Below are 72,089 nucleotides of genomic sequence, written 5' to 3'. Positions count from 1 at the left end.
TTCGGTTTTCAGCTAGCGGCGAGGAGACGCCCACAGGTCTGACTGCAAATATAACGTTCTATTGTTTAATGTCCTTGGGACAGGGGCCATGGCGAGAATGCAATGATTGATATGAATAGTATGGGATGCGCAATAGCGTAGTGGACGATAAGGCAGGACGTTCCCAAATACATGTTACTTCAAAACACTGGAATTCCGGCCTGGAGCACAGTGGATTTTGCAGACTGCATTACGCACAGACTCAATGGAAATTTCACATGTTATGTGAGTAAATAATCAGGCGTTTTCATTCCGGGATGAGGGAATGATGTATGGATGCATGGACAGATGATTTAATGGAGAGTTTGCCATGTACAGGGCTTTTTGGAATCTATCCACCTCCCCTGCGCTATGTGATGAAGAGCTGCCATAGTGGGACCATCGTCTATCTGCCCTTGTTGAACCCTCCCTGTCTCGACGCGCCTTCAAACACTTGTGTCTATGCACGTTACTAATCCCATCTAATGGATTCTGTTTTGACAGACGCATGCACACAAACACTCGTTTGTAATAGTGTTTTCACCTCGATTTTTATAGTTATGATTCGCAAGTGATTTTTGGGTGGGAATAATCCTTTTGAGTGGGCTAGCATGCATATGGCTGTGGATTTAGTGTGATCATTGAAGTGAGTAATTCAAATGAAGTTCTGATGCCCATACTATTCTTTTTCATTTCATTTGGGTGACAGGTATCTCCTCCCCTTTTGCCGCTGCCATCTGTATGCCACTCCTGCAGATGGCTTTTACTCCCGACACCTGCTGCTTCGTGTTAATCAGTGGAGCACCATTACGATCTTATGGGACGATCGCCAATGGGCCACATGCCCTTACGCAGTACTAGTGGCTAGGAGCAACATATCGACCTTTCAGCTGGACTAGTGCCTACCTAATGGGACGGCCCTGCGGTTCTAGGCGCTTCCATGTTGCCTTTTTGAACGTGAATGTAGCCCCTGTGTACCATGAAGGAACAGGGCGTCACACAAGAAGAAGCTGGTCATTTATTGCGGATGCAGCCCACAATAATGAAATATATTTTGGAGTTCATGACCTAATAGCTGTATGGGCTTGGTGATTTTGTTGTGCATTAAATTTTGATTCTGATATTGACCGTGTAGCGTTCTTCTTTGCAAGTAATGTAGCATATTCCTATTTGTGGAGCGATGTATTGTGAGAAGATCTGCATTGGGTTCCGGCTTCTGAGTATAGTTGCGTGGTACTGTACTGGGCGCGTTTGCCTACGAAGCCCAGTGTGGTCAGGGATAGGGGCTACCATTATGACTGTTTTAATGATGTCATGCTCAGGGGCGGGGGATTAGCTTTTGTGTAACAGATGCCGGTCAGCCAGGTGGATTGGTGGAATGATGTGATTATCAGAATATGGCTGGTCACAGGTGCCTGTGTTTGCGTGCGTTTCTTGGAGGGAGACTGAGGTCATGTCCATTGGAATAGCTTCTGTATTCGTGCCATCTGTGCCCTGCAGCTCCCATTGGCCCCTCTTGAGATGAGCCTGGCTGCTCAGTCACTCTGCCAACTTGTGTGGTACATGCTTATGCTGATGGTTGGTTTGTTTACTGGCAGGAGTACAGGGCTGGTGCAGTCTCACTCAGGATACTGCTTTGAATGTTGCCTTACACTGGTGTCAGTCGATGGGGGGCCTGTTTTTGTTTGTCTCATATTTCAGTTCATGTTGCTGGACTTGAACCTTCACATGCCTGTGCTGCATCAGTACGGCAATGGTGCCATGGCAAATATGGATGGCCACTCACAAGGCACTTGGACCCCCTAGATTCATTTGTTCGTTGGCATGCATGGGTGACTTGTACATTTCACTGGTTGCATTGTGACTTCATTGCACCTACGAGGAGTTGTGCAATGTGGCCAGCGAGTGGTGTACAGGCACTCAGTAGGGCCTTTTACGGTTGGTTCGCGATGCCGTACTTCTCACCATGGCGGAATGGTACTTTCCGCCATGCTTGATGGCGTTAGGTATATGTCCGCTAGGGTCAGAATTCGCGTACCGTTGCGCCATGGTGGTAATTACGGTTTGGCATGGCGCGCGTGCGCGTACTTGGTGCAGTTAGCGTTGGCGTTCACTACGGTGTCGCTAATGGCATCGTACTTTACGGTGACGGGTCATAATCGCACCGAGCGCTATTCGATGGCGGTATTGCATTTCCGCCATCGTTTTTCGATTTCCGCCAGGGTCGTAATGAGGGCCCATATCTAATACGAAATCTATTCACTTTACCTAAGTCTGATTACTCCTTTTAAGTCAGTGTTTTTACAATGTATGTACATTAAATAGAACATGTTCTGTACATTGTTGAACACTTATCCTATTGCCGTATAATGTATTCCTAGTAGTGTATCATGGCCCCTATCATCTGTTGCAGTGTATATATTTGAAAATGTAAGTTACAATGAGTACTAAATACATACATATATACATATATAAAACTATATATATTTTTAAAAACATTATTCGATACCCGCCATTACGAAACCAGCAAATCATATGGCAGAGTTTGAGGCATGGCTAATCACAGCGACGACTAGAGGTCATATCCGCGGCTGCATGTTGACCACTCACAGCATGGTACACCTATCTGCGGCTATGACCGCACATATTTCAATACTCATGGCTATGCACAGGCCATTGGGACGTTGTGTATATTGTCAGGCTAATGTAGCCACAGCTATCAACAGGCCATGTGCGGCCGCGGCTATGGAGTCACCCTTCTATGCGCGATGCACAAACCCTCGGCTATACAGGTGACCTTTTTGTTACCATGGCTAAATATGCACAAATGGCATGTCATATTCATTGACTGCTGCTAAACAGGTGGCTACAGATGTAGCCACATGTATCGAACCATACGTTCTCTGTGCAATAATAATATGGTTATGTGGATGTTAGAGCACATAATTTCAATTGTGTTTTTTTAATTTTATGTGCTTACGTGTACCCTTGTCCAAAATGAACTTTTAAAGCTTAGCAAGGTTTGTGTTTGAGTTAGTAAAAAATGTATGTATAGCTGCGGCTACAAGGTGAGGATTGCAGACGTGTCAAATCGCTGCGGCTATCATAGTTTCTAGGAAAAAAATTAAAAATAAATTCTGTGTGTTTCATTGTTTGTTATTGGTTGTTGTTACTGTTGTACTTGTGTCATTGTTTGTTATATGTTGCAGGGGAAATGTGTCTGGTATTCTAGTAGTTTGTTTACTATATAGTCCTCTTTTTGTTGTATTAATTTTGGAAAGTATAAAGGCCACCATGTTGTGCAGTGTAATCCTTTCGATTTCAGAACTCATATTGTACACATGTTGAGAGTGTGGCTGATGTGAAAGTGTTAGTAAATTTTATATATTTAAAGGTTTATTTGCAGTCTTGTGTGTGTTATTTATATTAACCACTTTTTCCATCTACTTTGTGGTGTATTTTTTAACTTTCGCTAACATGCAGCTAAAAAATTGGATATTTCAATGAATGGCATTGATAAACAGCTATTTCATTTTTTTATGAACGTTAGTGAGGGTAAAGGTTTATTTGGTTTTATTTAATGTAAACTTTAATGCACTTTCAATATGAAATTCCTTCAGCTATCTCCAGTTTTCAAGTGGTACACTTGATGGTGACTTGCAAGTTCATCCTAGTCACTTTTTTAGTTTTGTACTTTCTTGTGTCTGCTTTCTTTTAGTATCTATTGAAAGAAGGTTGGATTCTTTGAAAATATTTTCTGATTGGATCTTTATTGTTTCTATGGTGGGCAGTTGCCGATAGGATGTGAAGTATCTGAGGTGCTCTTTGGCTATTGAAGAAGTCATTGACACTGGATATGAAGAACTGCTTTCCATGGAAAACATCTGATTATCTTTGTAGATGTTGTGCTGTCAAGTCCTGTGAAAGGCCAACCCATATTCAAAACTTAAGAGTGGATGGAGGAGGTCCTGTTTTTTGGTGAAGTAATGAATGAAGTCCATGCAATTTGATTTTGTGGTGCTGATGTGCTTTTCTACATTCATCGTCCTAGTGCACCCATAACATATTGTTGACCACTACCGAAGTTCCTAAGCTTTGGGATGGAACATTGTTTACTATCAAGGACTGATTGCAGTGATCAATGTAAAGTTATTTCCTTTGGGTGTGGTGGATGTTCTCGTCTACAGAATCTCGCATGTCCTGACTGGTCATGGGTAGTGTTTCTACCCGTGTGACTGTTTTGTCTCCCAAGATCTCCAAGTTATTTAACAATCGCTGGTCCCCTTCAGAGCTGTGCATACAAGGGCCTGCTCCCTTTGGGAGAGTATCTTTGCTTTCATTTCTTGAGCCTGCCTTTATCTGCATTCTGCACCAGGCTGTGCATCTATAAAATTGGCGCTGTCGATGGACCTTTTCCAACATGGCCACCCCACGCAACATCCTAAACAGCAACAGCTGATCTGTTTGGCCAAGGCTCCTGGAGGAGGCCTGCCATGATTGGGTGTCTGCTGCAATTTCCTCTGGCCGGGAACAGAGCTGGCAGGTGATGGCCGGCCCCCTCAATGGGCCCCCTCAAAGGGTCTCACCCTCCCGTGTCTGCCAGGGCTGGTAGGGCCCCCCATAATCACGACAGTGCACCAAAGTCTTCGTGTGCAGATCAATTTGCCTGGTAAGGCCCTCACGCTTTTGCCATCAAAAGCATCCCTGGTCACGCTTAAGGCGCTTCCTGTACTGCTTCAAAACACTCTTGATGGGGTCTCTCTCCTGGCACTGCTTAGGCGACTCCCCATTCATCACTGGCCACTTCTACCTTTAACTTTGTCCCTGAATCTATGGCCAATCCTTCTTAGACTCTGTCTGCACATGGAGCTATTGTGTCCTGAACTAAAACACCTTGTACGCCCCTATGAATACCAATCTTTTGGTCTCCTTAACTAATTGCATTCCTGATGTTTTCAGTTTGCCACATGTCTCTGCTTCATTTTGCATACTCCTGCTGCAGCTGTTCCTAAACATGCACCACCAGAGCTACCTAGTGGTAAATCTAGCTGCAGTCAAATCTGCTTCTGGCCTCATCTTAACTGCTGCCTCTGTATGACTGCCATACAATATATCTACTGTCTCTGATCTCTGCTTACCGCACCACTTTCGAATTTAGGACTGCCTTACACCTGTGCACCCTCCATTTTGCGTTGCATTTATGTGCTTTATGGCAATTTTGATTTTAGGTGTGCCTTACACAGGTGCACCCTCCATTCTGTATGGCATATGTGTACTTTCTGGCAATTTCAATTTGTGGTGTGCCTTACAACTGTGCACTCTACATTCTGTACTGCATTTGTGCGCTTTCTGGCAATTTCGATTTTAGGTGTGCCTAACATCTGTGCACCCTATATTTTGTATTGCATTTGTGTGCTTTCAAGAAATTTCAATTTTAGGTGTGCCTTACATCTGTGCACCCTTCTTGCCTCCCTCGGATGCTAAACTGTCTGGTGAGGTTGCCCGTGCATAGTGGAGCTTCTCAATCTGTCCCTCTTTTCCTCCACCTCCATGACAATCTCCATCTCTCCCATCTACTCTAAAGGTTACCCTTTCACCTATCCCCTCCTCCCTCACAAAGTCATCAACTACCTACCTTCTCCTGCTACTCCTCCTTCCTCTCTCTCTCTCTCCGCCTCCCTCACCACCTCTGTCTGGTGTACCACCTCCATGAACCCCTTCTTGGAAATCCTTCAAAGGTGGTGACCAGCTTCACTTAGCCACTCTGAATGCTCATTTTGCTGTCAAACATTCTTCTGACATCTGTCTCCTTCTTTAAGACTTTCATCTCAACTTCCTTGCTCTTACCGAAGTGTGGTTCAATGCCAGCTCAGTCACTGCTTTTGACTCCCTTCTCCCTGATGGCTACAAGATCCTTTCCAAACCTGGGTCCAACCGACCTAGTGGTGGAGTAGCTCTGATCTTCCCTTAGTGGGTCCCAACCTCTCTTATATCCATCCTGCCCTACTTCTCCTTTGAAAGTCTTGTCTGAAAGCTCAGTGTCTGTTTGACTTGCTCCCTTTCATCCTTGCCACTATCTACATGCCCCCTGCACTTGTTTCTGTTTTTCTTTCAGAATGGGTTAACTTTACTTCCTCTCTTCTGACCTCTAACTTTAAACTCCTCCTCCTTGGGGACTTCAACATACACCTTGACTCCACTGTTTCTGCCTCTTCTCTCTTCTGTGATCTCTGTATCTCTCTCTCTCTCTCTCTCTCTCTATTCTCCCCTCCAGATCCAACCATTCTCTCCTCTCCTCTCATCTGGGACCTCTCAGCCCTCTGACCAAGGCTCCACCAGCATGCCAGCCTCCTTCATGGTCATCCATCTGATGAAATGAGTGTCAGATGCTGCGTTTGCCTCCACCTTCAACCCTCCTCCTTCCCCTCCTCTTGACTCTCCCACCGACTCTGTCCTTGCCAACCTTCATCTTGCTATCACCAAAACTGTCAACTTTCTTGTCCCTGTCATGAGGATCTGCCTGAAACCTAGCTCCAAGTGTAACAGCTGGTACGACCCTGATCTAGCTGCTCTGAATCATACGTGCAGAGTTGCAGAACAGAAGTGGCAAACCTCAGGCTCAACCTCTGACAAACTGGCCTGACACCTACTCCAAAGGCAATAGTGTCTCGCTATCCACTCCAAGTAGAGGGCTCACATCCAGGCTCATATCTCTGGAGCATCAAACAACACGGCTGAACTGCAAGGAACTAGCCAATCCATCTGCTGTCTCTACCTCACCTCTTCCTTCTCAGGCCCTCTGTACTGCACTAGCCACCCATTTCACCTCAAAAACACAGGACATTCCGACCTCTCTCTCTTCCCCCTTCCTGCATTCCTCCCCTGGCCTCCTTGCCTCCCTTGGCCATTTTTCCATCCCCACACACTCTCTCCTCCTTCTCGCCTATAACAACAGATGCGATCTCTAGCGTAGTTGGCTCTATGAAGGTCTCATCCAAACAGGTTTCTCTTTGCTCTTTGTTCTTCCAAAACTATCAAGGACAGCATCTCTTCCCTTGCTCCGGCTCTTGCTGACTTCTGCTACCACTATTTAGCATCTGGCTCCTTCCCTTCTCCTCTCAAGCACTCCCTTGTACACCCACTCATAATAAATCCTGCAGCCGACCCCTCCTGTCCAGCCACCTACCACCCTATCTCTACTACACACTTCCTTGGGAAGCTCCTGGAGAAGTTGGTCTTTTCCCAACTGACCCAACACCCTGAATTTGTTGGTTGTTTACATGACCATCAATCTGGATTCCGAGCATCCAGAGGCATGAAAACTGCTCTCCTGAACACCCGTAAAGAACTGCTTGCAAATCATGACTCTAACTCTCATGCTGTTCTCATTCTCCTTGACCTCTCTTCCGCTTTTCACATGGTCAAACATTATATCCTCATAAAGCGGCTCCAAGATACTCTTGGTATCTCAGACTGTGCACAGGACTGGCTGACCCCCTTCCTCTCTGATCACCCTTCCCAGATCCTCTTAGACCCCTTCTCCTCCTCCACCACTCTCGCTTTACATTGTTTCCCAGGGCTCTATCCTCTCCCCTTGACTTTTCAACATCTACCTTGCACCTCTTGCTCACTTGATATCTGCCTTCTTTCCTCATTTCCATTGTTATGCAGACGACAGACAACTCTTCTTTAAGCTCCCCTCTTCCTCCTCTACTTCCTACTCACTCTATCAGACCTGAATGCCTGTCTGCTAATCATTCCTGAAGTTCATCCAATGATCTCTGTCTTAATGTTAGTAGATAGAGTTCCCCGTTTCCCCCCTGCACTTTGGCCATCCTCTACTCATTCTCATTCCACTGAAGCTAGAATCGTTGTTGTCATCTTCGACCGCTCTCTCTCCTTCACTCCTCACATCCTGGACCTTGTCAAGAAGGCCCATTTTCAACTTCACCGCCTTAGAGGCATTCTACCTTTCCTCACCTTCCCCAGATTCACAATGCCTCGAGAGCTCTGGTCCTCTCCAGGCTGGACTACTGCAACAGCCTATTTCTCAAACTGCCTCATTCCTCCCTCTGCCCTCTTCAACTAATCCAGAATAGGGCTGCAAAACTTATCCTTGGCCTCAAACCCAAGGACCATATCGCTTCAGCCCAAAAATCTATCCACTGGCTCCCAGTTTCTGCAAGCATCAAATTCAAGACCCTTTGCATCATCCATAAGGCTGTCTGGGTCCTGGGACAATGTTACCTGCAACTCTCTCTCACTAAATACTCTCCCTCCAGATCCCTTTGATCTTTCGGCTTCAACTCTCTGCTGGTCAGGGGCTTCTCCAAGTAGAGAGCTAGAGGCAGATCTTTCTTCTCGGCTGGCTCCCTTCTCTGGAGCAGTCTCCCTCTCTCTCTCTGTCTTGAATCAGATCACCTCAAGTTCCGTAAATGACTCAAGATCTTTCTCTTCTCCTTCTTCCATCTATTCATCCTGTGCTAACCAGCCCCTCAATTGCTGAGTTTGATGACCCGGTTCCTCAAGAGTCCAATAGGGTCTCGACCATCAGCCCAATCGCCACAAGCTTCTACCTTCCCTTCATTGCCCTCTGGGCCCACACCTCGCGGCTGTGTGGTATATCTCAGCCCTGCACTTACCTGTGGGCGCAGACCTCCCGCATTGGCTCGGGGGTCTCCGCCCATGCACTTTGCTGTTGTATTCCCCCAACTGTCACCTCTGGCACTCTGGGGGTCCATTTAGCCCTTACACTCCCGCCTCCTCAACCGCCCTCTTTCTTGTCTGCACTTGCACGTTCCGAATGTCACAGGGCCTAGTAGGACCGCTGTTTGTTTGCTTTCTTATTTATTAATTGTCCCTTCCATTGTTTATTTTTTCCCCTGCTCCCTTCCACTTTGCCTTGTGGTGCTTTGAAACACTTTATTGTTGTATAAGTGCCTTTTAAATAACAAATAAATAAATAAATGCATAAATAAATACCCTATCCTCTGTTCTTCGCCATGTTTGTTTAACAAATGGCCTTCAGGGGCGTTTCTGTAACCACATGTATATGGTGCACATGAATAGCTGCATCAACGTCTTTCATTATTTTATTGGTTGTTCATATACACGCAGCTATAGTTATAGCCACATTTATTGGACCATACAGGTTTTATGTAATAATCATATTGTAATGTGGATGTTACAGCACACAATTTCATTTGTGTTTGTTATTTTATGTGCTTAGAGGTTCCATTGTCTTATTTGAACTTTTGAAGGTTGGCACAGTTTGATCTTGAGTTTGCAAAAGATGTACATGCAACAGCGGCTACAAGGCGAGCCTTGTAGCCACGTTGAATGGCTGCAGCTATAATAGATGCTGGGTAAAACAATTATAGGTTGCAGTAAAAATGGGTCAGCCATTTTAATAGTTTGCTGACTATGTAGTCCTCCTTTGTGGTATTGATTTGGAAACTATAAAAGCCACCATTTTGTACAGTTGTATCCTTCTGATTACAGAATTCACACCTTACACATGCTGAGAGTGTGGCTGATGTGAAAGTGTCAGTAACTATTTACATATTCAAAGTTTTTTTTTGCATTCTTGTGTGTGTTATCAGATGGTATTTATTGCCACTTCTTTCCATCTACTCAAATGCAGTGGCAGTTCATTCTTTATGTATTTTTTTTATCTTTCACTAATATGTAGCTACAAAATTTGATTTTTCAATCAATGGCATTTGTAGGCAGGTATTTTGTTTTTTGTATGCATGTTAGTGAGTGTGAAGGTTTATTTGATTTTATTGTTTGTAAACTTTAATGCACTTTCACTATGAAGTACCTCCAGCTGTGTCAATTTGTCTGTGAGGCAGTACAATTGAGGGTGTCTTGAAAGTTCATCTTAGTCACTTTTTGTACTTTCTTGTGTGTGCTTTTTTTTAGTATCCGTTGAAAGAAGGTTGGAATCTTTACATATTTTCTGATTGGGTCTTTATTGTTTCAATGGTGGGCAGGTGCTGATAGGATGTCAAGCACCTCAGGTGCTCTTTGCCTACTGAAGAAGTGGTTCAGTTAACTGCAATGAAAGGCCAAACCATATTCAAAAGATTGTAGTGGATAGAGTTGCTGGTGTAAAAGGTGTTGTTTGTTGACGATGTAATGTATGAGGTCCATGCATTTTGATTTTGTGTTGCACATGAGCTTTTCTATATTTATCGATATTTATCATCCACATTGTCGTAGTGCACCCATACCAAATCATTCATTAGCACCGTTGTTCGTCACTGCAAATATGTTTTCCAAACTTGTTCCCCACCACGCTATCCGCAGACATTGGCGGCTGCTCGTAGATCCAACATGGCGACTGTTGCAAAAAATATGAAGCACCTCACACTTTTGAGCATCAAATCAGCGGGTGCATATCATGCCACCTCCTCATTGGTCCAGACGTTTCTAAGGACCCCAAATAGGGAAGTGAGTTCCTGGACCAAGACATCACTAATTTTGTTTACCTACTTTTTGGCTGTTTTAAACAAAAAACGACTTTACGGATTTACACCAAATTTACAAAAGCAAGCTTTTGGGACCAAGCGCTGTTCCTATTGTACATTTGATGAAAATCTGTGCAGCGGTTTGGGCTGTAGGCACAAGCAACATTTCTTTTCCATTGTGTCTATGAGGATTCCCACACATTTTGGGACCCCCCTAAAACTTTGCCCCCCCCTGACGAAACTGCAACACACTTTGTAGAAACATTCTGAGGGGACCATATACTTTTTTGCAAAGTTTGGTGAAGATTCGTCTAGGGTGGGCGAAGTTATGAGCTGCCCAAATAGTGCTCTTTCTATAAATTGAGCAATTTAGCCATAACTACAGGGCCACTATGGCAGGCCCTGTAAAATATGTATATATATATATATATATATATATATATATATATATATATATATATATATATATATATATATATATATATTCAGTGAAAAAACTTTGTTAAAGGGACATTATGGTTATTACAAGTAAAACTGAAAAAGCCCTGAAATTCACCAGTAATGGTAAGCTAAGCAAGCATAACTCGTGCCACCACCATGCACTGCTAAGAATAACACCCATGACATCAAAGATGACATCATAAATATGATTGGTGACATCACTGATGACATCACATGTACATTTAATTTTCATAGAAAGTCCCTACAAGGGGTTGTGAATGTAATGTTGGCAAACAAGTGTCAGGGGTCATCTGGAGATGTGTGATGAACTACATACTTGATTATGCAATGTATTGCTCCAAAGAATATTCCATTGCAGTGTTGTTTCTAGAGCAGGAACCTACTCACACAGAAACATGGGCATTGGCTGCAGCATACACCATAGAGATGTAATATTTCTAATTTCCCCATGTTGGATAGTCAAACTGTGAATGCTTCTGTATCACACTTTTGCTTACTGTGAAACATATACTAAGTAGGTAATAATGCATCACTTACTACATACTTGTACTACTACACACCAAACACTAGGAGACCACAATGTATACAAATATGGGGCTTATACAGGGAGAGTAAAGTAAGTAAACAAGAGGCAGTATCATGAGCCACTGTGTATAACCAACATGAGTATCTTTACGCATAGAAATGATTGCTGTGTTTCAGGCCTGCTTCTTCCCCTATGTATGTGCATCATAAGATGCAATTGAATTCTAAGGAAAGTACTGTAAGAACATGTGAGAATAGCAACGTCTACAAATGTAATACCTTTTGAATTTTAAGTTTTTGACTGTCAGTGAATAAACTCACCTGGCCTAGATATGTCAGTGAACAAAAAAAGAAGGGGCTAGACATGTGATGTCATCACTGATGTCATCAATCATATTTGTGATGTCATCTTTGATGTCATGGGTGTTATTCTTAGCAGTGCACCGTGGTGCTGTGAGTTATGGTTGCTTAGCGTACCATAACTGGGGAATTTCAAGTATTATTCAGTTTTACTTGGAACCATAACGTCCCTTTATCAAAGTTGTTTTCACTGAATTTCATAGGTTTTTAGTAGTGCTACTTAACCATAATGTCCCTTTAACAAAGTTTTTTTCATTTAATTTCTTAGGTTTTTAGTAGGGCGACTTACCCATAGTCCCTTTAACAAAGTCTTTTTACTGAATTTCATAGGTTTTTGGTAGCTCAACTTAACCATAACACCCCTTTAACAAAGTTTTCTCACTGAATTACATGGCCTGCGGTAGCGGCCATGTAGTTATGGTTAAGTTGCTAATCCCATAGGAAGAGCACTTTTTGGGCGGTTTATAACTTCGTTCCCCTGGACCAAAAAAGTACATGGCCCACTCAGACTTTTTTTGCAAAGTTCGGTGAGGTTTGGTCCGGAGGGGGGCAACGTTATAGGGGTGAACCAAAATGTCTTTTTTTCCATGACATAATGTGAAAAAAGTTTGCTTACGCCTACAGCTCAAACCGCTGGACGGATTTCCACCAAATTTGTGGCAGAAGCAGCAGCTTAGTGCCGAAAGCGTGCTTTTGTTAATTTAGTGTAAATCCGTCAAGTAGTTTTCTTTTAAATGACCAAAACATAAGGAAAAAGAATTAGTGATATCTATGTCCGCTCCGCAGACACACTTCCCTGTTTGCTACGCGGACAGCACAACGATTGTTTGATCGACTTGCGTCATGTCCGCGGACACGCAACGTGTTAGCTGATTGGCTGAAGTGAGGCGTGAGGTACGTCATATAGTTTCAATGTGCCCGCCATCTTGGATTGTGATGGCGAACAAAGGCAAAATGCAATTTTGGGGAGTGTTTTGGTGTGTAGGAGTGCTTGGGGAAGGTTGGGGAGTAAGAGATGGGTCAAATACTGTATTTGTTTAGGTGGCAGGTGCCTCTGATGTGTTTGCCATGTCTGCGGTCATCACAGCAGTCTGCGGACATAATAAATGCACTACTAGCTATTTTACTTTAGTATGATGTTGTTTTTGGGTTGTTAGTAGAACATTGATTGTAATTCATATCCCCTATAAGCAGCCCACATATCACAGTCAAAATGTTTGGTAGCATAGGTGTATTGAGCTGCAGTGGTTGTGGCCAGGGCCAAGAGTCTTGGGTGTATGGCCAAAGGCCGTATGAACCCAAACCTCTAGGCCCTGGCCACAACCACCGCAGCATAACACATCCATAGAATCAAACACCCATCAAATATCCACAACCCAAAAGTTTGTGTACTGTTTCATTTGTAGAGTTTGTATGTGAAGTTTTGGCTAGGCTATGCAGTTAAGATTGTAGAGTTTGTAACAAGGACTGCATCATAAGCTACCCATGGAAGTAAACATTTTGGATTGTGGTGCATGGTTAGATGTTTGCTTGAATGGGTGTGTTATGCAGCGGTGTTTGTAAATCCATTTATTTTATACTTACTGGTTGAGTTTTTTGTGGTTGTAGGCAGTTTTTTTCATGCCGTGGGTAATTGGACCAGACATGCTTTTTCAATCTCTGTGATAATAGAAAAGATCATATGTTAGAGTAGGTACTTCATAATGAGTTATTGCATTGCATAATTGACATTTCTGTATTTTCTTTACTCTCATATTTAGGACTTCACAAGTACTATAGTTCAAACCAGTGTACTGCACAATTTGCTCAGTTTCTGTTTTTGTTTTCTAAATCATTTGGTCTGTGGGAAAAAAATTTCATGCTGGATTAAAAAAACACCTTCTATGTTTCGTACAATATATTTCTTTCATTATTTTATTGTTTATTTCTTGTTTCTTGCTAATCTTTTATTTGTTGGCTTGTTGCAGATTTTTGGGGCAATTAGATACCTGTTGGCTTATTCTAATTGTTTATTTCTACTTTTATGCTATTCATGTATCTGTTGGGTTGTTGCAGATTTTTTGGGGCAATTAGATACCTGTTGGCGTATTCCAACTGTATATTTCTTGTTTGATTTTAGTGGTATTTATTTATCTGTTTGCTTGTTGCAGAATCTTGGGGCAGTTAGATACCTGTTGGCGTATTCTAACTGTGTATTTCTTGTTACATTTTAGTGGTATTCATTTATCTGTTAGCTTGTTGCAGAATCTTGGGGCAGTTAGATACATGTTGGTGTACTTTACATGTGCACAGTTTTGAAGTTGAAGTTTTGCTTTACGTATAAAATTTTGGTTTTAAGAATATTAAGTAAGTGTTTATAAGATTTGCTGGTAATCTCTGCTTTAGAGTAATGGTACTATCATTCGAACCATCCACAATTCTTTTTTATATATGCAATGTAGTGACCTGCATTGGTTGTGGCTCCTGCATGGTAGATTATACCTATTGTTGTGAAGGTTTTCTTACCAAGTGATACTTGACCATGTGTGAATCCAGTCAGCTTACAGTTGTTTTTGGTACCATCTGCATTACTATTACATATTTACCATGTGTCTGTATTTGTAAGCTGGAGCGATCATCAGAATTGCAGGTAGTACAAAATCTGTCATGGTTTGCATTTTGTATAAGTTGCTGAAATGGAATGGATAATTGATTCTGGTAATGTTGTTTATTTTAAAGAAGGTGGCATGTCTTTATCTTTTATGGGAAAGGCCATGTTCTTTTGGAACATAAGGATTGCTTTGGAGAAGTTGATGTGAAGATTTCTGGAGGAAAATAAGGAAAGAAAAAACAAAAAAGTACAAAATAAATGGTGTTTCTGAAGCATCTTCAAAAAAAAAAAAGAAAAAGGCTCTTTTCAGAGCCAACCTCAAAGGGGAAATGGCGCACATCATTTAAATGTTCATTCCCCACTCTCAATTTTTTTTATTTGTTCGCAGACTTTGCGGTTTTCTGCGTACATCGCATATTACATACAGGGATTTTGGGGTTGAGAGGCATGCAAATCAGACTGAGCAGAGCAAGGGATTGGTCAATAAGGTTTACTGGGTGTGTTGTGTAATGAGAGAGTTTGTCAGAAAGTATTTTCCCTGAGAGGAGAGAAGATAGCTATGGCTGTGTGTTTCAGAAAGCAGATGTTTAGATTTTTTAAGGTTCGTAGATAAATTCGTTGGAGGTGCATGCAGATCGCTGTGCAGTGGCTGCACATCTTGAATTCCCTCATGTGGAAGTGCACTGGCATGGAATGCGTGGAATGAAGTGGCTGGATTTGGTACCTCTCTGTGCTACTTTGGTGACACAGCGTCACCCAGCCATCATTATTATTCATTGTGGAGGCAACAGTTTGGGACATGTGTCTGGAATCTCTTTGGAATTTGCAATGAAAGAAGGACTTGGGAAAGTCATGGACATGTATCCAAACTCCAGAGTAATTGCGCAGAGACAAATGTGACTGCGTTCTTGTTCATTTAATCCACAAATGGAGAAAGCAAGGTGCAATGTGAACAAGGTTGTCTGTGCTTTTTTGTGAGATGTTGGCAGGTCCTCTTTTCAGAATGAAAACATTATGTTTCGTAGTACACACATTTTTCGCAGAGATGTAGTACATCTTACTTATGCCGGCAATCAGATTTTTCTGCAAAATATACAAAATGCATTGAGACCTTTTTTGTAATTACAGCAATCTATTTTGCAGTATGTGTTGACCATTTGAAGTTTTGAAAACACAAAAAAACACCACAAATAGGCTCTTTTCAGAGCCACCACTTCTTCCCAGATAAAAGTGCAATGGTTCTGATAGGACAGTATCCCCAAAAAAATTATGTCTGCGGACTGTCCAGGGACTTCTAAAAAATCCACAGCGCCCTGAACTATTTATTTGTCACTTCTTTTTTGAACTGTGAAAGGCGGCTCTGAAAAGAGCCTTTTTTTGGTTTTTGTTTTATATTTTTTTGAGTTTTCTAAACACGGCACACAAGGGGACAAGACAGGGCAGGTGGAGCAGGGAAGATTTAGGGTGGGCCTTATTAAGGTAGTGGGCCATCCTTCTCGTGGTCCTTGACCGCAGTCTCAAAAGCACTCCGAAGGTTCTCCCCCTGCAGACTACTGCGTCGCAGTACATGCACAATATTGTGACCCTCGAAAGGTAAGGGTCAACAGCATCATGAATGGCCGCGAGGCAGCTGGAGGGTTGCGCTGTCCCACAGGAGTGTCTCTTGTGGTGGCAGGAGCGGAAACGGAGGATGCTGCAGAGGAAGTCAACCTACTACGTTTATTGCAAGGTACAACCTTACGAATAGCCCCACTGTGGAATGACTTTAGGTGTCGCTTCATTGATGTCGTACCATAGCTATACGAACCAGGCTTGCCACGACTCAGCACCATGCGGCACTGAGTGCAGATCACCTGTTCGGAATGAACTTTTGGCAGTCCATCGACAGTGGTAAATAACACCCAAGACACAAGATGAGTGCTAGTAGTAGGAACTTCCACTACCTCATCCTCTTCATCCTCTTCATCTATCTCCTCTGCATCCTGACACCTGTTCCCCTCTGCAGGCCCTTGGGGAGGTGGTGCTGGTTGAGGGGCTGGGGGTAGTGCTGAGTCTGCAGTAGTATCAGCAGCAGCCATGGATGCCATCAGGTTAGCTGAAGCAAATGCAGCAAGAGCAGCAAAAGCAGCAAAAGCAGGTCAATCTGCTGTAGTAGAAATACAGAATGAGGATGAGCTCTGAGGGGTGGCCTTTTATAGGGTTGACAGGTGCATGCTCCGCGAACACCAGTGCTGTCTGCAGACACGTTGAACACCAAAAAAGGACTAAAAAAGTTCCAAAAAGTATGTAGATCACCAGGGACATTGTCTGGGACATGTGCAATGTAGAACGTTTACTGGAAATACCTTGGATTGTTCAAAAAGGCACTTTTTAAATGTTTGGGGGCCCAGACAAAGTCCACAAATAAGGACACATGCTCAGTGTGGGTGTGGTCACATGATGATGTCGCGGACACATTCGCGAATGGGACAGCTGTCCGTTGGACACAAAATGTGCGGGGTCAGTTGTGTGCATGCGTGCGGGTGTTCTACGGGCAGTGTTCAGGTCACCGAACTAATTAAAAGTGTGACACACGTGCGGCAGACAGTTACGGACAGGCGAGATGTTCGTAGTAAGAAAACAAAAAGGGCTCCCGCACCTGATATATAGGTATGGATACAAATTTCACTGGATCATTTGGAAAAATCACAATATGAAGCATTTTAGGACAGTAGGGAAAGGAAGTTCAAGGAAAATACAACATGACTTCATTAATGATTCTGTTAAAATGGAATTTTAATAAAAACATGGACATAAAAACCAACGTATGGAAACTGACAAAGTGACTAGTGCTTCCAAAACAAAGTGCTGAGTGCTAGTCACCAAGTAAAGTGCAAAATACGCAATTGAACTGTATCTCTCAGATACATAAAGAACTCCACATGTACATATAAACATGTAAACAGTTATACAGCTTCAAACAAATTCAACCTTCAACTTTTAAAAAGCAAAACCCACACAAGGTACATAAATTCAGACCTTCATTATTGGGTGTCTCTAACCAGGATGCCTTAGTCAGGGAGTACCTAAAGTGCACCAAAGGAGTGCTAATCCTAATTCAAATACTTCACATTAGTATCTGTAATAGCCCAACATATTTCATTCCTATAGTCCTTAGGGTTGGTATTAGGAACTTCCTCAGGGGAGTGTGGGGGCCGGGGAAGAAAGCAAACACAGCCCAAGTCGAGATGGTAACTGGCAGAACTTGGCAAGTAGAGACTGTCGTTGGCAGTATGGAATCCTTAGCAATGTTTCCTAATGGACAATTTGAAAAGATATATGTCCACACTATCTTCTTCTTGGTACAAGAGAGTAAATCCAGGCCACACCTAATCAAAAAAACACATAAACCACATCTTAGTTAGTGTGGTTGCTCAATAAGGAATATCAGTAATCAGTGTGGTTAGAGGATGTACTCAGAGAGGGCGCTTACCGTCTCTTAGTGTCGGTAAGCAATCCTTAGGTACTGCATAGATTCATAGTATCGCAGTCTCTGGGGAAATCCCTATTGACATACAAAGGCATAACACAAGGTCCTGTAATCCCCAAATGTAGAGGGCTAACTGTAAGTATTGCATTGAGTACTATATAATGGTTGTCAACAACATGGAGATATGGTATAGTCTGGTGGAGACTTACGTAAGACATCACTCTAAATTAAAGTGGCACTTTGATTGTCTTGGATTGCAGTCTTACTATTGAGGGTAGTGATGGTCTGGGCTGTAGGTCAAGCTCTGTAGAGTAAATGGTAATAAGGTATCAACATATAGTTGTTGATAATGGTAGGTACAAAATGAAAATACGACGCTTGCTCCTATCAAATAATGGATGTTAACTATAGCTATAAATGAGATAAAGAATATGGGCCTGATCACGACTTTGGCGGGGAGTTCGGCGCCGGCGGTATTAGCCCTAGCGCCGAACTCCCCGGCGCTAATAGCGTCGGATCATGAGTTTGGCGGTAATGTAATTCCCCATTCCCCATTGAGCCCATTCAGGAATGCCCCATTCCCCATTGGGCTCAATGGGGAAAATTTGCGCTCTTACCACCGGCAGATTTCCCGCCGGCGGTAATAGCATGAATTTTCGGTGGATTTCCCCCAGCCAAGAGCTGGGGCGAAATCTGCCGAAGTCCTGATTTGTCAGACCCTTATATCCGGCAGTAATAGCGCGACCGCCGGATTTAAGGGTTAGCGCCAAACTCGTGATGAGGCCCTATATCTGGTATTAAAGGTCCATATTTGGAGAGGTGGTTCTGAAGAATCATGATACCTGGCACTTAACATTAATGTTAGTGGACAAACTCTCGTGCATTAATGTTGAGATCTAAGATACCACGGCTGTAAAGCATTAACTGTATTAAGCTAGCTGCATTAGGTAACAGAAGGCAGTCAAAGTAGGAAAACTAACGTCAGCGTTACCTTTAGTGTTTGATACAGGGGGACGTTGTGGCGGTATGGCTGCTTCCGCATTCTGTACTGCGAGGATCAGGCAGCCGTTGCTATGAAAACCTTGTATGCTGAGAGCGGCACGTAAAGTACTACTGCACATGTGTAATGAAGACTACCATTGCATAGTACAGCATTGATTATGAAGATCTAGAGAACGCAGCATCTAAAATATACTGGACATAACCCAATCCACGTAGGAGGCATACAGGAGAATGGTATAACTACTTCCGTATGCTATATACTAAGATGTGTGAAGTCAGAAGTCAGTACTATTGGAACCCAACGCATTGAAGGCTAATCAATTGTGGTACTGCGCATGCGTGGTGGATGGAATGCTGATCTCCAATACAGCATGCATAGATTTAGAGAAAGCAGCATCTAGAGTATACTGAAAATATCCCAATCCACGTAGGAGGCATACAGGAGAATGGTGTAACTACTACTGTATGTTGTGTACTGAAACGCTTGTAGTCAGAAGTCGTTACTATAGGAACCCAATGCATTTAAGGCTGATCACCTGTGGGACTGCGCATGCGTGGAGGATGGAATGCTGATCTCCAATATAACGCGCCTACCAGCTAGTGATCGTATGTATTGCACAATGTAATGAGAGTTTTACTAGGTCTATAAATCCTAGTAATGTCATAATTGAAGTCGTGCTCGTAATGTTTTGCTCTAAAAGAATACTATACAAATATAAACAGACCAAAGACAGGCAGGCAAAAAGACAAGGGTGCGCCTTCAGAAGAATGGGCACCTCACCGTACAACATGATGGTAAATGTGTGTAAAGCCCTCAGGGCGAGAAACCAAACTCAACGGGGAATTCAAGGTGAACTACACCTCGATAATTGAGAGTTTAGTGAGGGTCAGGGTACAGATCGGGAGGTGTCAAGTCCCGGGGGGTAGCGAGTACAGCCACATGTGTCTACATGTTTCTACGTAGTCAGAGAAAATGGTGTGGGCTCATGGCTGAGAGAGTATTTAGCTAGATGAATAAGTATCCATCCAAGCAGAATCTGTCTATGCGATCCTTGTAGGTAGCAGTCATCATTGTATAAATGTACTGGTGTTATGATTTATTTTATAAATACACTCCAGTCAATATTCTCATTAAGTCCCTGGGGATAACTTTTCATTAGAAAAATCATGCTTTGTTCTTGTACACTCAGCATGTGTTTGTCATTGCTATAGTCTTGGGTCTGTCCAATTTTCATAACTACTGTCCACCTTAGTTCTTCTGGTTTGTGTTCAAAGTGTGTGGTGCACATGTGCGCGGGTGCTCTACGAACAGTGTTGAAGTCCCCGAATAAAATAAATGTGCGTCAATACTTTGCGGACAGGCGGAGGGTATATGTGTTCTAAGGACATATTCATTCTGGTTGCGGACATTGCGAACAGGGGGGTTGTTCTTAGGACACCTTAATTTGAATAGTTACAGACATGCGGACGGATTTAGAGACCGATTCATGGAATTAATGTGTGCTGAAAATTCCTGCGCAAGCGTGCGAATCGCAGTGCAAGTGCGAAAATCGCAGCGACACCCGCGCACAGCGATTCATGGAAGTCCATGCGCGTGTAAATCCATGGATGTGCGCTAAAATCCTGCGTGGCGCACGCTGGCGCACACGTCTTCAAACAGCGTGTGCTACGCACACAGCGAAAGCGCACATAGCGAAGCGCACACAACAAAAGTAGGCGTAACACGGGTGTAACACGCAGAATGGGGAACAACGCGTGAAAATGTGGGCGTCACGGGGCAAGTACAGGAGGCAAACGCGCGGAAACGCCCACACGCGCGCCTACAACACGTATTCATGGAATCGAATGGGGCTAACGCGTGCGCCAAAAAAGATGCACTAATCCGGAAACACGTACACCAGCAGGAAGCAAGCGTACGTGGACCCGAGCAGCATAAAAGTGTGCGCAAACAACAAACAAGCCCAGACGCCAAGATGAATATACCGTTCCTCGCAGCAGTGGTCGTGGGATACCGCAGGAGGAGGAGGATAGTCAGGCCCAGAATTTTTACATCCAGAACCAGCCTTTTTGGGATGCCTGATGACCAGGTGTATGGGAGGTACAGGTTTCCACCTCACATAATACTCGACCTGGTGAGTGAGTGGGAGGATGACCTCACATCACCCACCCTGTGCTCCCAAGCACTGAGCCCCTTGGAAAAGGTGCTCAATGTACTGCACTTCTTGGCCACTGGTTCATTTCAGCGGACAACTGCCATAGTGGGGGGGGGTCTCACAGGCCACGCATTCACGCTGCCTGCACCAGGTGTTGGCCATCATGACTGCACGCCCATCAGTCCAAAGGCACATATACCTGCCCAGAACACCTGCAGAAAGGCGGGCTGTCGTCCAGGATTTTTATGGGGTGGCACACTGCCCCAAAGTTCTAGGTGCCATTGACTGCACCCATGTGGCTCTACGTCCTCCCAGGACAACTGAGCACATCTACAGAAACCGCAAGCACTGGCATTCCATCAACGTGCAGGTAGTATGTGATGCCAAGGGAATCATCACCTCAGTATATGCCAACTATCCAGGGTCCACCCATGACAGTTTCATTTACAGAATGTCAACCCTAAACCGGGACATAGAAGCTGGGCGGCATGGCGATACATGGCTGCTTGGTGAGTATAAATGCCCCTGCACATGCATGCATGTCAGATACTGAGTAATGTCACAATCCCACTAATGATACCCATCATCACATCCCCAGCATACAGTGCCTACCCACTGAGCACCCAAATGATGACTCCAATTCGGAACCCCACCACACCACCCGAAGTAAGATACAACACAGCCCATATTGCAACCCGGGGCATAGTGGAGCATACATTCGGAGTGCTCAAGTCACGCTTTCGCCCCCTTGACCGCTCTGGTGGGCAGCTGCTATACGCGCCCCCAGTATTGTGCAGGATCATAATGGTAGTATGTGTCCTGCACAACGTTGCAACACGCCGGGGCCTGCTGGTGGACATGGTGGTGCCCCACATCTCCAACCACAAGCACGGCCGCTGCGCATGGGAGGGGAAAGGGCACGCGGTGAGGCAGCCCGTACACAGCTGGTGGCTAATTACTTCAACTAAAATCACACCCCTGTGGAGTGCACACAGCCCTGGCACATACCAGCTGACAATCAATGATGATGACATAAGCGACAGTCAACTGTCACAACCATACCAGCCTGAGATTGGTCACCTGGAATTGTTACATTGTGTGCATCCCTACCTGCCAAAAGACAACCAATGCTGTGTCACAAAAAAAACACACATTTATACTGCATGAATGACTACCCCCTTGAAAAATACAACATGAAAATAGCGCCATGTCACCCAACCCCTCCCCAGCTCGGCCACCCAACACTCCATGGCATGTCATGCAATGTGAAAGCGAACAAAGCAATGCACAAGATCTGACACAAGTGTCACAAAGTGCACTGTCCCAAATGGAAACTGCCCACAGACAATATGCTCCCAGTAATCAATAACAAACAGCACACATGAACAAATACTTACCACCAACACAATACAGCAACACACAATGAAACATTGCAAAAACATGACAGTACTAAGTCAAAGTAGTGGTAGTCTTACAACCTGAATAAGCCAGCACAACTGTAGAGTGTTGCTACCACGCAAATGTGTCAGTGTACTGCATGAAACATGAACTCCATCTGCAAAGGAGACAGCCTTGTGAAGACATGAGGAAGGAACCTGCAAATTAGGAGGAAGCCATGGATGCACAAGCACATATCAATACACCATGCAGTGTACAATATAACAACAATACCCACTAGGGATGTACACACAGTATTGACTACAGACTGCCCACACCGCTCATGGGAGCCCAATGTCACTGTGTAAGTCACTGTCACTTGGTCACACCCTTTGCAAGCCCATGGAAACGGGAAGCAGGAGGGGTGTGTGTGTCATGAACCCAAGCATCTAACCCAAACTCAGGACAAGCCTGCATGTGCCCAGCCAGAATACAGTGGATGCCCACGGGAGCCACACAAGGCAACACACTGTAAAAAAAAATAATAAATAATGGCCATGTGGGGGTTCGGGGGAGGGCCACCCAGGAGGTTCGAGGACACGGTGCGCACCAACACCCATCTGCGTGGATGTTGCAGAAAAAAAAATGCCTCCATGGGCTCATGGCCTGCATGGCTATGCCATTGTGGGAGAACTGATGTCGCTCTCTTCACCCTCTGCTGCTGCATCAGGAGGTGGTGGCACTATGGGAGGCAGCCCACGCAAAGGCCTGGTATGGTCCTCCATGGCAGCAAGCATGCAGGTCTGGAAGGTCTGATTCTGGAGGACTAAAGTGCAGAGATCCCCATGCAGCACATCACGGGTTGCCTGCACTTCTGCATGCATGGCCTTGCGGGATGCCCGGATCTCCTCACGTGTTGCCTGCAGCTCAGCTGAGAGCGAACGTGTGAGCTGCTCCAGCTGCTGTTCTGACCTATCATTTCGGGAAGCCTCAAGTTCAAGCAGACTCTGCCTGAGGTTATGGAGTTCCACCCTCAGGGCTTCCCTGTGGCCCTGTGACTCTATTGATATGGATTCGCGCAGAGTCTCCAGTGCCGCCCGTCGGTCCCTGTTGGACGCCAACATGTCTTCCCTGTGTGATTGCAAATGGAGTCTGTTGCCTGCTGTTGTTGCTCCATCTGCCTTTCAGGGGGTATAATGGAAGTGAATGGAAGTTGCCACCCTCTCCATTGCCTGAGCCATCATTTCTACTGATGCTGCCTGTTCAGTTGCCATACCGTACATGGAGTTTTCCCATACAGTATTCCCTGCAGGCGCACGGCCAATGCGTCGGCGGGCACAACACCAGTTCGGGGCAAAGTGATCTGCACTTTGCTGTGCTGGCACTGCCTGAGGCTGCAGGACTGCATTCCCCCTCTGATCTGCTGGCCCAGGAACAGGATCAGATGCTGTGGAGTGTGACCCTGCATCCGTAACTGCCAAAGGCGGACCTACCAACACTGGCATCCCCATAGAGGGTTCTATCCCTGGTGCAGGTGGGTTGGACAGAACAGAATCCCTGACAGAAGCACTGACCTGCGACAGCACATACATCTCATCATCCGACTCAGCACCTGAATAGAGGTCTGGGGAGCTGCACCCACAGGCACCCCTCGACAGTATGGTCTGCAGTACCAAAGTGTTTTCACCCACCACCACACCACGTCCCCCACTGGTGTCTGGTCGTGGCTGAGAATCCTTCTGGGTCTGCACCATCTCCTCAACCTCAACAGCATCAAGTGGGTCGTCACCTGCTAAAACATGAAATACAATAAATTGAAACAGGCATGAGCACCATAGCACACACAAAGGCCTGACAAGACAGAGATCCTGTACATGGTTTACACATGTCCCACATGACTATAACCCTGGCATGCATGCACTGTCAATGATTTTGAAGGGGAGTCTAAAAGGCAGACAATGAGGACACCAAGATGGAAAAGCAACACATTCGCAGCATGTCGTGTAGCACTGGCATCACACCTCAGCATGTGAGTGGCATGTCCAATACACATACATGACACATGCCAGCACACATATATCATGTAGCATAGTCATGGTAAATTAGACAACTACAGCGATATGTCAGTGAATGAGTACTGTCACACATCCATGTCACATCTAAATGATGAGAAGATTAATGCAGAATAGTGTTGCAAAATATGCATGTGCCGCACACTGCAACACATCCAGTGTACAATTAGACAGTGATTGTAGGCAGATGTACACATCAATGGTTGGTCACTTCAACATGACTAGAAACAACTATCATGTTCCACATGCAAAGAGGCCCTAAAAATAAATTTCAGTAGGCCAATACTCCCTCGCCCTGAAAGGTTTAATCATTCACATAACCAGGTAACTTAAGTGGCACAATGTGGGGTGTAAACAATGACAGAAGCATGTCACATATGTGGCATTAGGGATGAAAAAAGCATATGAAAAATTGGATAATCTAAACAATCAGCCTGAATGAACACAGACAAAATCAGAACAATGTTGTTGCAAGATGATAGTTCAAGTGCAACAGCAGTAATGTGGGGCTAATTGGCTACAGTGGGCAGAAGGGATACTGTCATACCCAGATCAAAGGCACCTGAATGTATTGGAGGAAGCACATGGGTGACCCATAACACTCAGGAGTACACACCCTCACCTGGCACTCAATCAGAACCCGTCACCCAAACAACATACACATGGATTACACACACATGCATGGGCACTCACCGGACAATGCGTCGTAATCAGGTAGCTCTCCCACGCCTTGGATCTGTTCCTCTGTGACGAAGGTCCCAGAAACAGACTCATGTTCAGTGAGTTCCTTGTCCTCTGGTGGAGACCCACCGCCAGTCACCAGAGTAGCGGCATGATTTGAGGCCAGCTTGTTCTTTGCTCTGCGTTTCAGGTCATTCCACCGTTTGTAGCAATCATCAGCTGTGCGCTTCACAAATCCAAGGGCACTTATGCAGTGCACGATGGTCTGCCAGTGTACCCTACGTTGCCCAGGTGTGGTCTTGCACCTTGCAGTCACCACCATGTTGCGGCTATGTGCTGACACATAGGTCACAAGTGCATCAAGTTCGGGGTCATTAAAGCTAGGCTTCCTTGACGTGCCAGACTGTGTAGCCGTGTCTGGGGTCTCAGCCTGTAGTGCCAGAGCACCCTTCTTCCTCTTTTTTCAAAGCTGGAGCAGAGCCTGAGTGGCTTGCGCCGCTCTGGTCAGTAGGGGCAGAAGCGCAGGTGGACTGGGTACTGGGAGTGTGCGAAGGCACAATGACCATAGGTTGTGGTGCAGGCATTGGCTGAAGTGTGATGTTGGCAGGCGCAATGTCAGTTTGATGGACCAGGACCGACACTGTCCCGGCTGGGAGACTCAGAGCTGGTGTGGATAGAGCTGCAGCTGCCCCTGCAGCCTCCCCACCCTGCCTACTTGGGGCAGCAGATGACATTGCTGCCCCAGATCCACGTGGCCTGGTGACACCAACTTGCACCGGCACACGTGGCTTAGACTTGCTGACCTGGAAGTCAGCCTGGCAGTCATCCTGTCCCGGGTCAGGTGCCACAATGGGCTGGTCCAACAAGGGCTGAGCTGGGATGGTGTCAGCCACGTTTCCCTCAACCATGGGGGGGAGCATGGGTGTCCCTGATTGGTCCTCCACACATGGGGGTCTAGGCGCACCCTGCAAATCCTGGCCATGTCCCCTACCGCGCCCACCACGCCCACCTTTTGGAGATCGGCCACCTTTGCCTCCCTTACCGCTTGGTCGCCTTCCAACCATGGCACTGATGTTGTTGTGCATATGGGAGTTGCAGTAAACAATTGTCCTGTGCAATTGGGGGTGAAAGGGGTAGGGTACTAGATGGAATTCGTACCCTAGTGCTCTAGCAAGTCTGTCTGTGACCCCTGGGGGAAGATGATGGGTCACGCAACGCACAGGCACCCCAAAAACAAAAAGTAACGTGCACGCAACCCCTCGTAGACCACGTGCGTGGAAAAATGAACCCTCACTACGCTGTGGCACCGAGAAACACAAAAATAAGCGTACGCATGTTACAAGCAGCCTACAATGACCTCTGAAGGGGTACACGACACACAGTTGGTAAATGTGTGCGCGACTCACCGTCTGTCTGGAAAAAGAACGTGAAGAAAACATGCGTGTGCGCGTTGGCAACACCCCCACCAAAAGAAGAATTGTACGCTGTCTGAGGGGACAGGACAAAAGAAGAAGTGAACGCTGTTTGAGGAAACAGGCCCAAAAAAAAAATGAACGCTGTCAGAGGTAACAGAGAGTACAAACTTGAAACGCTGTGAAGTAATGCCGTGTGAACCGACAAGAAGTACAGAATTCACCCTCTCGCTCTCCACGAAAAGCACGTACAAGGAAATGGGGTCATACACGTACCTTTTAAAGCTGTCCACACGTACAGCGTCACTTACACGTGTACGCGCTATGGCCCTTTCCTCCAATTACACGAGCTGACACTCGGACGTGCAGTTTTTGGACATGTATGATGAACATGCACCCGTGTTGATGGAAACGCCTGTGCACGTCACGTCACTTACGCGCGTAGGCCCTTTCCTTGGATTACACGCATTCACATGCGGATGTGCAGTTTTTTCATGTGCGCTGAACCACTGTGCCCACGTCACGAGGGAAACGCCCATGCGTGTAACGTCACAGAAGCGCTTATGCGCTAAGGGCCTTTGGTCCAATGAAATCGCATATGTGTGCTGACGCTTTTACGCGCTAAGGGCCTTTCCTCCAATTACACGCTGACGTGCAATTTTTTCACATGCCAAATCACTCCGTATCAAGCTGGCCACGCAACAACACACAGAAGACCTAGCTCCTGCCCAGAAGGCCAAATTACTGCCCCACAGAGCCCCGAGCATGCTCCCACCTGCCATCTGCTGCTGCCTGACTGCGTGCTGCCCACGTGCCCTGCTATTTGCTGCCTGCACGTCAGCCAGGGGTGCAGTTGCCGTGACCACCCCTGCTGGAACCCGAAGACTCCCGACTGGGATACCATCGCTCCACAGCCCAGCCCCAGGACCCAGTTGCCCACCCACTCCTGCCTCTGGGGTTGCCATGTTGGGCACAACACCATCTGGCACCACTGGCAACCCCCAGCCAGAGAGGCAGAAGGCCACCAGCTTCACTGCCAGGGAAGTTGGTGTCTTGGTGGAGCAAGTCCTGGGGCAGTATGATGCCCTATTTGGAAGTTTGCGCACTGACTATGAAGGACGGACCAGGATCTGGATGGACATCGTGACTGCCATCAACGCGGAGGGGGTGGCAGTCCGCGACTTACAACATGTCAAGAAGCGCTGGGAGAACTTCAGGTCCAGGACCCTCAACAAGGCCCGGCGCCTCTTGAAGTCAGCGGAAGCCAAGGGGTGCCGGGGCCACCTGTCCGACCACCAAATGACAGTCCTGGAACACATACGCCCAGCGCTCCACGTCCAGGTCCTTGAGAGGCAGACCCGTCTGGAGTCGGGCAGTAAGTGTACATGCATACTGATTGGACGCTGTGCGTGTCGTGGTGTGCCAGTAGTGTGCAGGTTGCACATGTGTTTTTGTAGGGTCATGTAGGGATGTGTATGTACAGGAGCGTGAGGCTGACACATGTGAGTCCTCTCAGGTGTGAGACACATCGATGGTGTATGTGTTGGTAAGCATGCAGGCCAAATGCAGATGTGGGAGCACACATGTTTGAATTTCTGTGTATGTACGTTGGCATGGTTGTGGTGTCACACATGGATGGTGGTTCCAGCTGCATGTATCTACACTGTGTACATATGCATGTGTGTGTATTTGACAAGTGTGCAACTGTGATGCAACATGGATGCATGTGACACTGATATGTAGAAGGCTGAATGCCAGATGTGACATGGATGGCGATCTCATCACTGCGACAGTTGGTGGAGATGTACTCATGTATGTAAGTGTGGTGGCGTGTGTGCATGTCTTGTGCACTCCCCGTGTTACATGTGATGGAAGGCTCACCTTCGGCTGCTCATGCTGTTGTATGTGTATGGATGGTGCAGCGTGGTGCAAGATTGCTGTGGAATTGCTCATGTGTGTGAGTTGAAATGACATGTGTGTTGGGGATTGTGATGCCATATCTGAAGTGTGACACTGCCACTCATGTGCAACTGTCATGTGTGTATCAGTCCATTGTACAGTGCCCTGATGCCTGTGTCCTATCTCTCCCTGTGTGCAGCGTCAACTGATGAAGAGGGCGGAGAGGCAGCAGGGATCGCACCGCCAGCCGGAGATGCAATGCCCGGCTCCCCTTCCAGGTTGTCATCTCGTCAGGGAGTGAGGAGTCGAGTGCCGCGTCCCAGGGTGCAGCTGCCGAGTGTAGTGCAAGAGGCGGAGGTCGGAGTTGGACTCCTCGGCAGCAGAAGGGGCAGCTGAGACCCCACAGGGTCCGACGGAGGAAGATGGCACGGAGTCATCCAGGATGGTGGGGGGTTTGGTGGAGGAGGAGGCCGTGGAAGGCACAGACACGGGGTCTGGAGGTGGGGATTCCACTGGTGCTAGTGGTGCAGTGCAGGGGCAGGGACAGGAGGCAGCACAGGCTGCCACGGAGGTGCCTGTGTGTAATCCTGTCCCCGATTCATCCTGCACCAGCAGGGATGCCTACGTCCAGACCCGTTTTCTGGGAGGGGATCCGCTTACAACAACTGGCCTTCCTCTCCCTGCGGACGTGGCTATCCGGGACCGGGTTGAGCCTGTCCAGAGTGGGATGGCGTTGCATCAACGGGGCATGCAAAGTGACCTGCAGTGTTTTCGTGAGGACACTGCACGTCATCTCGAATGCCTTGTTGACTGCGTTGACCTACTGGGATGGGTCACCAGGGCCGGATGCCTCCGTTTGTTGGACCTTGTTCCGACCCCCTCCTCACCTGAACCCCCTATGCGCCATTCGTCCTCCATGCCATCTTCCCACCCATGTATCACCTGGGTACCCTGTGGAGCTGCCTCTGACCCTGCGGCCAGGCTGGTGGAGGACACATCCCTGCCACAGTCGGGAGTCGGACATCCAGCAGGGGTAGCCACCTCAACAACTGCACCCCAGACGGAGGAGGACGTGCAGGCAGCAAGATCCAGGGCACAGGCACAGGCACAGCAGCAGCAGCAACAAGGTGGGAGCCATGATGGCTCGGGGCCTTCAACATCGGAGGGGCAGGCATTGGCCAGAGGGCAGGAGGACCCAGGATTGGAAGTGTCTTCCGTGTGGCAGCGGTTGGGCCAGGCCATAGATGCGGAGCGGCAGCGGGCAGAAGAGGCACGGCTCACAATGATCAGGGCCGGAGAACTCCATGCAGAAGGCTCTGAGGCGGGCCGAGTGCCTCGAGGCAATTCGCAGGGAGTTGGAGGTCCACATGTCATCGTCCCTGCGAACCCTCGGGCCATGGAAGAGGACCGCCTCCGGGACATCGAGCAGGAGTTCGATGATACCCTGGCCCGGGAAATCGGGAAGTGAGCCGTCGGACTATCTGGGGGGTGGGGTTGCTGGGGGACATGAGTGGGGGCCTGCTGGCAGGTGCCCCTTACTGCTGGGGGGTGGGGGTGCTGGGGGACATGAGTGGGGGCCTGCTGGCAGGTGCCCCTCACTGCTGGGGGGTTGGGGTGCTGGGGGACATGAGTGAGGGCCTGCTGGCAGGGGCCCCTCACTGCTGGGGGTGGGGGTGCTGGAGGACATGAGTGGGACATGAGTGGGGGCCTGCTGGCAGGTGCCCCTCACTGCTCGGGGTTGGGGGTGCGGGGGACATGAGTGGGAGCCTGCTGGCAGGTGCCCCTCACTGCTGGGGCATGGGGGTGCTGGGGGACATGAGTGGGACATGAGCCCACCCCCTTCACCCCAATTGCCCAGGACAATGGTGGTGTACACCTCCCATTGGCACTCCTCCATCTGCGCCAGCACTACTCCATCTGTGCCATGGTTCGGAGGCCACCAAAGGTGAGGGGCGCCTCAGCTGGGCATCTTCCTCGTGGTGGGCATGGTCAGGGACGTGGCCTGGGTGACCAGGGAGTAGGGGGACTCCAGGGTGTCCAGGGTGGCCGCAGAGGGGGAAGAGGCAGGGGTGCGCCACTTGAGCAGGATGTTGTGCCATGTGTCGGTGCAGTCTTGCCACCACCCCCTGTGGTTCCGGGAGATGCAGCTTCTGCATCTGGCACTGGCGCCCGTATGACCCGGAAGTCTGTTTCATCTACTGCCATGGGCTCAAGGGTAGTGGTAGCTGCAGGTGCAGCTGTGAACACCACCATCCAGGCTCAGGGTCTGCCAGCGCAGGCTGCGTTGGCACTTGAAGAGCCCTTCGAAGATTTCCAACAGGCCAGGAGGGAAACCGGAGGGGCACACAGGGCTACCCTGACCAAGACACGTGTCCCTGTGGCAGTAATGTCATCTGCTGCCCCGACCAGCCGGGTGTTGGCAAGTGCAGGGGCAGATGCAGCCAACAACACCCCAGTTGTGAGTCTGCCAACCAGGACAGTCGCGGTCAATGACCCTGCCACAGCGGATGTTGCTGCGCAGGGTCCATTAGAGGGCACCCAGCTGCCACTGACGCAAGGCAGGCCTTTGGTCGACCCTCCACCTGCCACTCCCTTGGCTCAATCCACCGGTGCTACAGGCCATAGTGATCAGGGCTGCATTTGCCAGCCAGGATCTGCGCCACAATCCAAGAGGAGGAAGGTTGCACCTGCAGCACAGGCTGGGACCCCACACACAGCCACGTCCTCCAGCACATCGAGGAAGAAACTTTTCTGCAACCAGGAACTGGACTACCTCGTGGACTACGTGCTGGGCCACAGCCGTGACATGCTAGTGGGTCCTAATTGTCAGACTACGGCTGCCCACCGTGATACCCACTGGAAGCAAATTGAAGAACATGTGAGTGCATTCGGCCATGAGGTGCGCACGGCGCTTGAGTGCAAAAAGCATTGGAATGACCTCAAACGCAGCGCTAAGGCTAAGCGTGCCTCAAATTACAACTTGACTCTGGTGACTGGCAGTGGGCCTGCACCTGAGGAGGAAGATCTCACTCCGCATGAGTCACTCGTTGCAGAGTTCATACTATCTGAATAGGTCGAAGGAGTGGTAGAGATGCCGGACTTTGATGCCCAGTCCAGTGAGTGTTGCTGCGTGTTTATTGTGGACATGTGTGTTTTACTTGTGTGATGTGTTGTGCATGACTGCCACTACATGTCACGTGTACATGGTTCTGATGTGCAAGTAATGCAATGCTTCCCTGATGCATGTCTGCTCTGCTGGACGGTGGACATGTGGAGCGGACGGGGACTGTCCGCATCACCACTATTGCACCCTACTCACATGCTGGTCACCAGGATGCCCCTCAAGGTCATGTTCCAGCTCACTGGCCCTTCTGCATGTAGCGTGGGGTGACATTCCTCTCAGCCCAGGGACTATGTCATAGCATGACTGATGTGCATGTGTCCTCTGCCTGCATGCGGGTACTCCATGTAGGCATGCTCCCTTGCCCCTCCACCCCCCCCCTCTGCGCCCCAATTCCACCTTAACACTGGTATGCTTCAATTTTGCCGTTGAGTACTTCCCTGTTCATGCGTCCTGTGTACATGCTAACTTCCAGCAGCCAATCTGCCAGACATATGCTGTGTGGTACATCCTTTGTACTTGATGAAGGGTGTCTCACTTGGACTGTGCAGAGGTCAGATGCCCCGCAGGGACATGAGTGCCCATTCATGCTCCATGTGTATTCCACTCATGCCCCTATGTGTCCTTGACTGGATGATCATTGTAGTAGGAGTCCAGGGGGACCTACATTGCATGGCATTTCATCAGCCTTCCCATTTCCACTGTGGCTCAGTCCTGCGTCACACACATGTTTAGTGTGTGACAGTCTGTGTGGGTCACAGGCCTCAGGCTGTTTAATGGCCAGTGACTCTGTCCAACTGGTGTAGTGTCTTCTTCACACGGGGGTGTACTTCCGGAGGTTTCATCATGTGTCCTGCTTACTGTCCCATCATCATTTGCTGTGTTGTCACTTGACTCACATGATGCAGTTGATGCCAGTCAACATTGTCTGTCAATACACAGGTATACGTTCAGCCTTTTGATACCATGCTAGGCATCCCGGCATTTGCACTTGGGGGAGGGGTGGTTTGCTTGTAGACATGCTACCCATTGAATGCACATTGCACGTGATGCCTGAAGTTGACCTTGCACTGCCTTCACATTTTTCTGACATACTTCATGAAGTTCTTGTACAAGTAGATAGTGAGTAATGTACATATTTGCTGAACTGCATCGACCCACTTCAGTGCAAACTGACACCTTTCGACATGCCTAATAATAGAAGAAATTTCAAGTTGACCCAGCATGCATGGCAGGTTCTCTTTTGTGTGTGGCATGTCTGCTTGATGTGTTTGTTGTGTGCTTCTAGCTTGTGTAGTGACCTTTTTTCTCTCTACTTTTCAGATGATGATGCAATGGAGCCAGAGGATGGTGTTGTCATGCCACGCACAGGGTTGTCATCACTACAGCAGTCCGGCACAAGTGGGGTCCGTGGGGTGGTAGGCCACGAAAACCCGAATGTGCTAGAGTCCATCTTGTCTCTGGCTGGCAATGAGTCCAGCCCTGATGACCACTCTGACATCCATGTCGAGTTGGATGAGCATCAGCTCCATATGTCAGGGGTGAGTGATTCTGATGCGGACACTCCTCTGTCCGCGACACCTGCACTGAGGGGTCAGAGAGTCTTGAAACCTCCGCCTGTGGTGGATCGGGACGCAGGGTCACCCTCCACACCAGTCACTGATGTGCCTGGGACATCACATCGACGGGGGCATGTAGTCGTGCAGCCGCGGGTGGTACCAACACAACGAGGACACCCAGTCCTTGGGTCCCACAGGGATCAAGCCCAGCAATGCGGTCGCCTCGCGCAACCGCAGTATACTGAGTGGGAGCAAGACATAACTCCCAATTCTGAACGGCAGGGGGAAGCACTGGCGAACATCACTGAGAGCATGGAGCGTGTGGCCCAATCTATGCTCCCCCCTGCTAGGCAGGTGCTTCTCCAGCAGCAGGCGGCACGGTCCACGGCCCGCTCGCTCAGGCTGGGCATGGCGGCCTCAGACAGGGCACGCCAGGCTGAAATGCCGTCTCTGCGTAAAGCAATTGCTGCTCACGCAGAGGCACACATGGAGGCCCTGAGGCAAGAGTATGCTTCCCTCAGATCCACTCTGGGTGTCCTTCTGATGTCCCAGAGGGAGAGGGCAGAGGAGAGGTTTGCGCAGCTTGAGCATACCATCTCGGCTGAGCTACATGCTTGCCGGGAGGTGCAGCAGTTGTCCAGCGAGCCTTGCAGGAGGAACTCTGTGTTACACATGCTACCTTGCAAGAGGAAGCACGTGTATCACAGGAGGTTCTGCATGCAGACCTGCGTGTGATCGCCGCACAGAAACAGGCTCACCCATCTGACAGACTTGCTGCCAACGAGGGGCAAGCTGCGGCTAAGCATGGTCAGGCTCCTGTGCCCCGTCCTCCTTTCCATGAACTCGGACGACAATCTATCTCCCACATAGGTCGGGCTGTGCAGGCGTTGAGCCCATGGAGGTTTTTTTTTTCCTCAACATCATCGCATGTGGGTGTTGAGCAGCACCCTGTACCACCCCCTCCTGGGTGCTGTTAAGCAGAAACCTGTGCATTTCCCTCTGGGACCACTGCAAAAGATTTAGGCCTACAGGTGTTTGGCAGTAAACCCACTTGGTAGCAGTCTGTACCACACAGATTCACCTGGTAGCTGTGGCTGAGCAGTCAGACCTCTCTCAAGAAAAGTTAGGCAGTATGTGGAGTATACAAGATAGGGCAATTTACACCGTAGAACAAGCAGACACGGAACAGAGCTTGGGTGTAAAGATATATAATTATTTATTTTAAGGACACATCTATGAAAACACACTGGCACTAATAAGGCAAACAACTTCAATTACAATTACTATGAGTATAAATCCCTTAACAATATTTCGACAAGTCTAGGTTCAACGGCACCACTTATTTACAGACAGAGGTGAATGTGTTAGCCTAGATGCCACTCTAATATTCGTTAGAACGGGAGAGAAAAGGCAGGGTATGAAACCAACTCGGTACCAACACTTTTACGAAGCAAATGCAAGGCCCGTAAGGCAGGGACTACTGTGGATCACAAAGTTCAGAGGCCAGGCCCACTCGGAGAGAGGCAAGGCGATATGTCCCAACAAGTATCATAGTGGAAACGCATTTCGAGTCTTTGTAGCAAATTGTCACAGAAAGGTTGGACCAGTTTAGAACAAAAAGTTTAAGAAGGTCTGGAGGCGACCCAATGGAAAGGTAAGGATTTAAGACACCTCACGCTAACCGTCACAAGGGAAGCCAGGCGGACACGGTACCTTGTAAGTGAAGAGACAGCTCCGGCGGGGGCAGATGTTCCTGGTGGTGAATGCAAGTCGGGGCTTTGACAAGAGATGAGATGATCTCGTCGTCGAAGGAAAGTTGAAGATCGTTGCACCACCAGGGAAGAGACCAGCCGCGGAGTGCTCCGTCACAAGGCACCACCTTTTGGTCGCGGTATGGGCTAGTGGCTATCCGGTTGCCGGGGTGCTCAGCACGGGCAATTCGACCACTACGCCCTGGAAGCGAAGAAAAAGCAAAGGAACTGGTTGTTCCCACCAGTCAGGGGGAGAAGACTCTCCAGCAGGGAGATCTCCTCTGTCGTTGGGAAGTGGTGAGTCAGCTCAGCAGGGCTCCACCGGAGGTGTCGTCGTTGCAGGTCGGCTCAGCTTTGCCCTCGTCAGATTCTTAGGTCCTGTGGCGTCTGAAGATCCAGTCCCAAAAGCCCTGCTTTTATGCAGCAAACCCACATTCATTCAGCCTAGCTGTCAATCAAAACACGCTAAGTGGTGAGCGGGGTGGCTTACCACTTAGGCCAATCACACCAGAGTGCGACTTGAGTTGGCAAGGCAACTCAGTCCAGGGTGCCTAAACCCCATTCCACACCCCCTGTGGTACCCAGACAGAATGGCACCACTCTGGAGGGCTTCTGTGTAGAAGCCCCCCAACAGTGGAACAAAGGGCTCAACCTTTGGTTCGGAGTTACAGAGGTGAACACAGACGCCATTTTAAAAACCAAGTTCTGGCAGAAAATACCGACCGGTAGATTTATTTAACACAAATAAACCGGCGGTATGTTAGAGACTAACGGGAAAAAGTATTAGCCTCCAACAATGGGAAGAATCCCATAGAGTTATACTCGGGGTCGAATATAACAAGTAGTTTCCACTGCCACCAGCCAAAACTCGACGAGGGGGGACGGGACAGTGCCCCCTCGAATAACAGACCCAGGGGTAATCGAATTCCCCCTACTAGTACGTCCACAATAGGATGGTTTGTACTAGTTCTGTTAGTAAATTTAGGTCTAGTAAAGCCAATGGTGACTTTACATGCCCTGGGAGACAGTAGTCAGTCCCAGGGTATAGAATCTATGGTGGGGATCCTCTAGGACGCCCCAGTGTTACGGCACGGAGGGTGCGGTGTAACACACATAGTAAAACACATGAGACCCTATGGAGTAAAAGACCCATATCCCATAGAACACATTGACATTCACAGGAATCAACCACATACATGTCCAAGAGGGGGAGAAAAGAGTCTCACTCTTGGCAGGATGGACAAAAACAAACTCCAGAAATCCAGCAAAGCTGCTGGGGGACTCACTAGGATAAGAAATTCAGCCTAAACAGAGCATTCTCCCTAACACTCGCCCCCCCCAGACTAAGGGACAGGAGGATTTAATCCACTCCTGGATGAATCTCATACCTCTAGTCGATGACATACATCCTAGAGAGACCATCAGCATTTTGGTGGTGACACCCTGACCTGTGCTCAATGGTGAAATCAAACCCTTGCAGGCAGATTGACCATCTCAGTAGTTTTGGGTTTTCCCCTTTCATTTGCATTAACCATCTCAAGGGTTGGTGGTCAGTCTGAATGACAAAAGTAGAACCATACAAGTATGGCCTAAACTTCTTCAGAGCCCACACAATAGCAAATCATTCTCTTTCGATTGTTGCCAACCTTGTTTCAGGATCCTTCAGCTTGTGTCTGATGAAGCAAACGGGGTGCTCCCTACCTTTCCCATCCAGTTGACTGAGTACGGCACCTATTCCTACCTTAGAAGCATCTGTCTGCACAATGAAAGTTTGGTGGTAATCAGGAGCTCTGATTACTGGGGCTTGGCAAAGAGCCTTTTTCAGGTTTTCAAAAGCCTGATTGCACTCCTCGTTCCATCTAACCTTTTTAGGAAATTTTGGAGAAGAGATGACATTCAGAGGAGAAGCTATGGTCCCATAGTTCTCAATGAAATTCTTGTAATACCCAGTGAGACCTAAGAAGGCTCTCACCTGGGTCTGAGTAGTAGGTGTCGTCCAATTTTGCACAGCTTCAATCTTACTGAGCAACGGCCTTATTTCTCCACCTCCTACCTCATGTCCAAGATAGACTACATTACTCTGTCCAATTTGGCATTTACTCCCCTTTATGCTCAGATTGGCTCGTCCAAGAGCCTGCAAAACATCTCTTAGGTGGGTTACATGTTCTTCCCAGGAATTGCTGAACACTGCTATGTCATCCAAGTATGCCATGCAGAAGTCCTCCATCCCATTCAGAACCTGGTTTACTATCCGTTGAAATATAGCAGGTGCATTTTTCAATACAAAAGGCATCACCTTAAACTGGTATAAGCCAACGGGGGTAGAAAATGCAGTTTTCTCCTTGGCATGGTCTGTCAGGGCTATTTGCCAATAGCCTGACGACAAGTCAAATGTGCTGAGGAACTTGGCTGAACCAAGTTTATCCACCAACTCATCTGTTCTTGGCAAAGGGTGGGCATCAGTCTTGGTGACTGCATTAAGAGCTCTATAATCCACGCAGAATCTAAGTTCTTTAGATCCTGCCTTTGGTACTAACACAACTGTGCTAGACCATGGACTAGTAGAGGGCTCTATTACCCCGAGATCAAGCATCTTGCTGACCTCACCTTTCATGTGGGTTCGTACATTTTCTGACATTCTGTATCCTCTGCTTTTGACTGGCAGACAGTCACCAGTGAGTATGTCATGCTGGCCCCAAGGGGTCAAGCCTGGTGAAAGTGAGAACAGAAAGGCAAACTGATTCAACATAAATTTGCACTCTTCTTGTTGCTCAGGTGTCAGATTTGAAGAGAGATTCAGTCCTTGAATTTTTTCGTCTAAAGGTAAGCCTCTGAGGAGATCAGGAAGAGCTTCACTCTCTTCTTCTTCCTCTGATGATGCTAGAAGCAACACTCCTACATCAGGACTCGAGACATACGCTTTAAGTCGGTTGGTGTGGAAGACTGTCGGAACCTCCTTGGGATTGCCCAAGTCCACCAGATAGTTGACCTCTCCGAGTTTACCCACAACTCTGAAGGGTCCCATCCATTTGTCTTGCAAGGCCCTCTGCCTTGTTTGGATCATAACGAGAACTAGCTGGTCTTGAGTGAACTCAACCATGTTAGCCTTTTGATCATGCCAGTGCTTGACCAATGCTTGTCCAGCTTTCAAGTTATTACTTGCTTCCGTCATCATGTGCGACACTCTCCTTCGGAGACCTATCACGTAGTCAGTCACTCTGACTGCTTTGGGGGAAGGAGCACTCTCCAACCCCTCCTTAATCAGGGCCAATGGACCTCTGACGGGATGACCATAGAGAAGCTCAAAGGGAGAATAACCTACTCCCTCCTGAGGGACTTCTCTATAAGCAAAGAGAAGGCATGGCAGTAGAAGATCCCACTTTCGTTTAAGGGGTTCTTCTAAAGCACCTATCATGCTCTTCATGGTTCGGTTGAACCTTTCTACCAATCCATTGGTTTGTGGGTGATAAGCTGTCGAGAACTTGTAAGTAACTCCACAGGTTTTCCACATGGCTTTCATGTAGTGGGACATAAAGTTTGACCCCCTGTCAGAGATTACTTCCTTAGGAAACCCGACCCTGTTAAAAATACCAAGGAGGGCCTTAGCCACAGCCGGAGCTGTAACAGTCCTCATAGGAATTGCCTCAGGATACCTAGTAGCATGGTCTACTACAACAAGTATAAACCTGTTGCCTGAGGAGGTTGGAGGATCAAGGGGACCAACAATGTCAATCCCTACTCTCTCAAATGGGACTCCCACAACTGGGAGAGGCACTAAAGGTGCCACATTCTTGGAGCCAACCTTACCAGAGGTCTGGCAGGTGTGGCAGCTCCTGCAGTGTTTTTCTACTTCGGGCCCCATCTTCGGCCAATAAAAGTAGAGAGTTAGCCTTTCCTTAGTCTTCTTGAAACTCAAGTGACCAGCCAAAGGAATCTCGTGGGCTAACTGCAAGAACTGTTGTCTGTTCTCTTGGGGTACTACAAGTCGTTTGTAGTCTCCAGGTGCAGACTCGGTCGGTTCACTGTAGAAGAGGCCATCTTCCCAGTGCAATCTGTATTTCCCCGGCTCTTGCCCTTCTGCCTGGGCTTCTGCCTGGTGGTGAAGACCTTCCAGAGTTGGGCATTCCCTCTGTCCCTTACTGAAGTCCGCCCTGTTGGGTCCACCTTCTGCCAGTAAAGACTGCAGCTCAGGATGGTCAACAAGATCCAGATCTCCAATGAGTTCCTGGCCTTCCATTAGCTCTTCCTCAGAGTCTAATTCTACCACACAGGGTTGTACTACCCTCTCAGCCTCAGCTGGAGGGGGAGTTATGGGTGTAACTTTGGACAACCGTGGGGAAGTCCTTGTTGGCTGCACTGAAATGCTGGCTGCTGGTTTCGGTATAGAAGTCTTAGGTTTCCCTTTCGCTTCTGATTTCTTTGAGACAGCAGCTTACAATTCCAGTGGAGGAGGAGTGATATCTTTCTTCATCATCTCCTCGGGAGTACCTCTCATGGTTCTCTCCCTTGCAGGTCTGGTTGGCTCCTGTAACCATTTACTAGGAGGTCTGGGGGTATGAGACACAACTCCGAGAGTTTTTAAATCGTTACCCAACAGAACTCGTCCTGGTACCTCACTCTGTATGCTGACAGGTATCTTTACAGTCATGTCGTTACACTGGATGAGAACTGGTAATTGGGGAAGCATCTGCACAGGCCCTCCAGCTAACATGGTGAGGCGTTTGGGTGCCTTAGCAACATCCTCAGCCTGAAAAAAAGATTTATCCACCAGAGTTATGCTGGCCTCAGTGTCCCTAATGGCAGGAGTCTCCTGACCATTCACCTGGACACTGTCCTTATAACACTCTTTAGTATTATCTGGGATAGAATTATAGACATCTAAATTCTGTTGTTCCCACAAACCCAGAGACACTAAAGAAACACTGGCTGAGACTCCAGTGGGTTCATCAGCCAGTAGTAGAAAGTTTCAACTTGCCATTTGGACTTCCTCCTCTGGAGCGAAGGCTAAGGAGACAAGCTGGACCCCTGAAGGTTTACACTTGCATCTGGGATCTCCTTTCACATGGTCAGTGGAGCCACAAACAAAGCATTTACCAAATGCTTTCTGGAATGGGGGCTTGTTCTGGCCTCCCTCCGGTTTGGCACCAGAAGGTACACTATTCTGCTGTGGTATTCCTTGTGGCTTACCCTTATGGTTTTGTTTGGGGCCCTCTTTGAAATTTGAGTTATTAGAATTCTCTTTTGAGTCTTTTTTGGGCTGTTTTCCCTCATCCTTTTTCTGAGTTGCCCCAGAATCCTTATGAGTAGCCCTGTTGGCAACCCATAAGTCAGCAGCCTTACCTAGTGTCCTGGAATCCAGTTCCTTCGAATCAGCCAAGTGCTGTCTGAGCTCAGGAGAACAGGCATCATAAATAGACTCCAACATAAAAAGATTCTTCATACCCTCATAAGTGTTCACCTTGTAACCTTTAATCCATCCCTCTAAGTTTTTCAACCCTTCACTCACCCAGGTAGCCTAAGGGGTAGCATCATGCTTTTTGAGGGTTCTAAACCTCTTAAGATACTGGGAAGGGGTCTTCCCGAATCTAGCTATCAACGCTAGTTTCACACTTTCGTAATCCTTCTCCCCCAATTCCATTACCACATCAGTTGCAACAGGGGGAAGCCTAGAGAACAACCAGGGAAGTAACTCATTCCCTGTGATGTCCTAGAGCCCATGATTATATTCAAACATTTTCAACCAATCCAACACATCCAATCTAGGTTCATACATACCCACTAATTCCTTAGGCATCCGGGGTCTTTTGGGACTGGAACTTCTAGAGGAACCAGCCAGAGGAGAGAGAAGCATTTTCCACAGACAACTTTTTCATCTCTAATTCATGATTAAGTTCTATTTCTCTGAGTCTTAACTCAGCTTGCTTCTGCTCAGCTTGGGCATTCATTCGTCTGAACTCTAGCTCTTGGTTTCTTTTAGATTGGGCTAAAAAACGCTTGTACTCTAATTCGAGCTTCATTTTTTCAAGTTCAAAATAAGCAAGGGTACATGTGGGACCTGGTATGGGCCCCGTAGGTACAGTAGGTAAGGCAGACAGAGGCTCAGAGTGGCTAACTTCATTAGGTTCACTTTCCTCTTCTGACTCATTATCAAGACTTTGATTCAGATCAATACCATCACTGTTTTCTACATTCGCTGGAGAAGTTGGTTCCTCTGAACCAGTACCCAGACTTTGGTTTCCAGCAGTCTCGCTATCAGTTCTACTTTCTTGCCTCTTACAGAAAGATTCCTTTGTCTACAGAGAGCTCTCAAACTCTCAGTACTTTCGCCTGACAAGGACTCTTGGCTGTAAACTTCCATAGTAAACATGTTTTTTGAAAGTTGCTTTTTAGTGCTAAGCTTTGTGTTTAGTTATCCTAAAGTGTTGAAAAGCACTCTAAACTGTATACTCGATACAAATCCCACCGCTGACACCAGTGTTAAGCAGAAACCTGTGCAGTTCCCTCTGGGACCACTGCAAAAGATTTAGGCCTACAGGTGTTTGGCAGTAAACCCACTTGGTAGCAGTCTGTACCACACAGATTCACCTGGTAGCTGTGGCTGAGCAGTCAGACCTCTCTCAAGAAAAGTTAGGCAGTATGTGGAGTATACAAGATAGGGCAATTTACACTGTAGAACAAGCAGACACGGAACAGAGCTTTGGTGTAAAGATATATAATTATTTATTTTAAGGACACATCTATGAAAACACACTGGCACTAATACGGCAAACAACTTCAATTGCAATTACTATAAGTATCAATCCCCTAACAATATTTCGACAAGTCTAGGTTCAACGGCACCACTTATTTACAGACAGAGGGGAATGCGTTGGCCTAGATGGCACTCTAATATTCGTTAGAACGGGAGAGAAAAGGCAGGGTATGAAACCAACTCGGTACCAACACTTTTACGAAGCAAATGCAAGGGCCGTAAGGCAGGGCCTACTGTGGATCACAAAGTTCAGAGGCCAGGCCGACTCAGAGAGAGGCAAGGCGATATGTCCCAACAAGTGTTACAGTGGAAACGCACTTCGAGTCTTTGTAGCAAATTGTCACAGAAAGGTTGGACCAGTTTAGAACAAAAAGTTTAAGAAGGTCTGGAGGCGACCCAATGGAAAGGTAAGGATTTAAGACACCTCACGCTAACCGTCACAAGGGAAGCCAGGTGGACACGGTACCTTGTAAGTGAAGAGACAGCTCCGGCGGGGGCAGTTGTTCCTGGTGGTGGATGCAAGTCGGGGCTTTGCCAAGAGATGAGATGATCTCGTCGTCGAAGGAAAGTTGAAGATCATTGCACCACCAGGGAAGAGACCAGCCGCGGAGTGCTCTGTCACAAGGCACCACCTTTTGGACGCGGTATGGGCTAGTGGCTATCCGGTTGCCGGGGTGCTCAGCACGGGCAATTTGACCACTACGCCCTGGAAGCGAAGAAAAAGCAAAGGGACTGGTTGTTCCCACCAGTCAGGAGGAGAAGACTCTCCAGCAGGGAGATCTCCTGTGTCGTTGGGAAGTGGTGAGTCGGTTCAGCAGGGCTCCACTGGAGGTGTCGTCGTTGCAGGTCGGCTCAGCTTTACCCTCGTCGGATTCTTAGGTCCTGTGGCGACTTCTGAAGATCCATTCCCAAAAGCCCTGCTTTTTTGCATCAAACCCCCATTCATTCAGCCTAGCTGTCAATCAAAACACGCTAAGTGGTGAGCGGGATGGCTCACCACTTGGGCCAATCACACCAGAGTGCGACTTGAGTTGGCAAGGCAACTCAGTCCAGGGTGCCTAAACCCCATTCCACACCCCCTGTGGTACCCAGACAGAATGGCACCACTCTGGAGGGCTTTTGTGTAGAAGCCCGCCAAAGGTGGAACAAAGGGCTCAACCTTTGGTTCGGAGTTACAGAGGTGAACACAGACGCCATTTTAAAAACCGAGTTCTGGCAGAAAATACCGACCGGTAGATTTATTTAAGACAAATAAACCGGCGGTATGTTAGAGACTAACGGGAAAAAGTATTAGCCTCCAACAATGGGAAGAATCCCATAGAGTTATACTAGGGGTCGAATATAACAAGTAGTTTCCACTGCCACCAGCCAAAACTCGATGAGGGGGGACGGGACAGTGCCCCCTCGAATAACAGACCCAGGGGTAATCGAATTCCCCCTACTAGCACGTCCACAATAGGATGGTTTGTACTAGTTCTGTTAGTAAATTTAGGTCTAGTAAAGCCAATGGTGACTTTACATGCCCTGGGAGACAGTAGTCAGTCCGAGGGTATGGAATCTATGGTGGGGATCCTCTAGGACGCCCCAGTCTTACGCCACAGAGGGTGCGGTGTAACACACATAGTAAAACACATGAGACCCTATGGAGTAAAAGACCCCATAGCCCATAGAACACATTGACATTCACAGGAATCAACCACATACATGTCCAAGAGGGGGAGAAAAGAGTCTCACTCTTGGCAGGATGGACAAAAACAAACTCCAGAAATCCAGCAAAGCTGCTGGGGGACTCACTAGGTTAGGAAATTCAGCCTAAACAGAGAATTCTCCCTAACAGGTGCCCTCCCCCAGTTCATATGTGGCCATTTTTGATTTTTCTTTTAGTTTAGTTAGTTTAGTTTTTTTATAGTTAGTTTAAATAGGTAATGTAGGTTTTTCATAGTTAGTGTAATTAGTTAATGTAGTTTAAAATTGTTTGTCTATTGTGCTTTCATGTGACGGTGTGGTGCTTTGTGGCTTTTGAGAGCATCCACTGTCTGTTCCAGCTGGGCCCTTCAAGCTTGTCTTGTGTAGGTGTTTGCAGCTTGGGGTCCTTGACTCACATATGTCACGCCTGCTTCCCTTATCCATGGGCTCGCAAGGATGGTTCGGTGTAACAGACTATTACACAAGGGCTCTGGACTGTCATATCTGTGGCATGTCTGCTGCTGTGAAACTTGTGTTAACACCCCTAGTGGGGATGATAGCGGTGTTATTGACCAATGTTCTACATTCGCTAGATGGGGGGTTTCATGATTGATGTGTACATTCATTGCTATTCATTGTGTAGTATGTTTATTATCTATACTGTACATGTGCTTGTTGCAATTCATGGCGTAGATGGTGTGTTCAACAGTTTGCCTGTGAAAGACGGACTGATGGTGTGATTTGTGTTGTACGTCCCTGACATGGTCCAGTGATGTAATGCCTGAATAGACACACACAGATGATTTTAAAGCATTAATCATGTGTTTCATGCCCTTTCTGCAGGGGGATGAGCCTCTAGACCACCTTTGCCAGCAGACATGGGCCATTGGACGTCTGGAAGCTGGACACGTTTGCTGGTGCCGACATGCACATGTGTGCGCAAGCAGAGGCACAGGGATTGCGCTCATACATCCGAAAACAGCTGATGTATTTCAAGGGACTCCAGGCAAGGTGAGCAACACAGGGGGGCCACAATGCAGCAGACCATGCAACTGGCAAGTTGCACATGCATGCTTAGTAGCAGCACTGATGGACAAATATTGGTGTTGAAGCACACAATACAGCTGAGATGCATTGGTGGACTAATGGCTAGTTGATGGGAAAGTTGTCTTGGGCACCTGCAGGGCCAGTGGCACATACCCTCCGGTCCACCATGGTCCATTGAGGCACTTGTATTAGCCATGTAGCATTCCGAGACATGGAAAGAAGCAGCTCACAGGGACAGACAGCAAGGGACAGACTTGTGTGCAGTGCATTTCATTACCATGTAGAATTTGACACATACACTAACTTTATTTGGGTCATGGTGGAACACGACTTGTTCTGAAGTCATTCCTTGCTATATACGTATGGCTGCTTGCCCAGGGAACATTGCATGTTGTGTGATTCGTGACACATTGGTCTTCCATTTGCAACGCACCCAGCGGCGCATGACTTACTGCATTGACTGTGTATGAACCATCACAGGGGTAATGTTACGTATGGGTACGAAGCATCCACACCAGATTGTTTGTTTGTAGAGTATTTTGTTACTTTGGGGCATATATGGTGGTGTGTTTATGTGTTATGGGCACGCACAGATTAGTAACTGTGGCTCTCTTTGCAGCATTAAACTGCTCCTGTTACCGGACCTGAGAGTGCGCAGGCAGGAGGCCAGCACTCACCCCAGAGATAAGTTTCTGTTTGTCTTCCATTTTAGTAATTTGTTACTTTGTGCATGATGATCAGGTTTGATGTACTTGTGTAGGTGTTAATGTGAGTAGTAATTTGTGCATTTCCTACTTTCCCATGTGAATCCTACTCCCCTCTCCTGCCCCTCATTCCGGTTATCCAGTATAGCAATGCCTGTCCCGACTGCATATCCCTGACCCTCCTTCCCCACCAGGGTCTCAGAGGCCTGTTGAGTTTGACCTTGCAGGTGCCCAGCCACGGTGGGGCGGTTGGTTCGTGCCACTCCTGCACCTGTACACGGGAGCAGTGACAGTACACATCAGTTCATGGTGCATTATTCTGTGTTATGTACCACACATGGTACACATCCTGTTGTGACATTGTTTTACTGTGCTACCTTGGTTGTTACGTCATTGTGGTAGTACTTGGGCTTTGTGACGTACTGCTACTTCAAGTCATCTATTGGAGGGTCTTCTGGTTTGTTTTGCTGCCTGCAGGCTTTTTGCTTGGCTTCTGTGTTGGCCTGCTTTGAGTTCTCTTTGATGTGATGTTTTTGCAAGTCAAGGTGGCCTCGGAGGGTGCTGGACACTTTTTGCACACAAGGTGGGAGATGGTGACAAAGGGGAAGGGTGATCCTGTGGCCAGGTGAACTTCAAGGATGAAGGCTAGATAACCCAGGTGCAGTTGTTCAGTGGGTCATGGTGATTTGTGAGGAAGGGGGGTGTTTTGTTGTTGACAGTTGCTTTGCCCTACAGTGTGATGCACACCCTGACATTGTAATTGCAGTATCCTATGTACATGATGTATTCTGCTGATCAATGCCTGTTCATGTGTTGTGTTTACCTTTCAGGTGTGAGGGAAAAGTTGTGGCTTGATATGCTGGGGTGTACACATGGTGAATGTTCACATGTGATGTGTAGAGGAAACTGATGGTCACTTGATTGCACATGCATATATTGATTGCATGTCCCTACTGACCCACACACTCGCTCTATGATCCACTACATGTACAACCACCCTTCCATGTCCATATGTGCACGCTGTTTGCCTTCTGGTGCCCACTGTGTCCCTGCAGCACATGATCTATGACCAATTGTGGATCCTGTACTTGCGTAATTTGCTTTTTTGTGTAGTTTGTCGCTTGGATGTGATGCTCAGGGTGTGCGTCACACACAATGGATGTTCACTATGCAGTGCACTGAGTAGTGTGTTGCCTGAGGTGGGCACGGCACACAGAAGCTGCAGTTTTGATTTTGCAATGCACAATGTGCATGTAGACAGGCATTCATTGTTATGTTACAACTACAACTGTTGGAATGCATTTGGGTATGACTTCTTTTGGGTGGGAGGTTGTTGGTCAGTCATTTCATCTGATTCCATGTCAGGCATCATTGTGTGATGCCATGTTACATTTTTCACATGTCAATGTGTACCTTATTGGTACTGTGTTGGTGTATAGCTATTGCTTACCATGTCATTTTGTGGTTTGGGAGGGTTTGGGTGACATAGTAGTGATTGCCCTGGCCTGTTTTGCAGGTCTGTGTGATTCACACCTTGCATGTGTGCCTTTTGGTCACACATGATTGCTTATGTTTAAGTAGCTAGGGATGCACACAATGTGGCACTTCCATGGCAACATTCTCAGGGTGGTAAGGTTGTGACAGTTGACTGTCTCTTTGTCATCATCGATTGTCACCTGGTATGTGCCAGGTCTGCGTGCACTCTGCAGGGGTGGGAGTTTAGGTGAAAAATGTGACCACAAGCTGGGTCCGGGCTGCCCTGCCACATGCCCTGTCCCCTCCCATGGGCAGCGCCTGTGGTTGGGGATGTGGGGGCACCACCATGTCAACTCGTACACCCTGCCATGTTGCAACATTGTGCAGGACACATGCTGCCACAATGATCCTGCACACTACTGGGGGTGCATAGAGTAGCTGCCCACCAGAGCAGTCAAGAAAGCGGAAGCGTGACTTGAGCACTGCGAATGTGCGCTCCACTATGGCCCTGGTTGCAATATAGGCAGCGTTGTATCTTACCTGGGGTGGTGTAGTGGGGTTCCGGATTGGCGTCATCATGTGGTTGCTCAGAGGGTAGACACTGTCCTCTGGAGAGGTGATGATGGTTGTGATTATTGGGGTTTGTGTATTTGTGTGTGTGTGTGAGACATACATGCATGTGCACAGGCATTTGTACTCACCTAGGAGCCATGTGTCGCCATGCTGCCCAGCTTCCATGGCCCGGCTCAGGGCGGACATTCTGTATATGAAACTGTCATAGGTGGAGCCAGGGTAGTTTGCATAGACAGAGGTGATGATTCCCTTTGCATCGCATACCACCTTCACATTGATGGAATGCCAGTGCTTGCGGTTCCGATAGATGTTCTCAGTGGCCCTAGGTGGACGTAGGGCCACATGGGTGCAATCTATGGCACCACGCACTTTGGGGAAGTGTGCCACCCTGTAAAAGTCCTGGACAACGGCCTGCATTTCTGCGGGTGTTCTGGGCATGTATATGTGCCTGCGGACTGAGGGGCGCGCTGTCATGATTGCCAACACCTGGTGTAGGCAGCGTGACTGCGTGGCCTGTGAGACCGCCCCCACTATGGCAGTAGTCCGCTGAAATGACCCAGTGGCCAAAAAATGCAGGACATTGAGCACCTTCTCCAAGGGGCTTAATGCTTGGGAGCAGAGGGTGGGGGATGTAAGGTCATCTTCCCACTCCCTGACCAGGTCTAGGCTGATACGAGATGGAAACCTATGCCTGCCGTAGACCTGGTCGTCTATGGCAGGTAGAAAAAATGCGTGCCCTGGCTATTCTCCTCCTCCTGCGGTGTCCCATAATCAGTGCTGCGACAAATGGGGCATTCGTTGTAGCGGTATATACGTGTTTGTTGTTTGCGCGCACTTTTATACTGTGCGCGGGGATGCTTCCGCCTGCCTTCCTGTGGCGGACGCGTTGACGCCTTTGTGTTTCTTTTGCCGTGCGCAGGTTTCCCGTATTCGGATCCATGAATACGGGTTGTTCGCGTGAGTGTGGGCGTTCCGTGTAGTTCCCTGCAGTACTTCCCCAGTTACGCCTTCTTTTTCATGCGTTATTCCTCATTCCGCATGTTACGCCCACTGTTCCACCCAATTTTGTTGTGGGCGCCGTGCTATGTGCGATTTCTCTGACGGTGTAGCGCACGCCGTTTGATGACGTGTGTGCTCGCATGCGCCACGCATGGATTTGGCGCACAACCAGTGGTATACACGCGCAGCTCCTTCCTTGAATCGCACGCGTGCGCCTTCTTTATCACGCTTGCGCCACCTTGCGCCTGCTTGTGCTGGGATTTTCGGCACACGTTTGTTCCATGAATTGGCCCCATAGTAAATACATAATACTAATGCTTTTACGTTACAATGCAGATGGTACTAAAAACAACTGAAAGCTGACTAGATTCACACATGGTCAAGTATCACTTGGTAAGAAAACCTTCACAACAATAGGTATAATATACCACACAGGAGCCACAACCAATGCAGGTCACTACACTGCATACATAAAAAAGAAATGTGGATGGTTTGAATGTAATGATACTACCATTACTCTAAAACAGAGATTACCAGCAAATCTTTTAAACGCTTATGTGATATTCTTAAAACCAAAATTTAATAGCTAATCTCTGCATAAACATTAACAAAACTTCAATTCCAAAATTATAAACAGAATACTCCAACAGGTATCTAACTGCCCCAAGTTTCCGCAACAAGCAAACAGATAAATAAATACAACTAAAATCAAACAAGAAATATACAGTTAGAATACGCCAACAGGTATCTAACTGCCCCAAAAATCTGCAACAAGGCAACAGATAGAAGATTAGCAAGAAACAAGAAATAAACACTAAAACAATGAAAGAAATGTATTGTACCACAACATAGAAGGGGTTTTTTTTAATCCAGCATGGATTTTTTTTCCCCACAGACCCAATGATTTAAAAAACAAACACAGAAACTGAACAAATTGCGTAGTACACTCGTTTGAACTATAGTACTTCTAGAGGGTTGAAAAAATACAGAAATGTCTATTATGCAATGCAATAACTCATTATGAACTACCTACTCTAACATATGATCCTTTCTTTTGTCACAGAGATGAAAAAGAATGCCTGCTACAATTACCCATGTCATGAAAAAACTGCCACAAAAAAGTCAACCAGTAAGTATATAATAAATGGACTCACAAACTCTGCTGCATAACACACCCATTCAAGCAAACATCTAACCATACACCACAATCCAAAATGTTTACTTCCATGGGTATCTTAAGCCGCAGGGCGTGTTACAAACTCTACAATCTTAACTCCATAGCCTAGCCAAAACTCTACAAATGAAACAGTACACAAAGTTTTGAAAACATATATCCCCTAAAAGCAGCCCACATACCACAGTCAAAATGTTTATAGCATGGGTGTGCTATGCTGCCGTGCCATGCACCCAAGACTCTAGGCCCTGGCCAAAACAGCATAACACACCCATGCTAACAAACATTTTGACTGTGGTATGTGGGCTGCTTAAAGGGGATATTAATTACAATCAATGCTCTACTAACAACCCAAAACCAACAGTGCGCCCAGCATTTAGTATGTCTGCGGACAGCCGCGGTGACCGCGGACATCGCAAACATATCAGGGCACCTGCCACCTAAACAAATACAGCATTTGACCCATCTCTTACTCCCCCACCCTCCCCAAGCCCTCCTACACACCAACACACTCCCTGAAATTGTATTTTCCTTCTGTTCAACGCTGCGCGGATCCAAGTTGGCGGGCACATCGAAACAATCTGAAGCACCTGACGCCTCACCCCAGCCAATAAGCGAACATGTCCCTTGTCCATGGACATGACGCAAGCCGATTAAGCAGTCGGTGTACTGTCCACGGAGCGAACAGGGAAATGTCTCCAAGGAGCGGGCATAGATATCACTCATTTTTTAAGACCTACTTTTTGGTCATTTTAAAATAAAAGAATGGACAGATTGCCATGTCAACTCGTACACCCTGCCATGTTGCAACATTGTGCAGGACACATGCTGCCACAATGATCCTGCACACTACTGGGGGTGCATAGAGTAGCTGCCCACCAGAGCAGTCAAGAAAGCGGAAGCGTGACTTGAGCACTGCGAATGTGCGCTCCACTATGGCCCTGGTTGCAATATAGGCAGCGTTGTATCTTACCTGGGGTGGTGTAGTGGGGTTCCGGATTGGCGTCATCGTGTGGTTGCTCAGAGGGTAGACACTGTCCTCTGGAGAGGTGATGATGGTTGTGATTATTGGGGTTTGTGTATTTGTGTGTGTGTGTGAGACATACATGCATGTGCACAGGCATTTGTACTCACCTAGGAGCCATGTGTCGCCATGCTGCCCAGCTTCCATGGCCCGGCTCAGGGCGGACATTCTGTATATGAAACTGTCATAGGTGGAGCCAGGGTAGTTTGCATAGACAGAGGTGATGATTCCCTTTGCATCGCATACCACCTTCACATTGATGGAATGCCAGTGCTTGCGGTTCCGATAGATGTTCTCAGTGGCCCTAGGTGGACGTAGGGCCACATGGGTGCAATCTATGGCACCACGCACTTTGGGGAAGTGTGCCACCCTGTAAAAGTCCTGGACAACGGCCTGCATTTCTGCGGGTGTTCTGGGCATGTATATGTGCCTGCGGACTGAGGGGCGCGCTGTCATGATTGCCAACACCTGGTGTAGGCAGCGTGACTGCGTGGCCTGTGAGACCGCCCCCACTATGGCAGTAGTCCGCTGAAATGACCCAGTGGCCAAAAAATGCAGGACATTGAGCACCTTCTCCAAGGGGCTTAATGCTTGGGAGCAGAGGGTGGGGGATGTAAGGTCATCTTCCCACTCCCTGACCAGGTCTAGGCTGATACGAGATGGAAACCTATGCCTGCCGTAGACCTGGTCGTCTATGGCAGGTAGAAAAAATGCGTGCCCTGGCTATTCTCCTCCTCCTGCGGTGTCCCATAATCAGTGCTGCGACAAATGGGGCATTCGTTGTAGCGGTATATACGTGTTTGTTGTTTGCGCGCACTTTTATACTGTGCGCGGGGATGCTTCCGCCTGCCTTCCTGTGGCGGACGCGTTGACGCCTTTGTGTTTCTTTTGCCGTGCGCAGGTTTCCCGTATTCGGATCCATGAATACGGGTTGTTCGCGTGAGTGTGGGCGTTCCGTGTAGTTCCCTGCAGTACTTCCCCAGTTACGCCTTCTTTTTCATGCGTTATTCCTCATTCCGCATGTTACGCCCACTGTTCCACCCAATTTTGTTGTGGGCGCCGTGCTATGTGCGATTTCTCTGACGGTGTAGCGCACGCCGTTTGATGACGTGTGTGCTCGCATGCGCCACGCATGGATTTGGCGCACAACCAGTGGTATACACGCGCAGCTCCTTCCTTGAATCGCACGCGTGCGCCTTCTTTATCACGCTTGCGCCACCTTGCGCCTGCTTGTGCTGGGATTTTCGGCACACGTTTGTTCCATGAATTGGCCCCATAGTAAATACATAATACTAATGCTTTTACGTTACAATGCAGATGGTACTAAAAACAACTGAAAGCTGACTAGATTCACACATGGTCAAGTATCACTTGGTAAGAAAACCTTCACAACAATAGGTATAATATACCACACAGGAGCCACAACCAATGCAGGTCACTACACTGCATACATAAAAAAGAAATGTGGATGGTTTGAATGTAATGATACTACCATTACTCTAAAACAGAGATTACCAGCAAATCTTTTAAACGCTTATGTGATATTCTTAAAACCAAAATTTAATAGCTAATCTCTGCATAAACATTAACAAAACTTCAATTCCAAAATTATAAACAGAATACTCCAACAGGTATCTAACTGCCCCAAGTTTCCGCAACAAGCAAACAGATAAATAAATACAACTAAAATCAAACAAGAAATATACAGTTAGAATACGCCAACAGGTATCTAACTGCCCCAAAAATCTGCAACAAGGCAACAGATAGAAGATTAGCAAGAAACAAGAAATAAACACTAAAACAATGAAAGAAATGTATTGTACCACAACATAGAAGGGGTTTTTTTTAATCCAGCATGGATTTTTTTTCCCCACAGACCCAATGATTTAAAAAACAAACACAGAAACTGAACAAATTGCGTAGTACACTCGTTTGAACTATAGTACTTCTAGAGGGTTGAAAAAATACAGAAATGTCTATTATGCAATGCAATAACTCATTATGAACTACCTACTCTAACATATGATCCTTTCTTTTGTCACAGAGATGAAAAAGAATGCCTGCTACAATTACCCATGTCATGAAAAAACTGCCACAAAAAAGTCAACCAGTAAGTATATAATAAATGGACTCACAAACTCTGCTGCATAACACACCCATTCAAGCAAACATCTAACCATACACCACAATCCAAAATGTTTACTTCCATGGGTATCTTAAGCCGCAGGGCGTGTTACAAACTCTACAATCTTAACTCCATAGCCTAGCCAAAACTCTACAAATGAAACAGTACACAAAGTTTTGAAAACATATATCCCCTAAAAGCAGCCCACATACCACAGTCAAAATGTTTATAGCATGGGTGTGCTATGCTGCCGTGCCATGCACCCAAGACTCTAGGCCCTGGCCAAAACAGCATAACACACCCATGCTAACAAACATTTTGACTGTGGTATGTGGGCTGCTTAAAGGGGATATTAATTACAATCAATGCTCTACTAACAACCCAAAACCAACAGTGCGCCCAGCATTTAGTATGTCTGCGGACAGCCGCGGTGACCGCGGACATCGCAAACATATCAGGGCACCTGCCACCTAAACAAATACAGCATTTGACCCATCTCTTACTCCCCCACCCTCCCCAAGCCCTCCTACACACCAACACACTCCCTGAAATTGTATTTTCCTTCTGTTCAACGCTGCGCGGATCCAAGTTGGCGGGCACATCGAAACAATCTGAAGCACCTGACGCCTCACCCCAGCCAATAAGCGAACATGTCCCTTGTCCATGGACATGACGCAAGCCGATTAAGCAGTCGGTGTACTGTCCACGGAGCGAACAGGGAAATGTCTCCAAGGAGCGGGCATAGATATCACTCATTTTTTAAGACCTACTTTTTGGTCATTTTAAAATAAAAGAATGGACAGATTGCCACCAAATTTACAAAAGCACGCTTTTGGGACCAAGCCGCAGCTCCTGCCTCGAATTTGTTGAAAATCCATCCAGTGGTTTGAGCTGTAGGCATGAGCCAGTTTTTCCCCCATTGACTCTATGGGAAAAAAAAAAATTTTGGGACCCCCCCTATAACTTTGTCCCCCCTGAACCAAACCTTACCAAACTTTGCAAAAATTCAGAGTGGGCCATATACTTTTTTTGCAAAGTTTGATGAGGATTCCTCCAGGGGGAGTGAAGTTATAAGGCACCCAAAAAGTGCTCTTCCTATGAGATGAGCAACTTAACCATAACTACATGGCTAACGCAGACCATGTAATATATATAACACGGACCACTGTAGTAGTTCGCTCCCCCTGGCGAGCAAAGTTTGCTGAGGTTTATTCAAGGGGGGCAAGGTTACAGAGGGGGGGCAACATTTGTTTTTCTCCATAGACTGAATGAAGAAAAACTTTACTCATGCCTACAGCCCAAACCGCTGGATGGAGTTTCACCAAATTTGCGGCAGGAGTGGCTGCTTGGTCCCGAAAGTGTGCTTTTGGTAATTTGATAGAAATCCATCCAGTAGTTTTTTTTTTTAATTATCAAAAAGTAGGTAAAAAAAAAATGTGTGATATCTGGGTTCGGGCCGCGGACCCATTTCCCTGTTCGTTCCGCGGACAGGGCTCCGATTGGCTTAGAAGACAATGTGGTGTCCGCAGACATCAGACATGCAAACTGATTGGACGGTGAAAAGCGTGAAGTGCATCAGATTTTTGGAAACATCCGCCATCTTGGATTCACAGACAGCAGTCAGTGTCCGTGGACATCACGGTAAAAACATATTAATAAACACTACATTGCACTTGTCAAACTTATCAAATAATCTCTTGGGATGTGAGTGGTGATGAGGATGGGATGGGATATGGCTGCAAGAAGCAAAAAAATTGGTGTTTTTCGCTGTAAAAGTCTGCAAACAGTCCGGATGTTCGCGAACATTCCAGTAAAGTTCGTGGACACCTCTGCATTACAGGGTTGGTGAAAAGCAGTTCTTGGAAGGCTTATAACTTTGAAACTACATGACATTTTGCAGTTATATTCTCGACCCAAATGAGTTTGCAAAGTTTGGTGGGATTCTGTCAAGAGGGGGAAAAATTCGAAGGGCTCCCTAAATAATGTAAAGGCTTATAAATGAGGTGCCATTTGACAAATCTTCACTTAATTTGGCAAAATGATAATAGATCTAGATGTAAATTCTTTTGCGAAGTTTTGTGGGAATTTGTCAAGATGGGGGCAAAATTAGAGGTGGGTCCCAAAATATTGTAAAGGCTTTTAAATGTGGTGTCATTTGACGAATCTACACAAAGGTTTGTAAAAAGATAATAGATCTAGATATACATATTTTTGCAAGGTTTGGTGGGATTTTGTCAAGAGGGGGCAAAATTAAAGGGTCAGAGTCCCAAAATATTGTAAAGGCTTATAAATGTGTTGTCTACATGAAGAAGCTACACAAAGGTTTGCAAAAAGATTATAAATCTAGATGTAAATGTTTTTGCAAAGTCTGGTGGGATTCTGTCAAGAAGGGTCAAAATTAGAGGGGGAATCCGAAAATATTGTAAAGGCTTATAAATGTGGTGCAATTTGCTGAATCTACACAAAAGTTTGCAAAAAGATTTTAGATCTAGATATACATGTTTCTGTAATGTCTGAATGTATTTTGTCAAGTGGGGGCTAAGTGATATGACTATTGTATGTGCATACATTTGACACTTTTGAAAAAATAAAACATGGGTGGATTTCCAGGAAACTTGTGTAAGGAGCATGGTTTTGCAAATGTGCCCGTGTTTAATTTTTTGACAAGTGACAAGTGTCATAATGTAGGTACAAAAAATGGTGATATAACTTTGGTGACTGAGGTGTAGCCTGTGGCCATGGCCAGAGGCCACATTGTCGTGGTTATGGAATAAGGTCATGATCTAGACAATCTGGCTACTGGCCATGACCAGGAGGGACAACACATGGGGCCTCATTACAAGGTTGGAGGCAGCCATGGAGCTGTTAGCTCCATGGCTGCCTCCAAAACCCTTCCGACTCTGCCCTTGTGAATGGAGCAATTACCGGTCCATTCCGAGGTTGGAGGGACCTGTAATTCCCCATTCACAAGGGCCATTCCCCATTCCCATTTGAGCCCCCATAAGGCTGGGAATGGGGAAGGCACTAATAACGGTACGCAAATTGCCGTACCGTTATTAGCTCTAGAGTCCCTTTGCGGGTCCCGTCCTTAACACCTGAAAAAACCAGGCATTAAGGAATAAAGTGGGATAGCTTTGAAAGGGAAGAAAAATGTGCATGTGGTAATATGGTCATAGGGTTCTCTTTTCGCCTTCTGAAGGCTGCCATGGAAAGCAAAGAGGGGCCCTGTATGAAGCCTGCCTTCCCTTTCCATGGTGGCCATCATTGAAAAGGATTTTCCTTCCTACAACGGGATGCCAGGGTGTAGGAAGACACATCTGTTTGTATTAGCACCCCGGGTTCCTGCTTTGGGAACCTGGGGTGCTAATGGCCTTCATCTCCCATTGCAGGGGCTGGAATGGGGGGGATAATGGTCCGGAGACCTCGTTATCCACCCTCGCTTCGTTTGGGCTGATAACTTGGGCTGCCAGGCTGGTATCCACTGTTCCAGTACCTGGAACAGGGGATGAACGCCACAATATTCCCATTAACATAACACAACATGCTAATGGAAATGTTGGAAAATCTTATTGATTCTATGAACTTTACGAGAAATGTAAAGTAGATGGAGTTTACTTTTTTTTAAGATCTATTTTTTAACTGTGAAATGTGGTTCCTAAAGGAACATTTCTATTGTTATTTTGTGATGTATTTTTTTTGTTTAGCAGGAGAGCTTAGAACGAAAGGTGGGGAGGGAAAGGAGTGAAGAGGTGCCAAGCACTAATATAGAGGGACAGGTGGACAGGCGAAGATGTTGCACATGTGTTACTTCTAAGGTAGGGGGCAGTGTTTCTCATGCTCCTTTGTGATGTCATGGGCGTTAATGTTTCTCATGCACATTTGTGATGTCATCTTTGATGTCCTGGGTGTTAGTCTTAGCAGTGCACAGTGGTGGCTTGAGTTATGGTTGCTTAGCTTACCATAACTGGTGCATTTCTGACGTTGTTTGGTTTTATTTGTAACCATAATGTCCCTTTAACAAAGTTTTTTCAATGAATTTCATAGGTTTTTATTAGTGCAACGTAACCATAATGTCTCTTTAACAAAGTTTTTTCTTTGAATTTCATAGGTATTTTTATATATATATATTCAGTAAAAAAACTTTGTTAACGGGATGTTATGGTTAAGTTGCGCTACTAAAAACCTATGAAATTCAGTAAAACACTTTGTTAATGGGACATTATGGTTATGTTGCGAAACTAAAAACCTATGAAATTCAGTGAAAAAACTTTGTTAAAGGGACGTTATGGTTCCAAGTAAAACCGAAAAACCCCTGAAATTCGCCAGTTATGGTAAGCTAAGCAACCATAGCTCCCGCCACCACCGTGCACTGCTAAGCCTAACACCCTGGACATAAAAGATGACATCACAAATGTCATTGATGACATCACTGATGACATCACATATCTGACTCCCCTTTTTTCCTTTCCTGACATATCTAGGCCACATGATTTTCTTCAGTAACAGTCAGGAACTAAAAATTGTAAATTACTATATTCGTAGACTTATCCTTCAAGTATGTTCTTAGAATAATTCCCTTATGGTCCAGTCATATCATATGAAACATATACATAGGGGAAGACACAACCTTGAAAGACAGCAATCCTTTTTGTGCATTAAAATTATCAGTAGATTTATCAGCACTTTCTGATACTTTTGATGTCTTTTTATTACTGTACTTTCCCTGTATATGCTCATATTTTTATATGTTGTACTCACACTATTTTCCTTAGGGTCCAGACACATCATGTGATATATATAGATAGGGTAACAGCTTTGAAACAGAGCAATCATTTCTCTGCATAAAGGTAATCAGTTAGGCTATGAACACTTTCTGCTACTATTGCTGTTTCTTTTTCTTACTTCAATTCCCGTGTATATATTCATATTTGTATGTGGTGTTGTCTCTTTGTGATTTGTCTATAATAATGCAATTATGTAGTAAGTGGGTTTTATAACCTACTTATCACAAGTTTCACTGTACGCAAAACTCTAATATGAAAACAGTTATCATTTCACTATTCAACATGGCAAACTTATGAATATTGCACCTCCATCATGTATGCTGCACACAATGCCTATGTTTCTACATGAGTACCTCAGTATACTGGATTGAAGTTAATAATAGAATGCTACTTATATCAATGCATAGCTTAATGCACTGATTAGCACTTGATATGTATTCCAATAATCTTTGACACTTTTTTTATCAACATTACACCAAGAATCCCTTGTACAGACTTTTCATGAAAGGTAAATGCGCATGTGATATCATCAGTGATGTTATCAATGACATTTGTGATGTCATCTTTGATGTCCTGAATTTCATAGGTTTTTAGTAGCGCACCTTAACCATAACGTCCCGTTAACAAAGTCTTTTACTGAATTTCATAGGTTTTTAGTAGCGCAAGTTAACCATAAACTCCCTTTAACAAACCTTTTTCATTAGCACGCGGAGTGTAAAAAGCTATTTCTCAGGGATGGCTTTACACAGAATGTTGCAAAGTAAGAATTTATGATCATTCACAGTGAAGGTCAGCTGCTTCCATTTTTTGCTTGCGGGCCGGAGTGGCCCACGACTCGCACTATAAGGTTCTATTGTTTTTTGACCTTGACAGACAGGGATCGTGCCAAAAGACTTCTTTTGAAGGAGGGGTGCAAAAACGTAAGAGACGATAAGGATGAAATTTCTGAAACTAAACCGCTTTTATATATTATATCACTATGAGAAAGATCGTTGGCACAGACGGAGTCGTATTTAGGGACTGCATTACGCGTAGACAATAGAAAATGGCAATATAATGTAAGTAACCCTTTAGATTATTTTATACCGGAATATAATAACAATAGTGTGGCATTAAAGCCCGGTTACGTTGTACTTGTTTGTTCAATGTGGCATATTGTTTTGTACCGCGCACTATCACCGCCGTAGTGGTCCCCTGGCGCTCAGGCGGCTCTGAAAAAGGCAGAGGAGAGAGGGTGGGTTAGTGGGAATAAGTTAACATACTCCGTTGCACTATCCTCACTAGCAAATAGTTTCACGCCATAAAAAATAAAATTTATATTTTCAATGAAGATCGGCTCGTGAGACTAATTTATGTTTTTAAAACAGGTACATCCTTCCCTACTGTCAATGCCACGATTTTCAGACCCCGGCCGACGGTATTTTAAACTGCCAGGTGCAACTACTTGTAAACAACTTCATGACCCTCACCATTTTATGGGACAATCGCCAAGGACCAATATGCCCTTACGCGGTACTAGCGGCTAGAAGCAACATACCAACCATTATGGTGGTCTAATGCCTCGTTGTTGGAACAGCCTTCCAATTATCGTGCGACCATGGTGCTTCTTTTATCATAAACCAACACCCTGTGTGCCGCAAAGGAACAGCGCGTGACTCAAGATGAACTTTTGCTGATCGACAGCAAAGACAAATGCAAATCGCTGAATATTCTCTAAACATTTGATGTCAAATAAAAGTACTTTACGAAATGTACAATCTTGCTGTTTGCTTTTAAATCACAGTTTCATATTCTGAATTGTGGCGCGCTGTGTTGTGAGATGATCTGTGTTGTTTTCCGGCTTCTGTGTAAAGTCGCGTAGGAATGGAGACGACTGGGCGTGTTTGGCTACGCACCCTGTAAGGTCACGGAGAGAGACGGGGAATATGAATGCTTTGATAATGTCAGGCTTAGGGGCGGGAGATATGATTTAGTGTTGCAAAAGTAGGTCAGCCAGGTCGATGGGGCAAGTGATAGGATTATCACATAATGTCGGCGCACAGCAGCCTGATTTATCGTTTGTTTAGTGGACAAAAAGTCGGGTAAAGCCCATAGGAAATTGTAATGTCAACGGACATAAGGAGGGTTCTTAGAACACTTTCAACCTGACAACGAACAATACGAACAGCGTTCTCAGAACACCCCCATTTTGTTTAATTGCAAACATTACCTCCACGTCCACTCTTCCTCGTCCCAGTACTTACTTCATGAGGCCCCTGCCTCTGACACAGGACCTTCTTCTATTTCTTTAAATTCCTATAACTCCTCCCCCACATCCACATCACTCAGTTTAATATTACCAAGCTGGAGCATGGGACCTTCCCCACAGGGAGGGTGAGGAGGGTCGTCAGTACTGTGACGAGGAAGAGTAGGACTAGGAGTAATGAAGATTTCCGGTAAGTAATCAGAGCATTTTAGGACATTTGGTGTAAATCCGTCCAGCGGTTTGGGCTGTAGGCGTGCGCAAAGTTTTTTCCTGTTATGTCTATGGGAAAAAAACACGTTTTGTGAACCCCCCTATAACTTTGCCCCCCCTGGACCAAACCTCACCAAACTTACCAATGAAATTCAGAGTGGGCCATATACTTTTTTTGCAAAGTTTGGTGAGGATTCGTCCAGAGGGAGCGAAGTTATAAGCCACCCTAAAAATGCTCTTCCTATGTTCCTAAGGAAACACCAACTTAACCATAACTACATGGACGCTACCGCGTCCATGTAATATATTCACTGAGACAACTTTGTTAAAGACACGTTATGGTTAAATTGCACTAACATAAACCCATGAAATTTGTGAAAATAGTTTGTTAAAGGGATGTTATGGTTACAAGTAAAACGGAAAACCCCCAGAAAATTTGCCAGTTATGGTATGCTAAGCAACCATAATTCGCACCACCTCAGTGCACTGCTAAGACTAACAGCCAGGACATCAAAGATGACATCACAAATGTAATTGATAACATCACCAATGACATCACATATCTGGTCCACTTCTTTTGTTCACTGACATATCTAGGCCACATGCATTTGTTAACTGATAGAGACCATTTTTCAAATTCAAAGGTATTACATATGTACCCATTAACCTTGTTATATGTCGTTAAAGCACTTTCCGTAGGATTTGTCCTCAGTTCATGGTACACATACATGGGGAAATAAACAAGCCTCAAACACACAATTCATTTGTGTATTTGAATGTAAAGTCTAATGTTACTGCCATGTATTGGTGGTGTTCTTTCTTTCCTCCTTACAAAGGATTCCCTCTATGTGCCTCAGATGTGTATGTATTGTAAGTCTTGATATGTATTGTTTGGAGTAACCCAAGTATATAGTAAGTATTAATTATTAGCTATTTGCTATTTGCTATTTATTCCATGGTTATCATTACCCCAAACTCTGATAAGGTACCATTCATTATTTTACTCTCCAAAATTAGCAGATTTAAAATATTGTACTTCTACAGTACATGCAGCAGCCATTGCCTATGTGTATGCATGATAGGTTCATGTATCAACAACAACACTCCAATATTATGTTTTGTTCAGATGAGTATATTCTTTAATACATGAAGTTGTTCATGATAGATCTCCTGATCACCCCTGACATCATGTTACTAACCTTATAATCACAACCCCGTTTAGAGACTTTTTATCAAAATTAATGTCATATGTGATGTCATCAATGACATTTGTGATGTCATCTTTGATGTCCTGGGTGTTAGGCTTAGCAGTGCACGGAGGTGACGTGAGTTATGGTTTCTTAGCTTATCATAACTGGCCAATTTAAAGCGTATTTCACTTTTACTTGTAACCATACCATCCCTTTAACACATTTTCTTCAGTGTAATTCATGGTTTTATGTTAGTGCAATTTAACCATAATGTCCCTTTAACACTGTTTTTTCAGTGAATTTCATGGGTTTGTGTTAGTGTGACTTAACAATAACGTCCCTTTACAAAGTTTTTCAGTGAATTTGATAGGTTTTTACTAGTGCACCCTTAATATGTTACATGCTCCTTAAATTATACTCCCCCTACCCCCAATGTGACAGATATGGAGTCGACGGACAGTGCAGCACAAAGCCTGAATCATAGGGGAGACCAAAAAACGCTGTACCCACCAAACAACAAACAGATGAACATAAAATCATAAATAATGTTTATGACACACAAATCACAAATATACCTTTTTGTAGAAATGCATACTTTAAAAAATACTAATTCTTTTTTTATTTACAATGGAATGCACCAATCACAAACCATAACTGTACACGTCATATCATTTCCTCACTACAACTCTGCATACAGATTGAGAAACACCAGGTTCTTATTGCACAACAAATTGTCACTAAATAGTAGGTTCATTGTATTTATTTCTATATCATTAGCTTTAATTATATAAACATGTGTTATAGACAGACACACTTTTTTTTCCTCACAGAAATGGAAAGCACACTTGTGGTTAGAGTACAACTTCCCAAAAGAAGAAATATGTGACAATAACATCTGTAATGGTATACAATACATATTGTAATGTAAACAAATAATGTAATTTGTACACACCTTACTAAAATAATAATTTCTGTTTTTCGTACAGTACCTCATTTTCATGAAGAAACCATGCCACAGTTTAATTATTATTCACAATCCCCAGAATCACAAAGAGAAGCCCTACCCCCAACTGTAAATCAACAAATCATGAACTTGTCTAAAAAATTAGATGAACTAAGTAATGAGTTAAAAGAAGTTTTACATTATTTGAAAAATCATGTAATTAAAAATGTTCCCTATTACTGTCCTTCTTGCACCTGTCCCCCTTCTCCCCAGCAATTATCCCCATCAAATTCTAAACATTTTAATCAAAGACGCTTTGAATAAACCTCACTGCCTTCCTCCCCTCATGAGTATTGCACAAAAGTTCCTAATACTCCCATTTATGTTTCCCATCCCGAAACCCCATCCCTTTCTTGAGTAAATGTATTTTTTATACTATAAATGTTTTGTGTATTTTTTTGCGATATGTCTTTTTGTTTTTTAAAACCCCACTTATGGGTTTGCAAACACTATGACAGTCCGGGGTGTCTGCACTCAAAATGGCGGTGCCCTGGACAGACCCAATGTCCGGACATGTCCGGTTTCTCCTCATGATGCACTTTTAATTAGTCCGCGGACACTGCACCTGTTGTATGGACACCCAGGACATGTACCCTGCATCTTCCACACAAAGGATGTCCGTGGCAAAGCAATCATGATTGCAGACAGCCGCAGATGTCATCATGTGCAGCTTGACCGGGGTGCCCACCAATGGTGTTTGTGACCGCAAACACTTTAAAAGTGCTTTTTCTGCCAATCTATAGTGCTTTAAGCTGAAACCTTACCCTTCTACAGCTAACAGACCCATTCTTGGTTGATCTGGCAACTTTTCAAGGCCCATTTTGGAGTTCGTAGTCCAAGAACAACACAACTGTCCACGCACAGTTCCTCTAAAGAGACCACCCATTACTTTTCCTTATTCTCAATCTGGCTATCCAGGAGAGAGCATCTGGAGTGACACCTGCTTTGCAGACCACCTTTATTTATAGCAATAGATTCTCTCATTGCCAGCTCTCCTTCCCAGGGGCCACCACTACCACCACTACAACATGGAGGGCTGGAAGGGGGACAGGTGCAACGATGTAGAGGAGAATCAAGAGGAAAATGTAGATGAGGTAGAGGAAGTGTCTACATCCAGCCCCCGGAGTGAATCCTGGGTGTGGTGGTTCTTTAAAACCACGGTTGGGATCCCGAAGGCGAAGGCTGCCTGTATTGAATGCATTGACTGTGAGGTGAAACTCAGTCACGGACAACAGGGGAACTTCTCCTTCATTACCACAGCAATGCGCCACCACTTCCATTCTAACCACCCAGGAAGTTCCTTTCTCAGGGAGAAGCAGGCTATCTTCCTCTGCGCCATCTTACTCAATCGGGCCAGCAAGCAGAAAGGGTACTCCTGTGGGGCAGAGGATTGCACCGGCTGCCTAGCAGGCCATATGGGATGCTGTAGATCCTTACCTTTCAAGGGTCACAGTGTTCTGATTGTACTGTGACACACCACTCTGAAGGGGGGAACAGTTTTGCAGTGCTTTTAGGCAGTTGTCAAGGAACACGAGAAACACTGCCCCGTACCTTAAATTTTAAGCATGCCCAAAATCTTCACCTGTCCAACCTCCTCTCCGCCTCTGTGTTTGTACCCCTGCCATTCCCCACCTTAACTTCCTTCTCCTGCAAAAAAACACAAAAAAGCAAACAAAGAATACAAAACCAAAAAAACACAACAAAACGGTTCCTTTAGGAGTCACATTTCACAGTTAAAAAATATAAGTGATAAAAAAGGCCCCTTTGTAGCCTGCATACTCCATAGACAGTGCAGTAATCCATAGGCAGCAAAAAAATACCAGACGCGAGGTGGGAATTGGAATCATTGTAATTGTTTCACGTTCAAAAATTGTGGCTTTTAATAGAAGCTTTTTAGTGTTTTTGGCTTTTATGTTGTTTTTTTATTTTTTGGTTTTATGAACTGAACTAAGAAACATTTCGCTGAATTTCATAATTTCTTCTCACTTTCACAAGCATTGTTTCAAAACATTTTGCATGTTTTCCACAACAATATGATGACCCACATCAATATCAAATTTTAAGTTCTCATTATGAAACAATGTCATGCCAACATCTCGCAGAAAAGCACACACAGGTTTATTGAGGTTGTGCCTCGCTTTTTCCATTTGCGGACTAAATAAACTCGAGCGCATCCACATCTATCGCTGGGAAATGCATGAACATTTCTATTTTAATTAGGGAACATTTCTTTAAACTTTCCCAATGTCTCCTTCATTGCAAACTGCAATGAAATTCCAGTCACATACCCCAATCTGTTCCCTCCACAATTAACAATAATAATGTCTGGATGTTTCAATTCAACCATATTTTCACAAAATGTCTTGCACTCAATGTCACAAATCTTCAATTCCAGGGAATCCAAGATGTTAGGCCATTGCACAGTGCTTAACATACACCTTCAACCAATGTACCCAAGAGTCCCCAAAAATCCACTCACTCTGCCTTCTGAAAGAAATTGCTATGGCCATTTTGAGTCCTCTCACAACTCCTACTAACAAAACTTCTGCTACCCTCTCTTCCTGTATATCACACCCAGAATACCTAATGGGCTGATCCCCCCAATGTCTACGGACACCAAGACTGTCTGCGGTCCCTGCAGTCCCCTTTCCATGCCAGGCATCCTCAAAAGACCCGGATGTGGCATATGCTGTTTGCAGTCTACCGCAGAGTCCGCAAAGGTCACGGACAATGAAAGGGGTGGGTGGGATTGTAAACTCAATTTCTGTTAATCTTTCTATAGTGGTGGCTCTGAAAAGAACCTTTTTGGGGGTGTTTGTTAACAAACACTTTTTTTCCTTTTTTTAGTTTTTATGTACAATAGTACTGCACATCCAACATCTTCCTTTACAATTTACAACATTGTAAATGAAAATTGCATTTCCGACATATGTGAAATGGACGCCACCTTCACAAAATAAATCCACACCATGAGACCTTATATTTGGGGTCATTACGACAACGGCGTTAAGGGGTTAACGGCGCCGTAAAAGGCTGCGATGCCGTTAACCCCTTAACGCCTTACTACGAGGTCCCTTTGCGGCATCTGACCTTAACGGCTGGTCTGGACCAGCCGTTAAAGTAGGGACCCGCAAAGGGACCTTGATGTCAATTACGGTACCGCAATTTGCGGTACCGTAATTGCCGCCTTCCCCATTCCCATTGAACCCTATAGGGCATAAATGGGAATGGGGAAGGGCCATGGAGAAAGGGGGAATTACTGCCCCGCCAAACTTTGGAATGCAGTAGTAATTCCCCCTTTCTCCATGGTGGACTCCGGCATGAACCATGGTGCTACTAGCACCATGGTTTAGCGCCGGAGTCCTAATGAGGGCCATTGTCTTTTAACATTTTCCTGCAGCATATAAAAGAACAGATACAGCTTTATTAACATGCTGCCTTGATTCTTCCATTTGTGGACTGAAAAGGTTTGTTGGACATCTCCACTTTTGCCTCTGATTTATTTCAGAAAAAGTAACCTTGGCAGCAGGAAACATTTCCATTAAACTTTTAAAGAAATCATTCAGGTCAACCTGTAAATACACTGGAGTCACAAACCCCAAACTGTCCCCTCCACAATGCACAATTACAATGGGCCTCATTACAAGTTTGGCAATAGCTTTGCCGGTAAAACCCGGCAGGCTGCTGCCAAACTTGTGAATTTTATTTTTCAGGCCCCTGGCGTAGGGGAAATACAGGGCCATTACAACCCTGGCGGACCCTTTATTTCCCCATTGCCAGAGGCTGGAAAATTTTACTCCCCATTCCCATTTGATCCCAATAGGGCTCAATGGGAATGGGGAGGTCGGATGCACGGGCACCATTCAGAATGGTGCCGGTGCATCCAACATGCTCTGCGCACGGGTGCCATTCTGCCGGGCAAGCAATCCTGGCGGGTGAAAAGGCACCCACATGCAGAACACGTAGTTTGCCGGTCGAGTAACTACGGTACCGGCAAGTTTACCGGTACCATAGATACCGGACCGGCAAACTTGTAATGAGGCCCAATGTCTTGAAATTTAAAGTGAGCCATGCTCTCATAATGAAAACATGCTTGCACAGTTTAAGCCACGACTGCATGCCACAAAATCTCCACTTCTGCCAATCCAATAATTCCAAGGATGCCATGGTTCTCAGCATATACCTTCAATGACTGAATTTACAAGTCCCCATCATCCACACAGTCTGCCTTCTCAAACACATGGCCATGGCCATTATCACTGCTTTCACAACTTGTGCAAACAAAACTCCTACTACCCTCTCTTCCTGAACACCCCACCCAGCAAACCTGATTTGCTACTCCCTACAGTCCCCTTTCCATGCCAGGCACCCTCAAAAGACCCAGATGTGGCAAGTGCCATCCGCGGACCTTTGCAGTGTCCGAGGACCTGCTTACAGTGGACAGCCCTTCTACCCTTTCCACTTCCATGTTCTCAACACTTCCAGATTGGCTGCTTTCAAATAGCCACACATCCATCCACCAATCACATTCAAAACCTCTACACCTAACCCTGTCATCTCACTTCAACACTTCTGATGTACACTTGAACTCTCAGAGTACATATCTCCTGTTAATGAAAGACATCTGCATCAAAAACTACTGTGCAACTGCCCAACATTCTATTTCCAGATTCAACAAGATCTGCATCTAACAAAACATAGTACAGGTATGCTTATGTTTAAAAACAGTTTTCTTGAACTCTTTCACAAATATATATACCCTCAAACACTGGTCTACCCTTGCATGCAACAAGTTGCCATCCTACGTCGTGTAAACGTAGTATTCCATATGGTGAATTCATTCGATACCGCAGAAATTGTACCGATCTAGTATCGTTTGATCATCATTGCTCTTTGGCGCTATTGATTTTGTCAAACAAGGCTATGAACGCAGAGTGATAGAAATGGCCTACACCAAAGCTCGCGGACTAAGCAGGAATGTTCTATTGTATGGTAACAAACCTGCGAAAACCGCTATGAATGATGAACCCCGACTTATAGTCACATTTGACAATGCCTCTAATCATGTCCGTAAAATCATAGAGCGACATTGGCGGGTCCTCACCGTGGATAAAGACTTATGTCCCTTGCTGGCCAATCGTCCAACTATTACCTATAAACGCGTACCCTCACTTAGGGATAAACTGGTTTCCAATTTTCTACCACTAAGCGACACCAATCCCTCTCTGATGCAATCCTTGATGAAATCCCCCATAGGCTTTACAAAATGCTCAAAATGCAAGGCCTGTGCCCATGCCACTGCATGTAAATTCTTTGTACATCCGGTCACCAAATGTAAACAGTTAATCAAGTATTCGATAAACTGTGATACTGCTTTTGTGGTCTATGTCCTTTCATGCCCCTGCATGAGATGGTATGTGGGGAGCACCACATGCAAATTAAAGCTTAGAATATTGCAGCACCTCAGGGCAATTAAAAACTCAGATCCCGCATACCCTATGGCTAAGCACTTCAGATTAGAACATGACAATGACCTTACTCTTCTCAAATTTTTTGCGGTGGCACATGTCCCCATTCATCCGAGAGGTGGAGATCGTGTATTAAAACTGAGACAATTGGAGACCCGGTTTATCTTGGATTTTGATACAAAATCCCCTAATGGTCATAACCTTGACGAGGAGCTTTATACGTTTCTAGGTATATAACAATGTGTTCACTCCCTACTGTGTTTTTCTGAATTGGTCTATTTCCATCTACTATTTTATTTTGACTATGTTTAATTGATTTATGTTCTTCAAGTGTGGGTTCAATAATCTTTAGAAAATTAATGTGTTTTTCAAATTCACTGATTAGTTCTTGGCCTGTGCTCAAGTACTAAAAAATTCCTTTTGCTTCCACCGTTTTAATGATTGGATTGCCACTATGGTTTAAAATGAGGATGGAAGGGGTAAAGGAAAAAATAATTTCTTTTATGTTGCTATATTCACGACCTTGAAGGATTCTTGACTGGTGAATAATTTGGTATTTTGTGTCCATAGTTTCACTGTGGTTACTTGGTTTTTTCAAATATGTTACTATTGGTGCATTTTACACAAGTGGATCTCAGATGTACATACATTTAGTCAGATAATGCAGCTAGAAAAGTAATTGTCATCTAGAATAGATTATATCCATGTATTTGAGGTAAGGACTATATAGCAGTAGTCCTGGCCAGGCTATTGGCATAATCTACATTAGTGATGTGCAGATGATTTGATATTCATCAAACGTGGTCACTTTTATGACCTTGCCCATTTTTTTACATCGCTTAGGTTGCCATTATTGGACTTGCACTTGCACTTTCCCTCCTTTTTAAACATGATTAGGTCAAGTATCAAAAATATTTTTTTATAATTAATCTCTGGAAACTATGACTGCGCTGCATTTCCTTGTTACTTGAATTGTAGTCTCTATGTCTATTTTGATATTGCAATTGTGTTGGATTTTTAACCATACTATATGTGTTTTTATCTTTGCAATTTTGCACAAGACATAGGTTCTAGTCCATCCAAGTAATCAGATGCCATGTATGCCAATTTATGCTGCTATTTTGTGTATTTGCACAATGCTAAACCGGAGGCTAGTTTGAAAATCTATCTACAATGACATAGCCCGAGTTGGCCCTTTTCTTTTAATCTACATGTATATGATGACATTACACTTCCCCTGAATTGATTGATTTATATAAGCTGTTGTCTGTATTTATATAAGACACAATCTGACCTAAGTCAATGCACTAGGCTTTTAACTAAATGTTAATCTAGCTTGGCTTTGTTCTTTAATGGTAACATATGGTGGAAATTACGGTACATTACGGTTGTATGGTAGGCAATAACTTGACTTTCCGTTCCAAGATGGCCACTGTTGAATTACTTTGTAAATGCACCTTCATTTTATAATTGACATAGAAGGTGGACTACACACCTTTTAACCATGTCTTTGTCCTTTGTTGTGTTACGTGATCAAGCGCTCAGTTGAGCGTGAAACGCGTTGTAAGCGGGCCGTGCCCACAGGCGTCCTGCCTCTGTTTGTTTATGCTGTTTCCCCAGCCTTTTGTTCTGTGCATTTTGTACAGCTAAGAATTTATTAAATATTTACCTTTTTTTCTACCTTGTGTGAGCTGCGCTTTCCCTTTTTTTGGAAACTTTGTTGGAACTTTTTCAAACTTTGTTGGGTGCACGGAGAGTGCGGTCCCTCCCCTCTCCTCTTTTTCTTTACATATATATATATATATATATATATTAGAAAACACAGCAGAGGAAAGAAAATCACACTCCACCATGAGGTACTGCAGGCCTCACAAAAATGACAAACTCGAATCAAGGTAAAGACACGAGTTTTAATGTTGGTAAAAAAAAAAGGCAAAAAAAGCAAAGCACACACAGCAAACAAAGCAGGACGCCAATGATGGGTCCTGAATGACGCGTTTCTCGCTTCCCCGATCGCTTGGTCACGTTAGGGAACCATAGTGAAAAACACAATACATATTGCACAGTAGTCCCTCTTCCATTTTGCCTGTCTCCACAAAAGAGGTAAGCATAATACTGCAATATAAGTCCCATGATAAAAAATAAAGGATAATTGATATGGATGCATACACAACAATAGTTTTGTCTTTTTTGGAAATGAAAACATCACTTTCCGAAACATGCAGTCAAAAGTTATAACATAAAGTGCAAGTGCAATATTATGTAAACATATTAACATAGCAGTAGTATAAAATGAATGCATCACTATCAGGAATGTGCGACCATGGAATTAAAACATGTTTCTATAAATGGGCCATAAAGTGCAAGTGCAATAGCAAAAGACCTGATGAGTGGGACAGCCCACAGTAACAGCATAAAGTGCAAGTGCATTTCTATGTAAACATATCGACTTAGCAGCAGTGGACAATCAACCAAAGTAGTTTGATACTCATGAAGTGCAAGTGCATTTCCATGTAAACATACCGACTTAGCAGCAATAAACAAGAGACCAGACTTATTATGGTACTCATAAAGTGCAAGTGCAAGGATTTTACGATAAAATTCCATATTAAAATACATATGGCTGCAAACTAGGGTTGGAATAAAAACACTAGTCTTAAAGAGTCTTAAAAGAGTAGTTAGTCTTTTGTGGAACACGTGCCCACACGGTAAAAAGCAAATATATGAAAACAAGAAATATGCACAGTGCTCAACCTGATAGAATAACAAGTAAGGAAAGAAGGCAAAAATTGGAAGGCAAGAAAGCAATATCCATAGAAAAAATAGATTTAGAATAAACGTATATCAAAAATCATAATAATAATGGTCCCTAATGTATCAGAATGGCAAGACAGCCGTAAAACCAAAAAGAAAATGAGTCTGGTGCAATAACACAAACAATAAAATTAAAACAAGGTGTTTCCAAGCCAGAACAGTATGTCTGAGTAGTACCTAAGAGAGGCAATATTGGGTAACCAAAATCAAACAGACAAGAGCAAGACAACTAGAGCAAAAGGAACAGAGTATCAGATGCCCATAAAAGTATGCAGCTCCTCATCCACGTTGTGACCGTTGGGGTATTTAGTATCAAAGTCTAAGATTAACCTGGTTTCCAATTGTCTAGGTTTCAGGGTTAGGTCACCATCTCTCAAGTTAGTCAGGACAATGGCAACAGCAAAAAACGTAGGAAGGTGTACATCACTATGATGTTCCTGCCTGAAATGTTTGGCCATGGGATACGTAGGGTCAAAATTCTTAATGGCTCTTAGGTGCTGCAGAATTCTGAGCTTCAATATACGTAGTGGACCCTACGTACCATTTACGGCAGGGACACACAAGGACATACACTACAAAAGGGGTATCACAGCTGATAAAATGTTTTATCTTAAATTCAGTGCCTGTAATAGGATGTATCAAGGATTTGCAGGCAGTAGCATGTGGACAGGCCTTACATTTTTGGCACTTAGTAAACCCTTTTGGAAAACTTGGTAGCGAATTGGTCAGGGTAGAATTTCTTTGGACAGGTGGTAAATAACTGGAGACCAGGCTGTCCTCCAGCAAAGGTGCTTGTTTGTAGGTCAGTATAGGGCACTTTGGCAGTATTGGACCAAGATCTTTGTCAACCATGAGAATACACCAATGTTTCATAATAATCTTCCGGATTGGGAAGCATTATTAAATGTGACAATGAGGCGAGGATCATCATTGTCCTTGTTCTTCTTATTGGTAGGACCATGCAATAACTGTCCCTCGAAAGTGCACGTGCTTTAACAAAGGCCATTTCTATAATCTTCTTTCGATAACCCTGTTGTAAAAAAACAACGGCAGCCAAACTGCAACACCGGTCAAATTCAAGGATATCTGTACAGTTGTGCAAGTCTCACATTGACATCCAAATATACAATCTCAGTGGAGCTATGAAATTCTGTGAATTTCAGATTCATAGTATTGTTGTTAATGCTGTCCACAAAAGATGCCCATTCACTTTCATTCCCTTTCCAAATTAAAAAAACATTGTCAATGTAACGCCACCAACCAATAATTTGTGTAGGGAAACTAGATGAAAATAAATCTGACAAAAAAGTAGCCTCCCACCACCCCATGGTCAAATTGGCGTATGATGGGGAAAAGGTACTGCCCATAGCAGTACCTCTAACCTGATGATAAAAGAAACCCTCAAACAGAAAAACATTGTTAGTTAAGCAGAACAGAAGCATATCCAAAATCATACAACTGTGCCCTAGATAATTCAGAGATCGAGTGTCCAAAAAATATTTGCAGGCTGCCAACCCAGTAGTGTGGTCGATGGAGGTATACAAAGAAACAACATCAAGAGTGCCAACATTAGACCCTCCTCCCAAGGTATATCAGTAATGTGACTCAAAAAGTCCTTATTGTCCCATAGATAAGAAGGTAACTCTAAAACAAACAGGAACAGAGACTCATCAATGATCTGGGCCATATGTTCAAGAAGGGAACCAAATAAGGTGACAATCGGCCTGCCTGGCGGATGTGTCAAAGACTTATGTGTCTTCGGCAGGAAGTATATAGTAGGGATGGTATGGCTGTCGGGAACAAGAGATTTGGCTAACTCATCCTCAATAAGACCTTTATCCGCCCATTTGCTACATAAAGAGGTCAGCTCCGACTGTATTATTCCAAAAGGAT

The sequence above is a fragment of the Ambystoma mexicanum genome, chromosome 5q (assembly GCF_040938575.1).
Source record: "Ambystoma mexicanum isolate Mex_15411 chromosome 5q, UKY_AmexF1_1, whole genome shotgun sequence".
Lineage (NCBI taxonomy): Eukaryota > Metazoa > Chordata > Amphibia > Caudata > Ambystomatidae > Ambystoma > Ambystoma mexicanum.
The sequence above is the reverse complement of the archived record's forward strand: the minus strand, read 5'-3'. Positions refer to the sequence as shown.